This window comes from Bos taurus, chromosome 6 (assembly GCF_002263795.3).
Source record: "Bos taurus isolate L1 Dominette 01449 registration number 42190680 breed Hereford chromosome 6, ARS-UCD2.0, whole genome shotgun sequence".
Lineage (NCBI taxonomy): Eukaryota > Metazoa > Chordata > Mammalia > Artiodactyla > Bovidae > Bos > Bos taurus.
The window spans coordinates 24522075-24594163 of record NC_037333.1 but is presented as its reverse complement, the minus strand read 5'-3'; the positions used below and the strand labels follow the sequence as shown (position 1 = coordinate 24594163).

The 72089-nt window shown below is 39.2% G+C and overlaps 1 protein-coding gene and 1 non-coding gene across 2 annotated transcripts; one reads left to right on the top strand and one right to left on the bottom strand.

Annotated features, from left to right (window-relative positions):
- The first annotated feature begins 37357 nt into the window (after positions 1-37357).
- On the top strand, positions 37358-37429 carry TRNAC-GCA (transfer RNA cysteine (anticodon GCA)). Its single transcript has one exon. It is a non-coding gene; the product is annotated as a tRNA-Cys (tRNA).
- Positions 37430-62764: 25335 nt separating this feature from the next.
- Positions 62765-67723, bottom strand: DDIT4L (DNA damage inducible transcript 4 like). Its single transcript, NM_001081519.1, has 3 exons — positions 67570-67723; positions 67127-67266; positions 62765-65260 (listed from the first exon to the last, which is right to left on the bottom strand). Exons 2-3 carry the CDS (start codon positions 67215-67217, stop codon positions 64770-64772), a joined length of 582 nt encoding a protein of 193 aa, NP_001074988.1. The 5' UTR covers positions 67218-67266; positions 67570-67723; the 3' UTR covers positions 62765-64769.
- Between the last annotated feature and the right edge of the window lie 4366 nt (positions 67724-72089).

The following is a 72089-nucleotide window of genomic DNA, read 5'->3' as shown; positions in this document are numbered from 1 at the left end:
TTTTCACAGGTATTTGTAAGGCCTCCTCAGACAGCCATTTTGACTTTTTTGCATTTATTTTTCTTAGGGATGGTCTTGCTCCCTGTCTCCTGTACAATGTCACAAACCTCCGTCCATAGTTGATCAGGCACTCTATCAGATCTAGTCCCTTAAATCTATTTCTCACTTCTACTGTATAATCATAAGGCAGCAACAGTTAGAACTGGACGTGGACAAACAGATTGGTTCCAAATAGTAAAAGGAGTACGTCAAGGGTGTATATTATCACCCTGCTTATTTAACTTATATGCAGAGTACATCATGAGAAATGCTGGGCTGGAGGATGCACAAGCTGGAATTAAGATTGCCTGGAGAAATATCAATAACCTCTGATATGCAGATGACACTACCCTTATGGTATAAAGTGAAGAAGAACTAAAGAGCCTGGGTCGGGAAGATCCCCTGCATGGCACTTACTCCACTATGCTTGTCTGAAGAATCCCCATGGATAGAGGAGCCTGGTGGGCTGCAGTCCATGGGGTCATAAAGAGTTAGACATGACTGAGTACTTTGTGTATTGTTGCTAATTTGTCTTTGTACTTTGTGTTGTTGAAAATGTTTACAATGGGTGAGCAGGTATCACACAAAATAAAAAAAAGAGTAACATTAAAATAAATAAATAAATAAAGAGCCTCTTGAGGAAAGTGAAAAAAGACAGTTAGAAAGTTGGCTTAAAGCTCAACATTCAGAAAACTAAGATCATGGCATCTGGTCCTATCACTCCATGGCAAATAGATGGGGAAACAGTGGAAACAGTGGCTGACTTTATTTTGGGGGGCTCCAAAATCACTGCAGATGGTGACTGCAGCCATGAAATTAAAAGATGCTTGCTCCTTGGAAGGAAAGTTATGACCAACCTAGACAGCATGTTAAAAAGAGACATTACTTTGCCAACAAAGGTCCGTCTAGTCAAAGCTATGGTTTTTCTGGTAGTTATGTATGGATGTGAGAGTTAGACTATAAAGAAAGCTGAAGGTTGAAGAATTGATGCTTTTGGACTGTGGTGCTGGAGAAGACTCTTGAGAGTCCTTTGGACTGCGAGGAGATCCAACCAGTCCATCCTAAAGGAGATCAGTTCTTGGTATTCCTTGGAAGGACTGATGTTGAAACTGAAACTGCAATACTTTGGCTACCTGATGCAAAGAGCTGACTCATCTGAAAATATCCTTATGCTGGGAAAGATTGAGGGCAGGAGGAGAAGAGGATGACAGAGGATGAGATGGTTGCATGGCATCACTGACTCAATGGACATGAGTTTGAGTGAACTCATGGAAGTTGGTGATGGACAGGGAGGCCTGGTGTGCTATGGTTCATGGGGTCGCAAAGAGTCGGACATGACTGAGCGACTGAACTGAACTGAACTGAACAATGTATGTTATATAAGGTTTTTTTCTATGGTGAAACATTCTGTTTTCTGAATGAATTTGGAACCTCATCTGTTTTTAAATTAAACCTGCCCCTTCTCTCTGTCTTCCTTTCTTCCTTAATATCTCTTCAACTGGTTATAATGAATGAAATATCCTGAATCATTTTGCAGATTTTACTACTCACTTATATCTGTTTTCAAAGAGGTAGTCTCTATATATACATTAAACAAAGTATTTGCTTTGGTTCTTCATGTAGATCAAGGGGTGGGGTGAGCAGTATCTTGTTCATTCGCCCTATAGCTATACCCCAGTGCACACTCCCGGTGTGTCCGTGTGCACTTGGCATCTGCTGGCTTGTGCATGAAAGGTGTGGGCTGCTGCCCTGAGGGAACCGAGCACTGATGAGTGTGCTGAAAACCCCAAACACATTTGAAGGCCCCTGAGCAATTCTAGGGAGAAGGAAATGGCAACCCACTCCAGTGTTCTTGCCTGGAGAATCCCGTGGACAGAGGAGCCCGGTGGGCTGCCGTCTATGGGGTCGCACAGAGTCGGCCATGACAGCAGCGACTTAGCATGCATGCATGCGTTGGAGAAGGAAATGGCAACCCACTGTAGTATTCCTGCCTGGAGAATCCCGTGGACAGAGCAGCCTGGTGGACTGCCGTCTATGGAGTCGCACAGAGTCGAACATGACTAAAGTGACTTAGCAGCAGCAGCAGAGCAATTTTAGAGGCTGTTTTTGAGAAACTACTTTTGAATGATAAAATGTTTTAATCATAACATCTTGAAGAAAGGAAAAAAAGAAAAAAAGAGGCCCAGTAAGAATGTCCTTTTTTTTTGTTATCTTGTTTCACTGGATGTATGATCCCTACTGGGATATAATTTTGCCCAGAAAGCATAATTTTTGCCTTGTACAAGTCAAAAGATACAAAGATCTATAGGCTCAAACAAGCTATTTCTTTTTCTTACACACAGAAACTGTTAGAATCCACATCTGTATGCATGGAAACTAGCCTGGGGATAGGATGGGAGGAAAGAAGTTTGCAGGAAGAAGAGCGAAAGCGAGCCTATTTCAGAGAGAACTCTATCGCTTACTGTGTTGGGGAGAAAATTAGGTGGTACTCAGTGCAAATTTCATAAAGGTTTAGTGTTAGAGGATGCAATAAAGTGATTTAGAACCATATGGAATTATCTGAATTCTTTCTGTTTTTTAAAGGTATGGTTAATGCTGAAAATTATTTAGAATTCAGTAGAGTGTTTAATGGAGAAGGCAGTGGCACCCCACTCCAGTACTCTTGCCTGGAAAATCCCATGGACGGAGGAGCCTGGTAGGCTGCAGTCCATGGGGTCGCTAAGAGTCGGACACGACTGAGCGACTTCACTTTCACTTTTCACTTTCATGCATTGGAGAAGGAAATGGCAACCCACTCCAGTGTTCTTGCCTGGAGAATCCCAGGGACAGGGGAGCCTGGTGGGCTGCCGTCTATGGGGTCGCACAGAGTCGGACACGACTGAAGCGACTTAGCAGCAGCAGCAGCAGCAGCAGAATGTTTAAAAAACAGGATACTTAAGAAAAAGTAGGAAAGCAGAGTATTAAACAGAAATTGAATGACATTTCCTAGGGTGGGAGAGAAACAGTTACTTCTAGTAAAAGGGCCAAGGGTAGAGGATACAGGCAAAGAAGTGGATTGCAGTCCCCTCTCCTCCCCTCCCCTACTCACAAGGGTCCCAGTGCAGGCTGAGAACACAGTAGAGACTTAGAAGATACTTGAATGATCGAGGACTTAAAAAAGGCTCAGTGGTGGTTTAATGAGAAGAAAAATTGACCTGTCAATTTTATTCCACATTTGAGCAGCTCTAATCATTAGGCATTTCTTCCTGATACTGAAATAAAACCTGCCTGTGCATACCTTTATTCACTACTTCTAGCTCTGCCTTCTGGTATGATGTAGAATAAGTCATATGTTTCCCCTGAATGACAACTCTTCAAATATTTAAAGACAGCCAAGTTACATCTCTATGGCCTCCGGTCCATTCTTAACCTGTCCCAAGGCATCTTTAATTTTATTCTTCATCTATTCTTTGTATGACCTGTTTTATAGATACTTTATTCTCTTGGCTTCTGGAGGCATTACAGTTGGTCAATAAGCTTTTGAAACATTGGCCAGAACAAAATATTTCAGATTTAGGAAGCCATTTCAAAATAGTGAGGGACCATCCTTGTCTTGGATTCTGTGCTTTGAATAAACAGAAACAAGCTCTCGCTTTAAGTTTGATAGTCACATTTCATCATCAGCTCAGTCTGAACTTTCATTCAGTTAAATACTGAGGTCTTTTTCACGCTGACTTTGTTAAGAAAACCTCCTTCATCCCACTTTTCTGTGGTTAATTGAAAAGTATTATCTTGAAACCTTATTCTGACCCCTATTAAAACTCATTTTATTTGTTCAGCTTAGTGTTCCAGCACGATCTAAGCTTTTTGAATCTTAATTTTTGCCATCAAAAGCATATTTTCTTACAATTGTGGTAGAGGCTGATATGATAAACATGCCTTCTGTGCTTAATAGAAATGTCAATTGAAGTAATGAGCCTGCATTTTACATGTTAAATTAGAAAAAAGTACAAGAATGAGACAGGTGTCAGAGGAAGAGCCATTTTCATAAAGTATTAGTAGGAGTATAAACTCATGAAAATATCCTGGAAAGCAATTTAACAATAGGTAGCAAAATGCCAAAGAATGCACATTCATTTTTGAACTGTAATTTCTCTTCTTGGAAAGAATACAAAGGAATTAATCTGATCAGAGATAATAGGACATATATTATTTCAACACAATTTAGAATACTGAAAAATTAGAGAACTTTAAATGTATCAGTAGAAGGCTGAGTTATATTCTATGTAAGTCATAAAATGAAATATTAAACAAGCAGCAAAAGTGATATTTTTATTTGGCTAAATGGGGAAAGAACAGAATATATATCATATATATATATACATATATATATATATTTTTTAAAGAGAAGTATGTGTGTGTGTGATGAGACCATAGTGAAATATCTGGAAGGCCATTTTAACAATGATTTTATATTGGTGGTAGAATCACAGATGATTTTTACATTCTTGTTTATGTTTTTATTATGTAAATTTTCTAAAATGAACAAGTCTTAGTTTTATAATTAGGAGAAATTCAATTTTGGACTTGGTGGGGGAGGAAGTATAAGTGAATCCCAGTTCTCCTAACAGCATACCACAGGAAGTTCCTCTCTGCTGCTGCTGCTAAGTCACTTCAGTTGTGTCCGACTCTGTGCGACCCCATAGATGGCAGCCCACCAGGCTTCCCAGTCCCTGGGATTCTCCAGGCAAGAACACTGGAGTGGGTTGCCATTTCCTTCTCCAATGCATGAAAGTGAAAAGTGAAAGTGAAGTCGCTCAGCTGTGTCCAACTCTTAGCCACCCCAGGCTCCTCCCTCCGTGGGATTTTCCAGGCAAAAGTACTGGAGTGGGGTGCCATTGGGTGATACAAATGTTTACCAAATTGTCGGATCTGCATCAGAGTTACTACTTGCAATAACCACGTTACTCTAGCCAAAGCCTCTTTGTGTTCTGTAAAGTGGAGTCAATGCCCCTTCGTTTTCATTTTTCACCCTATTGATTGTGTCTGAGGTTGGTTCCCTGGAAACACACTCTGAGATGGAGGTTTGGCTGCCATGGTTGATTGCAGAGCGCTCTCCTTTGGATACACTTGTATGGAGTGTATACAGGACTGAACAGAGGCAGAAATTGAACAGCAATGCAGTTGCCACCGAGGTCTTCTGTTAATCCTCTGAGGATCTCAGATGCCGAGACAGACATCAGATATGTCCTGTACTGAGACAAGGGATCAGGCTGTGTTCTTTGGTCTTTTTTAAATTTTATTTTTAAAGTTTTTATGCAATTTTATCATTTAAATCCAACCTAAAATCTCTTAGATTACTTCCAGGGATGTTTTTCCTGAATGAACAGACTTTAAAATAGCTTTCTTGACTCCTATTTGCTTGGCGTCTCTCCTGGATAAGTATGATTTGCTTTCAAGTCTCAGTTTTACAATGAAATTGGGCAAGTAACTCTGTGCTAAGTTCAGTCTTTGAAAAGTGGGAAAGATTTTAAAAAATTGGTAAGATGATTTCTCTCAGTGGAACAATTCTCACATTTTGAGAAGTAAGGCCACACTATTTCAGATGTGATGAAGAAATAATCTGCCTGACTATTAAAAAACAAATTCTGTGTGGGAGAAATGAAACCAGGTGGATAGAATGGAAATGCCATATTTTTTTCTAGACTTTTTTTTTTTTTCTCAAGACTTAGTAAGTAGTTAACTATAGAAACTAAATTAAGTTTTTAAGCTTGTAGTTATTTGTGGGTTTTCTTTTGTTGCTTTTAAATAAAAGTTTGGTGATTGAATTCAAATTTTTAAAAACTAACACTGGAGTGTTTATTCTTTCATATAAAGGTGGATAAAGATAATTGGTGCAACTGAGAGATATAATTTTGTTGACCATTATCCCCACATTCAGGGTTAGAATCTCATTAAGCTCTTGTGAATATTTTGAAAATGACTGAGATACTTAGCAAAATGTTCATGCATTCATAGCAATTTTCTCTTAAAAACCAAGTGAAAGTTAATTATGTAGATTTATATCCTGACCCACTTTTGTTGATTCAGATTAAGGGTCTTACATGAAACAAAGCATGGTCACAAATCAGGTACTGTTTCTTCTTTTCAATGGAAAATTGTACTTCCACACTGGTAAAAATCCAAGGCTGGGAATAGTGCCATAAAATATTAAAAGAATAAACCATAAAAGATACACAGCCAATTACATCAATGTATCAAGGTAAATCTCCCAACTAATCCTCATCCTGAAGTGAAAATTCCGTTTAAATTCATTGACCAATATTTTACAAAATCAGTCATTTCCATGCAAGAATATTTGGTATAGAACTAATAATGGGGTTGTTAGTACTTAGATTCATTTGTTCTGGTCATTCTTCAGCTTATCAGCACTTTCCCCCTGAGATACTAATAAGAAATACATCAAGAAAATACCATAGAGACTTAAAATTTTAACCACCCACATTATCATTATCATCTTTATTATACCATCATCATTATCAATTCCATCAAAGCACTGCAAAATTCTTCAATAAAAGTGACATTTTAAGAATTTCTTACTGAAAATAAATGTTTTTTTTGAAACACAAATCAGTTCCAGCTCACTTAAAGCTATTTTTTCTTGTTTATTAAGTATCTTTTTACATTTGTTATATTATTTCAAGAGCTTGTGACTAAGATATTAAAAGGGAGAAGAATGTTCTTATTAGCATGGATGAAAAATAATAATAACTGGAAGAATGCTCCTTCAAACTTCTACTTAAAAGTTGGTTCAATCAGTTTCCTGGATATTAGTGAGGGTTCTCTAAGGTGACAAAGAGAAGCTATTAACAATCAGCTTGGGGGGAGGGTGGGAGGGAGGCTCAAGAGGGATGGGATATATGTATATGTATAGCTGATTAACATTGTTACACAGCAGAAACCACCACAACATTGCAAAGCAATTATACTCCAATTAAAAATAAAATTTAAAAATTACCTTGACAGATGTATGCTGCTAAGTTGCTGCCATGTCGATTCAGTTGTGTCTGACTCTGTGACCCCATAGATGGCAGCCCACCAGGCTCCCCCGTCCCTGGGATTCTCCAGGCAAGAACACTGGAGTGGGTTGCCATTTCCTTCTCCAATGCATGAAAGTGAAAAGTGAAAGTGAAGTCGCTCAGTCGTGTCCGACTCTTCGCGACCCCATGGACTGCAGCCCGCCAGGCTCCTCTGTCTACGGGATTTTCCAGGCAAGAGTACTGGAGTGGGGTGCCATCACCTTCTCCAACAGATGTATAAAAGCTATTAAAAACTGGTAATTGCCTCTGTCCTTTCAGGCTTCCATAACAAAATACCATGGACTGGTGACTTAAAAACAACAAACATTTTTCAGTCTGGAGACTGGAAATTCAAAATCAGGGTGTCCACATGGTAGGGTTCTTATTTCTAGACCTGTTTAGTAGACAAAGCTAAGAAATACACAACACTCACACACATGTGCACACATAAACACATGCACACTAACGTTAAAAAGACCTTACAAGTTCAAAGATTTTAGGGCTTAAGATAAAAGCTATAGGGCTTTAAATTTAACCTCTTCTGTTTTATATTGATATCTCCCTTTCTTCCACCATCAAAACCCCTAGCTCCCAAGGACACAGGGAATAATAGAATTTGAAGATTCCATAATTATTCATTTACTTTATTTCACATAGTGGTCTCAGAATAACAATAATATTACCACAGCAATGTAATTAGTAAGTACAGTTATTTTGTATATGTTTCCTCCTTATCACTCCCTTTATGAGTTGTACCTTTTCTGCATTTTTTAAATCATACAGCCATCACATACAATATTACCTCCTTGTTTACCTTCATTTTTGCCATAGTTCTATACACAGTTAACTTTAACTTTATCCACCAGTTCTTATATTGATATCTCGAGTTATTTTAGCTTTTTGAAGCCTGTTTTCTAGTTGATTCCTTAGGAATGGCCCATGAGAATAGTCTTTGAGCTCTTGAATGTTGATAATTCCTCTGTATCCTTTTTTGAAAATCTATTTTCTCTGGGTAAAATATCTGTACCTCATATTTTCTTTCTTTAATAATCTCAAACATGTTATTCCATTTTTTTCTGGCATAAAGTGTTGCTTTTGAAAAAAGTCTATTTTTCTTTTGCTTATAAGTCATTTATTCTTTTTGCCTAGATGCTCAAAGGATTATTTCCTTATTTTTAATGTTCTGTAACTTTACTAAAGTGTGTCTTGGGGTGATTGCTTTAATATTATAAAGTGCATGGTATGCACTTTCAAAATATAATTTAAACTAAATTCTATTTCTGTAATTTCCTGAATTACAGTTTTTTGTATTTATTTTGTCTCCCTCTCCCCCTTTTTAGTGACTCTATTATCACTGCAGATGGTGACTGCAGCCATGAAATTAAAAGATGCTTGCTCCTTGGAAGAAAAGTTATGACCAACCTAGATAGCATATTAAAAAGCAGAGACATTACTTTGCCAACAAAGGTCTGTCTAGTCAAGGCTACGGTTTTTCCAATAGTCATGTATGGATGTGAGAGTTGGACCTTGAAGAAAGCTGAGCGCCGAAGAATTGATGCTTTTGAACTGTGGTGTTGGAGAAGACTCTTGAGAGTCCCTTGGACTGCAAGCAGATCCAACCAGTCCATCCTAAAGGAAATAAGTCCTGAATATTTGTTTGAAGGACTGATGCTGAAGCTGAAACTCCTTTGGCCTCCTGATTCAAAGAACTGTCTCATTTGAAAATGATGCTCCCTGATGCTCGGAAAGATTGAAGGAGGGAGGAGAAGGGGACGACAGAGGATGAGATGGCTGGATGCCATCACCAACTTCATGGACATAAGTTTGAGTGAACTCCAGGAGTTGATGACGGACAAGGAGGCCTGGTGTGCTGTGGCCCATGGGGCTGCAAAGAGTTGGACACGACTGACAACTGAACTGAACTGATTATCACTGTGACTTTTTTGTCTAACTTCAGTATTTGCCATTTTCTTTTGAATCATTTTGTCTTTCTTTATATAATTAAAAATATTTATTTACCTTTTAGGGCTGCATGGGGTCTTCGTTTCTGCCCTTGGCTTTTTCTAGATAGAGTGAGCGGGGGCTGCTCTCTAGTTGCGGTGCTCAGGCTTCTCCTTGCGGTGGCTTCTCTTACTGTGGAGCATGGGCTCAGGGGCATGCTGGCTTCGGTAGTTGTGGATTAGCTGTTTCATGGCACATGGAATCTTCCCAGACCAGGGACTGAACCTGTGCTCCCTGCATTGGTAGACAGATTCCTAACTACTGTACCAGCAGGGAAGTCCCCCTTTACATCTTTTGATTTTAAAACTTTTCTTATTTTTATCTTCTATTACTCTTAAGGCATTTATTACTATGTACATTCATTCTTATAACCCTTATTTAGTCATTATTTCTGAATTAATTTTTGCTTTTCTTTTAAATTTTTTCCTCCTAAGTTCTATCCCAGCTTTTCTAATGCTGATTTTCATTGTTTTTTTCACATCTCTGCTGCTGCTGCTGCTGCTAAATCACTTCAGTTGTGTCCGACTCTGTGCGACCCCATAGATGGCAGCCCATCAGGCTCCCCCGTCCCTGGGATTCTCCAGGCAAGAACACTGGAGTGGGTTGCCAGTTCCTTCTCCAATGCATGAAAGTGAAAAGTGAAAGTGAAGTCACTCAGTCGTGCCCAACTCGTAGCTGTTACAAAGCTGGTGGGTGTGTGCTTAGTCACTTCAGTCATGTCTAACTTTGCATCTACATGAACTGTAGTACATCAGGCTCCCCTGTCCATGAGATTCTCCAGGAAAGAATACTGGAGTGGGTTGCCGTTTCTTCTCCAGGTGATCTTCCCAACCTAGGGATTGAACCTGCACCTTTTATATCTCATGCATTGACAGGCAGGTTCTTTACCACTGGCTCCACCTGTGGTCTGTTCAAGTCTTGTGAGAATACTCATTGATTTGGATGTCTTCTTCCAATCACCTTTTCTGGGATGAGAATTCCTTTTCTTTGGGAATTGACTCTACAACTTGTCAGTCATGCTTGCTTGGGAGCTGCTATATGTACTTGTTTCTGGTAAAACGAGTTCAGGCAACAAGTTCAGGCACTCGATGCAAACTGAGTTCATCTCTGTGGCTTTTGATGTTGTCCTTGAATTCGATGTCTTTCTCATGACTACAGGCAGCCAAGTTTTCTGCCACGTGAAGAAAGTTATTCTGCACTCTATGAGAACAATAGAGCCCAAAATACTAAGAGACACAGACATGAGGATGGAGAAGGAATTCTGACTGCATTCGAGGTTATAGTTATTCCTGATGTCCAGATAGTTCCATGATTTCTCCCATCTTGGTTATTCTGCTTGATACCTAAATAAATATCTTATTGCTGCTGCTGCTAAGTCGCTTCAGTCGTGTCCGACTCTGTGCGACCCCATAGACGGCAGCCCACCAGGCTCCCCGTCCCTGGGATTCTCCAGGCAAGAACACTGGAGTGGGTTGCCATTTCCTTCTCCAAAGCATGAAAGTGAAAAGTGAAAGTAAAGTCGCTTAGTCATATGCGACTCTTAGCGACGCCATGAACTGCAGCCTACCAGGCTCCTCCGTCCATGGGATTTTCCAGACAAGAGTACTGGAGTGGGGTGCCATTGCCTTCTCCCTATCTACATAGGTATATTTGAGTAGGAATCTGTTAACAGAAAGAATATATCTTAGAATGCTCTTACATGGCTTTTTACACAAGCAATAATGAAGCCTGTAACATAATAAACACTTTCAAACCCTATAAGAACCATTTTTTTCTTCATTTCTGCCCCATTTTTCAGTGTCTTAAGGCTTCATCTTAGAGTATTCTCATTTAAGCTTCTTTCAGTCAGAGTGTTCTCATTTCTGCTTCACAGACAACTTTAAATCTTGGAATGGATACATTTTCTCTTCTGTATATATATATATAAACATCAGAGGAAAAAAAGTATATATATATATGTTTAATCTCTTTGTGTTTTCCTTCTATGTCCTACCTTGGCTTTTTGAATTTGTTATTCCACATAATTTTCTTGATTCTCTGCAGTGTCTATTCTGCTCTTTACTGTGCCCAAAGCCAATTTTCATTTTTGCTATTGCATTCTTTTCTTATTTCAGCCAACACCCTCTGTAAATCTGCCTTTATGTCAGCATTTTTATTTGTAGAGATGCCTGCTCTGGTTTTATAGAGTCTCCGAGATCTTTGTGAGGACACTGAGACCAAAATTCTTACGTAATTTTGAAGAAAAGAATTTTCAGAGCCATGACCTCCCTGGTCTTTAGGGAAATCTTTCCTTCTCTTCCAAGTGTTTTCTTTCCCTTATGTTTTAGTAGGCTCCGTTGTTTATTTCGCTGACTGACTGGGGAAGAGCTATCCAGGATGGCATTTTCCAACCAAGTTCGGTTTCCTTTGTCTCCTTTCTTCACTCTTTTCTTCACTTGGTCCAGGCAACGTTCCTCTTCTCAATCTAAGCCTGAAGGTCAGAACGTGGCATTTCACTTTTCTTCTGTTTGTAGTGCCTGACGGGTACTCACCACATATGACTGTGCTAGGGCTGGAGTGACGCTGTGTTCGGGCTGCACTGGGCAACCAACTGAAGTCCTCTGAACCGTGTCATATGCAAAGAAACGCACTCGTCTCAGCAGTCCTGGCTCTCTTCTGTCTCTTTTAATTTTTGTGTTTTTTTCCTTTTTCAAACACAAAACATCCTTTGCATGCTATCTTAATGTTCCTCTCTACTTCCTACTAATAGAATGGAAAAATAAAAGGAGAAAAGAGCTGATAAAAGTGACATAAAAGGATGACAGTTCTATGAAAATATTTACTTACTTGTTTTCCTACGGAATCTAATTCCGGAGTTAGGTATACCAAAGGGAAATGAGTCAGAGATTTTTTCCTTTTGTTTTCTTTGGTGAACATCTTTTGTTTTGGGGTCAGATAATTAAGACATAAGGTCCCGTAATTTGCTTTTCAACTTATCCTTATTGACAATGTATTTAGGGGAAATTACATGGAAAATTTGGTACAATTTTTTTTCTTTTGCTATTGTCAGTTTTTGTCTTCTTTAATCGTCATGAATGTTTTGATGGGAGATGGAAAAGTAGAAACATCTCACCTATATTCATCTTCCTTATTAAATCTCATTCAATTTTGAGGAATTGTACTAGTGTTTACGGAGGCCAAAACAATCTATTAGCAAGTTTAACATGTTTGTATTTTATTGCAAAATACAGAAAAACAGAGATAGCCTCTATTCTGGGGCACAGACTCTCTATAGTACAGTGAGTAATAGCATGGACGTTGGAATCATATAGATACAGGTTTAAATTTAGGTAACACCACTTTCTGTGACTTTGGGCTACTTACTCATCCATTCTTAACTTCATTTTGTCGTGTGTGAAATGGATGCAATAGTACTTAATTTATAGGGTTACTGTGAAGAATGTAGTTAGCATTGTGTTTGGTATATCATAAAACTCAGGAGTTGATAGCCTTGATTGATTATTACAAGTATGACAAAAGATATTATCTTTGAATTTCATGAGCGCATGTGAAATTCATAAGCCCTGTAAGCAGGATTATCTTATTCAATACTTTTAGAAAATATTTATGATACACATAAACCATTATATGAGCTAGCATGTAATTATTTTAACAGTATGCCACAAATACTACCAAAAATAATTTTCCTGTGCTATGCACCTAACCCATATCTGTTAGCATGAAAATATACCCCTAGGCAATTTGTGTAGGAAGTGATTATTTGGTTACTCAATTAGGAAAGTCGCAATTGATTCACACAGAGTAGATGTCTAAAATAAAATTGTTAACTTGCTTTCCCTAAAGGCAAAATGGTCTCTTTTAAGAAAACAACAATTTCCCGCATAAGAAATAAAACAAAAAGGTCTCAGTAAAAATAGGAAAACAAGTTTGCACTAGTTGTGCAGAGCTTTGTGAGAGTCCAGCTGAGGAAGGTCGGTCAAAACACCACATGAGTGCATCCAGAGCAGACCAGCAAAATCCCTGCTCAGGGCCAGTGGGTCTCAAGGTCATAGAGCTTTGTCCTGCCTTGGCAGGATAGGCATTAGGGATCAAAGAACATAATTTGCATCCAAACTGGCATAATTCTGGAAGCAGAATGTGCATATATTCTTGTTAATCTCACTAAACCATTTCATGTGCCAAGAAATGTATCCACCTAAAGCCAATTTTTGATTACACAGGAATGAATTGCATAATTTATCACTTATCTGGCTATATTGTTGCTTCTCCTTTTCTTCTTCCTCTGCTGCTCAATCCTTCTATAATCTGTTAATTCCTCACCCAGGGAGTTAGCTCTCATCTATAACTGAAGTTTTACTAGTTCACCTCTGATAGCCACTTGTATAAGATATTTGAAAAAGGAGACATTTGAAACTATAATTTTTAACAGGGTGTTCACATATGTGAATTTCATTTATTTGACTATTTTCCTTAAAAATAGCAGAATGTATTTTTATTTTAAAACATATCCAGCTTCATGCAGTGTATTGAAAAAGAGAGTAAAAGGAACAAGTTTAGCAAATGCTAAGGATGTGAAATAGAAATGACCATCAATTAGGGAGGAGCTGTTGGTTCAGAGAAAAACTGACTTCTAAGGGGATTCATTGCCTTGGATACAGCGCAAGGTGAACTAGCAGTTAACACATGGTTTGATATAGATTCATATCTTCAAGAAATTCAAAATGTCATATGCTAGGTACATGACTCTGGAAAAGTCCCTTTTGATATCTTTGAGTCTCAGCGTGGTTAATTGTGAGGTGTGGTTCAAATGTAAACTCTATCATGTTTACATAGATTCTTCTAATGAGGAGTCTGAGAAAATGCAGGGATTGAAAGTTCAAAACAGCACAGGAAATGAGACCTTTGCTTGGAGAAATTAAACACAGTCTTGCAGAACAGGAAAAATTCTGAGGGAAGGGGACAAAGCAGTATAATGTTATGGATAACAGCTTAAACCCCAGAGCTAGACTATCTGGGTTTGAACCCCAGCTCTGCCAATTACCTCGTGTGTTACATTTTTGTTCCCCATTTTTCTTATCTGTGAAACTGGGATGATAATGATGATGCTTACCTAGTGTGGTTTTAAGGAGTAAACATGTAAAATGCTTTGTTGCTGCTGTTTAGTCGCTAAGTCATGTCCAACTCTTTGTGACCCCATGGACTATAGCCCTCCAAGTTCCTCTGTCCATGGAATTTTTCCAGGCAAGAATACCAGAGTGGGTAACCATTCCCTTCTCCAGGGGATCTTTCTGACCCAGGGATCAAACCCGTGTCTCCTGCATTGCAGGTGGATTCTTTACCACTGAGCCACCAGGGAATACCCAGCAAAATGCTTAGTATTAGCCTTAGTATAGCCTTAATACTTATGAAGTAAGTTTTGAGGAGAGAAAAATCAATTCTTAAATAGCCTTGACAGTTTTGTGCTAAGAGCATTTACTTTATATATGGGCGCTTATTAGTTGACTGTTACTCTAACTTGGATATTATGTGGTCTGGAGAAGAAATGAAAATTAATTTAAAAAATCTGTGTTTTAATTTGTGTATAGGATTAAACAATGAAGTGGATTAAAAATAAATCTACTGTTGAATCTTCATACCAGTCATAAGAGGTCTATAGGTTGTCACAACAATCCATCTGAGTTTGAACAGCACAAGCTTCCCTAAAGTCCCCCAGAAGGCCAATAAGAAGACTATTTGAAGGAAGGACATCTGAGTTTCCCATGGTAAGACCAAAACACTCACAAAGTACTGTAAATAGTTGCACACAATTCTGGAAGAGGAAGCTGTAGGAAAGTGTAATATAGAGCTTGAGCCCCTGTGGTGTGAAGAACTAGACTGGATGGATGGGGGATATCACTGCAGCATAGTACCGTGACAGGTAGGCTTATCCCCAGTTGCTTATTCTCTGCCCTGTGCTTTGGCTAGTGAGATGTGAATGAATATGATAGCTGTCTCCTCCAATTGAAGCTTAACTGAGCGCTTCATCTTGAGTCCTTTCTTTCCACCTTTACCATAAGGATAGGAAGTCTCAGATGCTGGCATCTGGATTTGGGGATGGGAAGACACGTGAGTCCAGCTGAGTTCAGCAGGGCCCAAGTTAACAGGAAGAAAAAGCAGGGGCTTGTCATCAGCCGCTAAGAGATTTGGGCCGTTTGTTCCCACAACAAAAGTTGACATGTACAGTATTGTTTGGCACAGTTTCCTCTTCCCAACTCCTTAAGGACATGGTCTCTATGGTCTAGGGCAATTTGTGATGCCAAAAAAGCACTTTTGTACATTAGTCAAACTTTAATGTCTGTAATATCATATCCAGGATGCCCTCATGATGTAAAACTAGTAAATCTAAGCATTTGTTCATTGATATTCTAAATTTGGGGCCCTTTTTGTTTATATCTTTGACGGATTGGTAATAGGTTTGGAGGACAAGCATCTGTTGTCTTTTTCTACTGATGTTGAAGTACAACATATATTTGTGGCACTTGAATTATAATGATTTATTTGAAGTAGATGGAATGATAATAACATTTACTTTACATTTCTACAGCTTCTTTGGTCTAAGGCAGTCAAAGAGCTCTTCAAACAGTGTCTCAGATTGCTCTAATTCTTCCACAAGCAATGAGGTAGCTGTAATGATTGTACAGTGTTTGCAAAGTGGAAACATGGGAGCTAGTGAAAGATGATGCTGGGCAATAAAGTATCTGGATGTTTGAAATTACATAGGCAAAGTATCAATGACCAATTACGTTTAAAACAATTTCTATAATGTGCTCAGTCCTATTCATTGTGACCCCATGGACTGTATGTAGCCCACCAGGTTCCTCTGTCCATGGAATTTTCCGGGCAAGGATACTGGAGTGGGTTACCACTTTCTACTCCATGGGATTTTCCCAACCCAGGGATAGACCCTGAGTCTTCTGCATTTGCATGTAGATTCTTTACCACTAGCACCACCTGGGAAGCCCCACTTTCTATTGTAAACTAGGATATATATTACACTATTTTTGGACAAGTGGAGTTCAACTTTATAGTGGAAGAGAGCAGGTTAGTGATCTCATTACAAGATGAAGCATCTGTTTTCAACCCTACCATGAATATTCCAATACATTTCCTTACCTTCCTTGTAATTTCCTTACATTCTCTGTAAAAGTGATATAATTTGCTTTTTTCTCATTTCATTCATTGGAATTTTTAAAAAAAGTTTTCTTTGTGGTTAAGTACATGATTCAGTTATAAACATTTAATAGATTCAAGAGAGCAATGTGTAGTCTTGGTTAACATGGTACATAGTTTTAGATATTTCTATCAAAGTAGATTTTTTTTCCTTGTGAATTACATTTCTTTAGACCATTAATTATGTTTTCTCTGTTTGATTTATTAGGTTCTGAAGAGACATATTAAAATCCTTCACCGTGATCATGACTGCTGTCAATATTTTGTTCAATCCTTTTCCTTCATTGAAGATCTCAGCACTCTTCACTACTCCAGTTCTTTTTCTTGATGATTTCAGCATTCCTGTAGATTAACCATTCAACACCTTTTTCTCTTATTACCAATTATTTTTTATTCTGCTTGTCCTTAGCCACCCTCTCAGCCTTTACCAATACTTTTAAAAACTATCATTACTAATAAACAAAATGGTTTCAATTTTAAGCACTCCAACTCTTGTCTCTGCCAGGTCTACCCACTCACCTGGTGAGTATCTGCATGGTACCTATATGTTCTTCCTTGCCTTCTTTTAAAATGATGGATCCCTGCTTCTTTCGAGAGCAACCTCTTGCTTTTGTATTCTATCCTTCATTTACTTTTCTACTCATGGATTTCTTTGTTTTTTTTTTTTTTTTCCAGCAAGTCTTCTTTCTCTTTCCTTCTCTCCAGCATCACTAATCTTTTCCTTTTTACCAATCATTCCCATCCACATACACACAGACTGTAAAACTCCCATAAAAACACAAGCCTTTCTCAGATTCCCTACCTCCCCCTGACTCCCCAGAATACTGTGCCCTTTCTCTCCTATCTTGAAATATTCATCATGTCCAGTGCTCATTCTACATTTGCTCTTGAACCCATTCTTCTCAGACTTTGTCATTCTAGTTCACCAGAACTATTCTTTTAAAATTACTGATGACCTCCATGTTGCCAAATCTAGTGATCAGTCCTTAGTCCCCACCTTCAACTACCTGGAAGCATTTTTATTATAAATAATTGTTCCTTCCTTGAAATACTTCACTTAGCTTCTGGGACACCTCACTCTCCTGATTTTCCTTTGCCTCCCTCTCTGTTCCTATTTGTCTCCTTCTGAGCGCCCCTCTTCTTTTTCATGCCCAAATGATGGAGTGCTCCAGGGCTTGGAGCTATTTATCATCTCTGTATACAAGATTTTTCTGGTTTTCTCAATGGAGCGTGTTACAAGTCTTTATATATTGACAACCCCTGAGTTAGTCTCTCAAGTCTTGGCTTTTCCCCTGAGCTGTAGGCTTATAAATCAACTTTCTGCCCTTTAGATGTCTAATAGGTGTTTCAAACAGAATTCTTGGTTTTTCTGTTCACATCTGCTGCTTTCTTAGTCTTCCATCTCTGTGACACTATCACAACTAATTATCTATGCCAAAAATCCAGGGGTTATATTTGATTTCTCTCTTTTCCTCATACTCCACATCAATCATCTCTTTTTTTTCAATTTCTTATACAATTTTTAAAGGTTACTTTTGATTTATATTTATTACAAAATATTGGCTGTATTCTCTGTGTTGTACGGTACCTCCTTGGGCCTATCTTACTTCCAACAGTTTGTGCCTCCCACTTCCCCGCCGCCCCCTCCTTCCCCTCCCCACTAGATGGTTCCCTGTATCTGTGAATCCGCTTCTGTTGGTTGTATTCACTAGTCTGTTGTATTTTTTAGATTCTACAAACAAGTGATACACAGTATAAGTCCTCCTCTGTTCATGACATTTCACTTACCATAATGCCCTCCAAGTCCATCCCTGTGGCTGTAGATGGCAAAACCACTCTCTTATCTTTTAAATATAACCCAGATTCGGTTACTTCTCAGCACCTCACTGGCCCGAAACACCGCCATCTCTCTTTTTGATTGCTACCAACCTCTTGGAACTCCTCTTCTTTGCTTTCCCTTTTCTCTCCCTTCAATCAGTTCTCTAGAGCAGCAGTAGGAGTGATCTTCTACAGATAATAACTGCTTAAAATCTTCCAGTGATTTCCAGTTTTCTTAACGAGGAAAGCCTCCCTTCTGTGGCTCACAAGGCCTCCCTGGTCTGGCCCTGACTCCCCTCCAGGCGTGTCCTGCTCTGCCCAGTGGTCAGCTCCAGCCACACCACTTTCTCACTGCTCTTTGAACCCTGAAGGCTTGCTCCTGCCTTAGGGTCTTCATGCTTGCTCCTCACACCTCCTGCAATTTGCTGCCTCCAGAGCCCCACACTGCTTTCTAGCTTTATCTGACTCTTTGCTTACATAGCACTTTTTAAGAGTGAGCCCGCTGCCCCTTTTATAGCTCTTTTTTAAAATATATTTTTTTTATGTCAACCATTTTTAAAGTCTGTTGAATTTGTTACAATATTGATTTGGTTTTATGGTTTTTGATTTTTTGACTGTGAGGCATGTGTGATCTAAGCTCCCCCACCAGGAATTAAACCCTCACTCCCTACATTGGAGGGCAAAGTCTTAACCAGTGGACTTCCAGGGAAGTTCCAAGAGAGAACTTCCACAATAATCATTTCCTAAATAATTTTCAGTACCATCCTCTCATCTCTCATCCTGCTTTATTATATATTTCTTTGTTTATTGACTATTTCCTTCTATGCTGAAATATAACAAGTTCTAATGATTGTGAGAAATGTGTCCATCATGTGAGAATCAATCTAGTCACTGCCGTCTCTCTACTTAGTAATGCTTAGCAGATTGCAGATACTCAATAGACATCTGTTGAATGACTATATGCATAAATTATTTTTTGACATTGTCATATAAACATCATTGTGTCCTCTTTGTATTGTAAATTTTATACTTTAAAAATTTCCTTTGTTTCAGCTAATGTACTGCTTATGACTTCAATATTATGCTGCCTGTTTTCTTTTTATTTATAGTGGATCACTCAACCTTGGTGCCTCTTTTTATTTATTAACTTTTATTCAAAGTGGTATCTCCTATTTCACTGCTGATTTGCCAGGTTCAGGTCAGTTCGTTCCATGGGTGTAGTGGTTTAGCAGAGGCTAACCTACATCAACAGCTGTAATTCTTTAGATCCAGTGTTTTTCTTGAAGTAAACCTCTTGAGTAAGAGTCTTCTCCTACGGCCTGACTGGCTGTGGGGTCAAGAAAAAGGCTGTAATCAGTAGGTCCTCCTCATTTGCTTTTGTGAAGTTCAAATATTATTTGTGTACAAGGATCGAGGATGGGTAGAGATGGGACCTTAAGTCACATTGCTAGCAGATGAGCATGTTTTTCAGTTGCCAAGTCATGTCCGACTCTTTGTGACCCCGTGGACTGCAGCACACCAGGCTTCCTTGTCTTTCACTATCTCCTGGAGCTTGCTCAAACTCATGCCCATCAAGTCGGTGATGCCATCCAGTCATCTCATCTTTTGCTGCCCCCTTCTCCTTTTCCCTTCAATCTTTCCCAGCATCAAGGTCTTTACCAGTGAGTGGACTCTTCCCATCAGGTGGCCAAAGTACTGGAGCTTCAGCTTCAGCATCAGTCCTTCCAGTGAGTGTTCAGGGTTGATTTCCTCTAGGATTGACTGACTAGATCTCCTTGCAGTCCAAAGGACTGTCAAGAGTCTTCTCCAATACCATTGATACTCCTAAAAGGTTGATCTGAGGGGAACGTTATTCACTAAACTCATGTATGAATGGATCCTATTATTGAATGACAGTACATGGTAGAAGTCTGGGTGTAATTTATCCATTTACCATGAATCCTATGGTTGAACCCCTCTCTCAAAATCATTTCCACAGCAGTTATTCTAAGCTGGGACCAAGACCGTCATTTCTCTCTCGTTTTAATCCTTAATATTTCTGTCCAAGTCCCATCTGCCCTCATTGCTGAACGGGGAATGTCAGGCAGCTGTAAATAAAAGAAGACTACAGTGCATTCATACCCAGCTGGTGACACGTCCAATATGATGATCTTTGAAAATTGCCTCACATGCATACAGTCATGGAGTACTTTCTCATGTCATCAACCCTAAGTCAGTTGCCGATAATCTAAAACCAATTCCTCACTTTTCTAGACAAATGTGTCATTCATCTTAATGTTTTTCTTGACAAAGGCAACTAAGCCGCTAATCATCTCTGGTCAGGTTAATAAAGCAATAAAAGAAATAAAAATTAGAAGTGGCCAACTGGGGATTTTTTTTATCCCACTTAAATCTTATTATAAACTTACTACTTGAAAAAACTCAAGTGTAATACATTGGTAGGTAGGGGAAGGTCCAATTTTGATCATCAGATCCAAAAATGAGAGCAGATTCTGAGATATAACTACTGATTGTATTTATTTATTTAACGAGGGCTGTGTAGTCTCAAGCCTACTAGACACTGAAGCTTGTCTAACTGAGCTTTACACAATCAATTCAATTTTCTTGAACTTTTATATTTTAGGGGACTTGCTGATTAAGTTACTATTCTCCTCTGTATATTGGGAATATAATAAAAAAATTAAAACAAAATCCTCAGATTAAATGAAAGAGCTGCGAGGACTTCCTGCCCCTGCTCTGATAGTTAGGTTCTCTTCCTGACCAATTTGTCAACTTTTTGAGCACTTCCTAAATATTCACTCACTTGTGTACCCACTTAATCATTTGTTCATTTTTGCTGGGTAACTTCTATGTGTTACCAACTGTTCTGAGATCTGAGGATAGGTCTGTGAGCAAAATAGATACCTTCTTACGCTATGGAGCATTCCTTTTATTAAGGGGAACCAGTACTTTAAAAATAAGCAAACAGTCATGTAAAATAATGTCAGTGAAAACTGCTACAGGGAAAAATAAAACTAAACTCAGTGGGTAACCCACTTCACAGTAAATGAGAAAACCTTTTGCTCTTCAGCTATGTGATTATTAGTGTGACATCCCACTGAAAAGATATGCCAATTATCATGCTGATAAACTGAAAGCCTCGGTTTCTTTTTTGTTTGTTTGTTTGTTTTTCAGGATAATGGTTTCATGAGAGATTACCCAGAATGTCCTGGAGACTCTTCTTAAAAACTCAGATTCCTGGGTCCCACCCATAAAACCATACTAAACAGACTATTAAACCATAATCTCAAGGGATCAGGCCTGAACTTGTGTGCCTTTGAGCGAGAACCCTGGCTAACTGGATATGCTGCCAGGATGGGAGTTACTGCAGCTACATAAAGAATGAAAAGGACATTAGGCACAGTCATTCTCTTTATTATTGGTACACGGAGGAATCTGTTAGGATCGAGTATAGGCAGTTTCTGGCTTTTATTGACTTTTCCTCATGCTTAGTCTCTGTAGGCAGGAAAAGGTCAGAACCAGTTTCATGACCTCAATATCGAGCCTTAGTTACCAAGGCTCCTGTAGCACCTCAATATTACTTTGAGGTCAAACCAGGCAGGTGTTTTGATGGATCAGGTAGCAATTTACAGCTGCACATGACTGTGATGTGATTTGATCTTCTAACTCTCTGTACTGGATACACAAGCATTTGTCTCTTAGATGAGCTGTGTGTGTGTACCCACGAAACAGAGAATAAAAAGACAATCGCTCCTATATGTGACATGGCTTTATTGTCAGAACCGTAGTGCCTTAATATTAGACAAGACATGGACCAAAACTTCAAAAAGGACAGGTGATAATAATTTTGTTGGTGGTGTTGCTTTTTAGTTTATTTTTAATTGGGGGATAATTGCTTTACCATATTGTGTTGGTTTCTGCCATATATCAACATGGATCACTTAGAGGTTTATGCATATCCTCTCCCTCCTGAACCTCCCTCCCACCTCCCAGCCCTCTAGGTTGTCACAGAGCACTGGATTTGAGATCCCTGCATCATGTGGCAAATTCCCACCGGCTGTCTAATTTTACATATGGTAATATATATGTCTCAATGCTACTCTCTCAGTTCATCCCACCCTCTCCCCCTACCCGCTGTGTCCACCATGTCCACATGTTTTTTTTCTCTATGTTTGCAATCATAATTTTTGACCAATGTTCCTCAATTTTTAATAGGACTTTGGACAATAATCCCGCATAGAGCAAATAAGTTTGTTAATTACCTAGTGTATTATTTGTGATCAGTAAGCCTCAGGGAACACATCAGGAGGTTATATTGCTTGAGGTTAAAGATTATGTGGGGCTTCCAGTGATTGTGGTTATGTTCTGTGGTGGTGGCTTGCAAATCTGCCTTCATATTGATAAGTTACCTGAGGAGCTTAAGAAAATCTCCCTCACCTCCAGATATTCTGAATTGTTCTGAGGCAGAGCCTAGGCAGTTGATTAAAAAAAAAGAGAAGAAAACAAGCCTCCTAAGTGACTCTGAAGTGTGGTCCAAGCAGAGGGTTACTCCCCTGTGATGCGTTGATCTTCATGGATCTTCACAGGAGCAGGCCTTGTATGTTCTCATTCATCTCATCTTTTTTTTTTTTTTCCCAATTTTCATATTTAATCAGAAGCAAAGCACATATTAGCCACACCTAGATGCTTGTCAGGGAATGGACCCTTGAATTCACAATCACTCAGTTACCTAGTCAGAAGTTGACTTAAAAAATACTATTGAAAATTATTCAATAAAACCTCACTGGGTTTCAGATAAGGGGAAAAATAGCCCCCAAAAGAATTACTAGAAAACAAATAATCAGTAGTACTTAGTTTGTAACCACTAGCAGAACTTCTTATTTATTATAAACTCTCTTGTCTTTTTTTATTCAATTCTATGTATTATCTTGCAGTATTAAAAATTTTTTTTGACATACAAAAATCCCCTATCAATGCACTTCAATGACAAGCTTTTAAAAACAGGGACTGTATCTTTTATGTCTCTAGTCTTTTATCTTTTATATTTCCTCAGAATACAAATGGTGCCAGGAATCTAGTAGGTGTTTGATAAATATTTTTAAAAGAATGAATAAATCAGTGGATGAACAATTAATCTTGTGTCTCAGGTGACAATATTAATTGTACCACCAAAGAATAATAAATAGAAACTTTTCTAGAAATTTTAAGTACAAAAATAAAAGCAAGTACCATAAGCTGTATTAAAAAGCAAAATTAATCCTGCTAATGACATTCTTCCCTAGATAGAACCCTCTTTATCTTCTTTCTGCTGAGTATTCTGGGTTCCAGACTTTCAGCAAGTGTGTAGGTAAGTGAGAACCTGGATGCCTGCTTAGCAGGAGTGATGGATGGCAATTTATCAGTTTCTTCCTATACTGGTGGCTGAAACTTACCGCTCTCAGCACTTGCCAGTTGCTGGTGATTGATGGGTTTGTTTACTACTTCTTCCTTTGGTCTGGAGGGAGATACTGAGTGGGGTTTCTGCCAGCACTCTGGAAGGTTTGGCTCAGTCCCAGAGCCAAGAGCTCTGCAGCCCAAGCTGTGTTTATACCACAGAAGCCCTTGGGCTTTTTTGGATTTTAATCACTTTCCTAACAGATGTATTTCTGTTAGGATGGACCAGGCATTGAAACTTGCGCTCTGCTCATTAAAACTTAAACTCTGTTTGGTTATAAGGCAGTGTTTATTTGTTTATTTTTTGCCTCCAACAGAGAAATTAAGTGGAAAATGTTTCTTTCAATCTGATTGCTATTTCCACTGTTTTATTTCTGACCAAAATTAAAGAGACTACTGAACTGTAATGTCAGATTATTAATAACCCCTTTTTGCTTGAACAAGAGGGTTAAGTGGAAACAAATGCGTATATAAATTAGCATGCTGCTCGCTATCTGTGAGAAAGGAAAATGTGTGTGTTTACATGAATAATTATGCTTTACACACACAAGCAACATGTCCTTACTTTTCATTATCTGACAAGGTCCATAGTGTGTTAATTGCAAACATGGGCTTTCACACAAAAATAGGAGTTACTTTTAATTTCATAGAACTGTCCTGTGAAAAAGGAGGGTGGGAAATCAAGTCAAAATTAATAAAATGATTTCTGTACTTTTTTACTGACAGAAACCATCGTATACACAGTTTGATAATTGACTTGCATGGCTTTGTTTGCTTGGCAGCCTCTCTCTCTTTTTTATTTCTCTTGTTTTGCTTATTGCCTTCTCTGAAAAGCCCATGGAAACCAGATCTGGTATTTTTATTGTGTTGAAATGATTCTGGTAAAAACAGGTTCTAAATAAACACGACAGGTGTCAAGAAAAGCAGCTGGATCTGGTTTAGATGTCTAACAGATGGGAAAACATTAAACTGGAAATGGAAAGAAAGAACCTTGGACTGTCTGATACAGGCACCATTGTGACTGTGAGTTTTTGACCATTTCCAAGAGCTGCCAGCCACCAGCCTTCATCAAACTGTGACGTTGAGTTGGAAGTGAAAAATGACAAGAGAATTAAACTGTAAGAGCCATGTCCCTTAGAAGGACAGAAGAAGGATGAAGCTATATCTAGTTGAATCAAAATTTTCATTAGAAATATACAGTTCTTTCCTGAACAGCTCTTTGGTGAATAAAGGTTCATTATATTATAATAAAATTGCCTGTGCTATAATAAGTAACAAATAAAATTCATAAATTGTATAAAGCAATGCTGTTAAGTTTCCTATCCTGTAACTTCTGATTCTTCAGGCCATATGAGTCAGGACTTGACAGTTGGCAACAATAACAAATTATTTCACTATCTCAAGTCTTTGCAGAAGCTTCCTGTATCCCAGTGTTTCTAGAAAAGTCCAAGGCATGTTTTGTCTAAGTTCACCAAGACAGCCTTTTTAAGCTTTACGATTTCTTTGGTTTTTGCTCTTATTCTTAACTTCCTACAGTGCCTCAATAAGTCTTGTGAGAATGCCCTTCAAGTGCTGCCACTATAACAGTGTGTGCACGAGTCAATATACTGGGATTCCGTTGGTTGTAAGTGACAGAAACCCAGTTTAATTTCACTTTGGTTGATTAGCTGATGAAATTCAATGGCAGGACAGCAGCTGTTTCAGGAACAAGAGGAGTCAAGGAATCCAACCCTGCCAGGAGTCTCCCTCTAGTTTTTCATTTTTGTCTTCCTTTGCTTTCTTCTTATCTTTAGCCTGGTGGCTCAGCTGGTAAAAAATTTACCTGCAATGCAGGAGACCTGGGTTCAATCCCTGGGTTGGAAAGATTCCCTGGAGAGGGGAATGGCCACCCCACTCCAGTATTCTTGCCTGGAGAATTCCATGGACAGAGGAACCTTGTGGGCTACAGTCCATGGGGTCGCAAAGAGTCAGACTCTATTGAGCGATTAACACTTTCATTTTCTTATCTTCAGACTAGCTTTCTATTATTCTCCACATCACATGTTGAGAGTTTCTTATGTTTGTATTTTATAATCCAGGCACAGCAAAGAGCCTGCCAACCCTCTGAATTCTAGAACTACCAAGGCTTGGCTCAGTGTGGGTCAGGGACGCTAATCTGGATCAATTAACTGTGGCAGGGGAGGAATAATATGATGATGGGCTCAGCTTGAGATAGGGCCCCATTCCTGGATTATCAGTGGTGGTCAGGGAGCAAGCTAACACAACTGCTAAACAACATGTGGTCAGAAGTCATGTCTGATTTCCACACTGCTGAGTCCAGGGCACTTAGCATAGACCTCCTTACTAATAGGTATTTTAAAAAATTGTAGAATGAATGGATTGCATGTGTGTGTAGTGCAGAGAGGTGGGAAGCAGGGATATGAAAGGGTTTCCCTGACAGGAGATCGACCAAGACAGTGGAGTAGAAAAACCCTGAGCTCACATCCTCTTTCAAGTGCACCAAAATCACAGCCACCTCCAGAACAACCCATCCACAAAAAAACCTAGAACCTACCAGAAAAAATCTACAACTAAAGACATTCAGAAGGAACCACAGCCAGGAGGGTAGGAGGGGCAGAGTTGTGATACATCCCCTGGGGTGGGAGTAGCTGGGGGTGCTGACCCACATACTGGAGAAAAGCCACACTGCAGAGGTTCTCCTACAGGAATGAGAGTTCTGAGCCTCATGGCAGGCTCCCCAGTCCAAGGGGCCTGCATCAGGAAGAAATTTGGATTTGAAAGCCAGTAGGGCTTATTTTTGGAGCTTTCCGAGTTGGTGCTAGTGGTAAAGAACTCGCTTACTAATGCAGGAGACATAAGAGACACAGGTTAGATCCTGGGGTTGGAAAGGTGCCCTGGAGGAGGGCATGCCAACCCTCTGAAACATGACTGAAGAGACTTAATACACATGTATGCACTTACTTTTTTAAAACATCTGAATCTAGTACCAACACAATATCAAAAATCTTGAAAAATAGAGAAAAGATAAAAAATTACAAATGTTCACCATCTTAATGAAAAAATGTTCAACATTTTGTGTATATAGTAATTTCTCTCTGTTTTTTCCCCCTAAACATAGTTTTTTAAAAATGACAACAAATATAAAATAGCTTTAATTACTTGGCTACTTTTTAATCTCATTTGTTTTACTTATTCTTCTGTATGCCTTTTATATATCCTGGCATGGTCTTCATAACCAACTGATACATTTTTAACATAAATTAAGTTAGTATTTAATTATGTTTGCACCCCATGATCCAGAATGCTTCCATCTTTGATTTCAACGTCTGGTAAGGAGAAGACTCTTGCGAGTCCCTTGGACTGCAAGGAGATCCAACCAGTCCATCCTAAAGGGGACCAGTCCTGGGTGTTCATTGGAAGGACTGATGCTGAGGCTGAAACTCCAATACTTTGGCCACCTCATGCAAAGAGTTGACTCATTGGAAAAGACCCTGATGCTGGGAGGGATTGGGGGCAGGAGTAAAAGGGGACGACAGAGGATGATATGGCTGGATGGCATCACCGACTTGATGCACATGAGTTTGGGTGAACTCTGGAGCTGGTGATGGACAGAGAGGCCTGGCGTGCTTCGATTCACGGGGTTGCAAAGAGTCGGACACAACTGAGTGACTGATCTGATCTGAACTGAACTGAATAAAGCTTCTAACAATGGAATCCGTTTTTAGAAAAATCCTCTTTAATAATAGATGTCATGCTGCAGTAAGTTTGCAGCTCAGAGATCCCCTGATAACTGAACAGGGTCATAAGATGGAACAGTTTTGCTGTTTGCAATTGTCCCAAACACTCATCCATCAAAAACTTCAGTTGGATAGTTTTATAATCAAATGAAAGGGAAAAGGAGAGAGGAAACATTGTATTTTGTTTAAGATACATAGCTTTAACAATTTATGAATTGAGAGAAAATTTGCTGCTCAGTATTTGAGGCTTATTTTCATCTCTCACTCTATTTTTTTAATGTCTCTCCCTCAAATCTCAAAATATTTAGATAATTTCCTTTTCATTTGATCATGTGGGTAGAAAGGACAGCATTTCACAATCTCAGCATGCAGAAAGTAAATTAGAGAATTAAGCCACTTTCCAGGTATTTCAAGTTAATGCCCAATCCCCAAACAAATGAAACCCCTGGAACAATTCCATACTGTCTCAATTATCTGACTCTTTCAGGTGAATATGGATTATTTTGACCTGGATTGTTTTGCAGTTGCTCTGTTGGTACACATCTATTTGCCTAAGAGACGGAAGTGTATGGATCACTGCAAAGGTCTGAAATGATTACTTTAGAAATATACTGTGGCCTCCAGTAAAAGACTGGTTTCCCAAACTTTGTCTGTTTTGAAAGAATTTCAGAAAACACCATGGGAATACTTACTGTGGGTTAATTCTGGAACTCTGCTCGCTGCAGCTTTAGGTATGACAAGCATCAGGTCCTCAGCACAGAACGCCATCCTCCAAAGCTGGGGAGAGCCTGATGGGAAACCTGTGGAATATGCTGAATCCTATGGGATCAGTCCTAAGGGAAATCAGTCCTGAATGTCCATTGGAGAGACTGATGCTGAAGCTGAAGCTCCAATCCTTTGAGCACATGAGGCAAAGAACTGACTCATTGGAAAAGACCCTGATGCTGGGAAACATTGAAGGCAGGAGGAGAAGGGGATGACAGAGGATGAGATGGTTGGATGGCCTCACTGATTCGATGGACATGAGTTTGAGCAAGCTCGGGGAGATGGTGAAGGACAGGGAAGTCTGGAGAGCTGCAGTCCATGGGGTTGCAAAGAGTCGGATATAACTGAACGACTGAACTGAACTGATGGGATTAGTCATCTCTGGGTGGCCAGTGTGCCCAGAAAGCAAGGGACAGGTAGTGGAAGAAATCTCTTTGCTTCTTCTTTTTTTTTTTTTTTTGCAATGTGCACAAAACCTTCAGTATATTAGATAGCAAGTTTATTATATCCTATTTGCATCCATAAACAATTTTAAGGATAATTTATATGAAACAAGTAATTTGAAAGGCTCACTATTTGGTTGTGGATTTGACTACTCTTTTCTTTTTCTACATTCTTCCTGCGAAATTAACTTCTAATTTTGTGTGGTAGAGGAGGTTGAGTTGACATTATGTGTTTTGAAGGGTCTCTGTGGTCCTAAGAGCTGTAATTGTGTCTTTAAAGGAGGGTCAGAGTGAAAGGAGTGGTGGATTCTCATGTTGTGGGGAGAACTCCATCAAGAAACAGTGAGGGGAGTGTTCCAGTTTCAAATGTGGCCACTTCATGTATCTGGAGTGAATATTTTATTTTGTGAATATCTTATATTTAAATGTCTGAATGCTTGGTGACATTTAAGTCAATAGTTTCAAACTTTTTGGTCTTAGAGCTACTTTACTGTTTTAAAAATTACTGAGATTTTTAAAGAGTTGTTGCTTACATGGCTTATAACCATGCATGTACTGTGCTTAGTCTCTCAGTCATGTCCGACTCTTTGCGACCCCATGGACTGTAGCCCTCCAGGCTCCTCTGTGCATGGGGATTCTCCAGGCAAGAATACTGGAGTGGGTTGCCATGCCTCCTCCAGGGGATCTTCCCGACTCCGGAATCGAACCAGGGTCTTCTGCATTGCAGGTGGATTCTTTACCAACTGCGCTATCAGGGAAGCCCTATAAGTATGAATGTCACTGTTTAGAAATCGAAGCTGAGAAATTAGATTCATTTAAGATTCTAAAATAATAAACCAGTTACATGTAATGCAAACAACATTTTTACTAAAACTATTTATATTTTTAAAAATAAAAAATACAATACAGTGAGAAGAGTGACAGTGTTTCACAGTTTTGAAATTTCTCATACTTAGTACGTGGTGGTTGGGTTTTCAAATCTCCTTCTGAATCCAATCTGTTGCAATATGTTATTCTGGTTGAAGTATGTATGGATATGTAGTTTGGAAAGGTTGTTTAAACTACCTTAAAAAGGTCATTATGAGCAATCTTTTTTGATATTACACCACAACTAGGCAATCAGTAGTTCTTAAAGCTGAAGCTGTATCAGTGAAATTTTTGTGTGCTGCTGTGTTTGAATCCTTTTGTCTGTCTTGCAATGGGACTGGATCTTTTAACTGTGTTTGGTTTTATAACATCATGCATTGGTTACTTGGAAAATATTGGTTCACTGAGCTATGCATATTTTCCAAATGTTAACACTTTTTACTTACCATTCTATATGATGAAATCACATTCATTAGTATCACCACAGATCCCATAGAAAGTGAAAGTGAAGTGAGAGTGAAAGTTCAGTAGTGTCCGACTCCTTTCGAGTCCATGGACTATACAATCTATGGAATAGTCCAGGCCAGAATACTGGAGTGGGTAGCCTTTCCCTTCTCCAGGGGATCTTCCCAACCCAGGGATCAAAGCAAGGTCTCCCACACTGCAGGTGGATTGTTTACCAGCTGAGCCACAAGGGAAGCCTGAGAATACTGGAATGGGTAGCCTAACCCTTCTCCAGTGGATCTTCCCAACTCAGGGATCAAACCAGGGTCTCCTGCCATTGCAAGCAGATTCTTTACCAACTGAGCTATCAGGGAATCCCTCCCATAGAAAAGCCTTGCAGTATTTCGAAACTGTCAACCTAAGTGTTGGGTCTGAGTTTTTCAAACTGCTAATTTTTGTTGAAAGCTTAAAATCGAGCATTGGCAACAGATTCAATTAGTTGTTTCCCATGAAATAACAAGGTAACATTGTTCTTTTTTGAGAAAATATCTGCCAACACCAAAGTCTGAATAATCACAATCAGTATTGTCAGATCATCTTTCAAGTAAAAATAATTTTCTATGAAAAGAGCAGCCATTTCAGGTTACAAGTCAAACAATGGCCCAAGTGCTTTTCCTTGAGATCAACATGATATGCAGCAGAGTGCTTTAAAAGTTGATGTATGGCAAAACCAATACAATATTGTAAAGTAAAAAAAAAATAATAATAAAAAAGGAAAAAAAATAAAATAAAAGTTGGTAAGAGAGTCAATATTAAAAGTTCTCATCATAAGAAAAAAATTAGTAATTCTGTGTGATGGTAGATGTAAAGACTAACTGTGGTGCCCATTTAGCAATTTATAAAAAATATTGGCTCATTATGCTGTACACCTAAAACTGATACATGTCACATCAACAACAAAAACAAGTGCTTTAATTGTGTGCCTCGTTTCTGCACACAGAATATTAAAGATGTGTAACTTAGGGCTTGAAGTTTTTTTAGATTTTTTTATTCCAGTAATTTACTTCTTCCTAATTGTAGATGATGAAATGAGGTTCTGAGGTCACAGAACTGATCGGGGACACAGTCAGGATTTAAATGGACAGCTGATGACTTACAGCTTCTAGCATCTCCTCTTGTTACTCTGAGAGAGAGCTGCAGAGACCTGCTCCCCACTTCCTACATTCTCCCAAACTAGGAAACAAGATGTAACAGGTTCACCCAGATATTTCCAGTCACTTGGCAGAGAATTTGCATATTTCTCTAGTCTTCTCAGCCAGCAAGACAACCATCCCGGACCTCACCACCATTGTGGCCATCAATGCGGCCACCACCACAGCTAAGCTCTGGGTCCCAGAAGAGGTAAGGAGTCCAGAGGCTTGGCTCCTGAGCAATGAAGCTGTGATCAAGATGACACTGGCCAGCGCTGTTCTCAAGATCTTAATTGTGGCGCTGATTGCGTACTCTTGTGGAAGAGAATGAAAGGTAAGTGGTCTGGAACCCCCAACCTCTCCCCAAGATTCCCAGCTGGGTGTTTCTCAGAACCCTCCTGCATCAGAATGTCCAAGGGTACTCAGTAAAAATGCATAGCCCTGCAGGACCTGAGGTCTGGGCTTGGGAGTCTGCATTTTACCTCCTCAGGTGATATTTGTGTGTCATCAAGTTTGGGGACCACTTCTCAAGACCAATTCCTTTCCGTAAACCTGATAATTTTCCAGTTCTTGTCTCCTGACTTAATCATTTCTTATGAGTCTCACCTTTGGTTCACGAGGAGGGAGGGCCTGTCCTGGGAAACATAGATTAGAGCAGAGAGGACAGGAAGGTGGCTTCACTCAGCAGGCACTGGTTGGACACCCATTTTTCAGGGCCTGGCTTGTAACTGGAGATGCAAAAGTAAATAAAACACAGGCCCGGCCCTCAAGGAACTGAGGGATGGGAGGATGGGGGCAGGTGGACAGTTGCCTCAAGGGCTAATGGCTGATGCTGGGAAAGACTGATGCTGGCAAAAGAAGAGAACAACAGGGGATGAGATGGCTGGGTGGCATCACCAACTCAAGAGACATGAGCCTGAGCAAACTCCAGGAGACAGAGAAAGGCAGAGAAGCCCAGCATGCTGCAATCCAGGTGGTCACAAAGAGTTGGTCACGACTCAGCCACTGAACAACAATGGGAGGTTGGGCAGAAGAAGGGGTAATCAAGGAGGACTTCTCAGAGGAAGTGACACCTGCAAAATCTATCAAAGAATTAGCCAGCAGGTGAGGGTTGTATAGACGTCACTGTCCTTCCAGGGAAAGGAAAGTATTCTGGGAACTCAAAGTAGCTGGCGACTGTGGAGGAGCCAGGAGATGGGAGGAGACCTTGGAAACCACACCCCAGAGCAGAGAAGTGGTTAAGGCTTGAATATTTTAAAATTAACATTCCTTTTGCTTCATGAAGAGCATCAGTGAGTGAAACCGCCATTCACATTACTATCATCATCATTAGTATTTTTATTTCACGTACACTATTAGCTCATCAGTGGCATTACCTTGATTTGTGCTTAAGCACTAATGGTTTCTCTTGTTATTGCTTTTCACCATCAATACAAATGCCGATACTGTGGAAAAGACACTAGCATCATAGTATTGCTATGAAAATAGCTCTGATCTCAGACTCCCTGAAAATATCTCAGGGGTTTCCAGGGGTCTGGGTACCACACTTTTAGAACCACTCATCTAGATCCTCAACTGATTTTTAAAATATTTTTGCATAGTATAGAAGTAGTGAAAGTATAGACTAAGTGAAAAAAATGGGGGACATGAAATTTTAATGATGTTACAGATTATAAGTTTTCATGAGAATTTTCATATTATGAGAAATAAGAATATATTTCCCACTGTACAAAAATAACTTCTAGAAGTCAAAAGCAATTTGTTCTCAAATTTATGTTAGAAAATGATTAAAAGCTTCAACAAATATTTTAAAATACTATTACTAAGTTATATAGAAATGAGAAAGTTTAGAAGTGATAAATATATAGATATAGTTTGTTAATTTTTATTTGATAAATTTATACCCCCTTTGCCCATCTCTCCTGATACAATTTTATTAAGAAATTTTAATAGTTTAACATCTATTATTCATGTGTATGCTTCATAGAGTAAATTTCATTTGTCTATTTAAATGAATATTCACTTCGATTTTAGGTAGAAAAATTCTGGTATCAAATCAATTCTGTAAGCATGGCCAGTGCTGCTACAAAGTAAGTAGAAATGTTACATGAAACCAATAACTCTTGCTGTGCAAAGTGCTCTTTCTTTTTTTCCCCTCTTTTTTCCTTCCTCCCTTCCTTTCTTTTTTTGCCTATTTTCCATTTGTTTTGGAAAGTTATTTATTTTTTTAACTTATCCCCAGTGAACTTTCTTCAGTCTGAAAAAGAATAGGCTTTACCTGTTGTTTTTTTATTTTCTCTTTTAAAGAAGCATTCTATTCTTGCTAAAATGTATCTCTTGGAATAAATCTGAAATAAATATCACATATCACTCTGACCTTCCTTTTCACTTTTATTCTTCAGCTGGAGTATCTCTGTGAATGCCTTTCCACGTACAGGAAGGTTATTGCTTGATCTCTTCCACCTAGCAGTTCTAGCATCAACATAAGGGACAGATTGCTCTGTTCTTGTCTTCTAGGAAGAGCAGGTAGCAGTTAAGATTTCAGACTCTGGAGTAAAATGACTTTGGATTCTAATCCTTTATTCCCTCAGCTTGATGAAGTTACTTAACCTCAAAAATTTTGGTTTCTTCATCTGTAAAAATAGACTAACATTAGTGCTTACTACATGAAGTCTAGTTGAGATAATACATGCATGGTATTTAGCACAGAGACTGGCACAGCTCAAGGTATGCTTGTCATTACTTTTGATTCTCAGTGTCTTCAGCATTTATGTTACATGACATGCAAAGGTTCCAACAATAAATGCTAATTTCTTTCTGTATGGTTGACTTTTGCACTGATAAAATTTCTGAAAACTATTGGTCCTTATCAAAAAGAAAATTTTAATAGTACGAAGAGAGTCACAAATTTATATACACAGATGTAAAAAGAATATAGAGTTTATATTCTCTCTCACTTATTTGCTCTTTCTTTCAAGGGTCTGATCTACTAAGTTGCAAAGTGGAACAATTTATTCTAAATTCAATAATTTTAATCTAATCCAATAGTTTTGGACTTCCTTGATGGCTCAGTGGGTAAATTATCTGCCCGCAATGCAGGAGACACAGGAGACACAGGTTCGATCCCTAGGTTGGGAAGATCCCCTGGAGAAGGAAATGGCAACCTACTCTAACAGTTTAAGTCTTTAGGCAGCCTAATAGTTTTGGTCTAAATCTCAGTGTTTTGGTATCCTCCTTCTCAACCTCCTTCTCTCCAACATGGTGTCTGGGTACACTGGAGGGGGCACCCACTGGTGAAGGGAAACAGATGGTCTCTAAGATGTATTTTCAAGACTGTGTACTGTCCTCTGGTCCCTATGGAAATGCCTCTTGTTTACCTACAACTACTGCTTGCTCTGTTAGTAGGCCGAGGTTGTTGTCTATTCTCTATACATTTAGGATCAGGGCCAAATGGCTGTGTGGTGATTAGCCTTAAGATCTGTCAGTTCAGTTCAGTTCAGTTGCTCAGTTGTGTCCAACTCTTTGTGACCCCATGGACTGCAGCATGCCAGGCTTCCCTGTCCATCACCAACTCCCAGAGTTTACTCAAACTCATGACCATTGAGTCAGTGATGCCATCCAACCATCTCATCCTCTCTCATCCCCTTCTCCTCCTGCCTTCAATCTTTCCCAGCATCAGGGTCTTTTCCAATGAGTCAGTTCTTCACATCAGGTGACCAAAGTATTGGAGTTTCAGCTTCAGCATCAGTCCTTCCAATGAATATTCAGGACTGATTTCCTTTAGGATGAACTGGTTGGATCTCCTTGCAGTCAATAGGACTCTCAAGAGTCTTCATCACCAAAGATTAAAAGCATCATTTTTTTGGTGCTCAGCTTTCTTTATATTCCACCTCTCAAATCCATACATGACTACTGGAAAAACCATAGCTTTGAATAGATGGACCTTTGTTGACAAAGTAATGTCTCTGCTTTTGAATATGCTGTCTAGGTTGGTCATAGCTTTTCTTCCAAGGAGCAAGTGTCTTTTAATTTCATGTCTGCAGTCACCATCTGCAGTGATCTTGGTGTCCGAAAAAATAAAATTTCTCACTGTTTCCACTGTTTCCCCATCTATTTGCCATGAAGTGACGGGACCAGATACCATGATTTTAGTTCTCTGAATGTTGAGTTTTAAGCCAACTTTTTCACTCTCCTCTTTCACTTTCATCAATAGGCTTCTTAGATCTCTGTGACATCCATTTATTCTTGGAACGCTTTGCCCTTGTCACTGACTCTGACTCTGAGCCAAGTCAGACTATGAGTTGACCTTCTGTGTGCCATGTTGGAGTCAAGTGGGAACATCTATTTTAGGAGAACTCAGCTAAGACCCTTTCTCTGCCTAATCACATGATGCTACTATAGCTTTTACATGGTTGCCACCACCCATCCCCACCCCCCACCCCATCTGCCCCACATAAAGGAGGATAAAATGCTTGTGTTTTAGGAATTTCCATAAATGCAATACCCTGAGATAGGAGAGCAGGACACACATATCTCATATATTTTTGGTTGCTTTTCTTCACCCAGGTTGGGAAGGTGGGCTTCCCACCTCCTGAATGCCACATCCTGGGGATCTGGTGCACCAGTCCTGTGTCTCCATGTGCTTAAAGTGGTGGATTGTGAAATAGACATCTTTGTCTCTCTTTGTCTTAACAGCCTGGCTTTCAGGTCCACTTTCTCCCTTAAACAGTTCAAAGAGCCACCTCTGAGAATCGAAGTTGAGTCTTTGTTCTAGGCTTTTTCTTTCCCCATAGCAATAAATCCTTGGCTCAAATTCGTTAAGAAAAGCTGAAAGGACCTAGAGGGGGAAGTTAAGAACATCGTTTTAATATTCACAACGTAAGATCCTCTGTTACATTTGTTTACCAATGTTTGTCTAAATACAAAACCCATGCTTTTTCTAATGCACAGTATCCGGCACTGGGTAAGCCCATGGTCTTTCAGGGCAAGAAGAAAATCAGAAATGAGACGATATAAAGAGACTTGAAGTAGATGGAATTTGAAAAGAAGCAGTGAGGAAGGAGAGAGACAGACATTAAAGATTCTCTGAAAGTGCTCATGCCAAGTATTATTGCCATAAGAATGGATGTACTCCTGATCATTTCATCACATTGCCTTCAAAACTTTTACATATTCCTATATTAAAGGGTTATTAGTGAAATGATTGGAGTAAAACACAGATTGGTCTCATCCAATTGTATATCCAAAATATTTAGGTTGTAATCTAAAATATTATTTTTGGTGGCATTTCTTTAGCACCTGAGATCCCTTAAAATGAATTAGGACACTGGAGTAAGTTTGTCTGGGTTTGAGTCCTGGACCACACTCACAGGGCATGTGAGAATTTCAGTTTTCTCATCTATAAAATGAGGATTATTATAGACAACACTTATTGTTGTCTGTACACCAGGCACTTTTCTAAGCACTTGTGTATTAACTTATGGAATCAATAAATAACCTCAGGATGTATTACTGTAATCTGCTTGGAGATAACACAATTATGTCTCTGAGAAATTAACTTATTTGTTCATGATTAAATAGTTAGTTAAAGGCAAAAGTAGGCTTAGAACCCCAGCAGCATGTCTCTAGTTCTGAATGATATTTGTAACAGCGAACACTTTTTTCACTGGAGTATAATTGCTTTACCTGTTGTTAGTTTCTACTGTATAACAAAGTGAATCAGCGATATGCATGCATGTATCCCCGCCCTCTAAAACTTACCACCCCAACCCTCTAGGTCATCACAGAGCACTGAGCTGAGCTCTCTGTGTAATCGAGCAGGTTCCCACTAGCTATCTATTTTACACGTGGTGGGGAGCCTGGTGGGCTGCCCTCTATGGGGTCACACCGAGTTGGACATGACTGAAGTGACTTAGCAGCAGCAGCAGCAATGTATCTATGTCAATCCTACTCTCCAAAAATTTCCCACCTTCCCCTCCCCGCCCTGTGGCCACGTGTCCATTCTCTGGGTCTCTATTTCTGCCCTGAAAATAAGTTCATCTGTACAGTTTTTCTAGATTCCATAAACATTGCATGACTATGTGATATTTGTTCTTTTTCTGACTTACTTCACTCTGTACAATAGATTCTAGCACTGTTTATCCTGTGAGATAGAAACAATTTTTATTTCATTTCATAGGTTAGAAAACTGAGCATGGTGAGGTTGAGTATCTTGCTCAAGTTGACGCTACTGATGTGTGGAACCAGGTCCATGTAGTCCGGTTTCAGAGTTTGTACTGTCAACCTTCATGCTGAACTGTCTCAGAGTAATTTCGTGAGCACTACTTGAGACAATCCATGTGAAATACTTAGCTTCCCTGGTGGCTCAGACGGTAAAGCGTCTGCCTGCAGTGCAGGAGACCCGGGTTCGATCCCTGGGCTGGGAAGATCCCCTGGAGAAGGAAATGGCAAGCCATTCTAGTACTCTTGCGTGGAAAATTCCATGGACTGAGGAGCCTGGTAGGCTACAGTCCATGGGATCGCAAAGAGTCGGACATGACTGAGCGACTTCGGTTTCAGTTTCAGGCACAGAGAAAATGCTAGATAAATACTAAGTAATTATTAGTAACCAGGAAACCCTAAATTGGCAAACATGATGGAGATCTGTTAAGCATGGAGTGTTCTGTATAGATAAACCTTTTGTTATATGTATCATTTTTGTACCTGTCCCATTATTTGGTTTTATATAATTTTATGCATTCATCCATTCAATCAGTCAAACTTGCCTCATGTTACTTTTAATGTGCTAGCCCGTGCAAAGTGTTCCGGTATGTGATGGGCAGATACCTCTGAAAAACGGCTCATGCACTTGCTGCACTGAAGTTAAAGATGCCTTAAACAACTTCTGTAACAACTCCAGACTAGCAGTAGAGCTTCTCTGCAGCTGCTGCTGCTGCTAACTCACTTCAGTGGTGTCTGACTTTGTGCGACCCCATAGACGGAAGCCCACCAGGCTCCCCCGTGCCTGGGATTCTCCAGGCAAGAACACAGGAGTGGATTGCCTTGTCTTCTCCAATGCATGAAAGTGAAAAGTGAAACTGAAGTTGCTCAGTCACATCTGATTCTTAGCAACCCCATGGACTGCAGCCTACCAGGCTCCTCCACCCATGGGATTTTCCAGGCAAGAGTACTGGAGTGGGGTGCCATTGCCTTCTCCGAGAGCTTCTCTAGCTAATTTCAATTGTTTGGAGGAAATGTGTTCTGGATTTAGGTGATACCTACCAACACTGTGCCACTTAAGTTTTTGTGCCAGGCTAAGTTTTTGCACCTGTCTTGTAACATCTTCACATGCATAGCTTTATTGTGCTCTATCTCTTAATCTGGAAGCTGTGAGCCAAACTTTATAGCTTTTCACTTAATGTCTTGCTCGCTGTTATTTCCTTAAATATTTAAAAAACACAGCCTCTATTCTAAATGCCATTTTGCTTTTACTAAGGGAAGAGAGTCTGTACAGCCTAAAAAAATACAGGTTTCAGAATTAGAGCATTAGTTCTAAGTCGATTCTCTTGGCTCTTTGAACTCTCATGTGTTATTTAACCACAATGAACCTCACCTTCCTCGCTTATGACTGGAGATAATAATTAGTACTCTGCAAGACTGCTGGATGATTATGTAATTAAGGACAAAATCTCCTTGTCCCTCCAAGACACTCTACTTGTGCTGCGTATTTGTACTGAATCATGATTATTCTAATGTTAAAAAAGTATAATTTCATTTTTCTTAGTTTGAAGTCATTGCCAGTCATTACTTTTCCATAATCCATTTGCTTTTGTATAAATGAATCTTGTTCTGTTTTTTTCTTCTAGTTTTTCTATGGTTATGATAATAATAGAAATGGAGTGGTGAAATGCGATTTTAAGCTGATGAAAATATATATTTTAGGGGGAATAAATTCATATCATTATGGAGATCAATATAGTAGATTAGATAGGCTGATGAGGAAAGAAAGTGACCCAAGTAGAATTTTAATACAATGAAAAGGGAAAAGGTAGAATAAAAAACAGATTTCAAAACTGATTATGAATAAAGAGAGGAATGAGAACAGTGAGATGTGCCTTGACTTTTGCAAGCCAACATTTGAAATGATAAAACAATAGAATCTTAGAATTTGAAAGGCTCTTAAAAGCCAAAAGGGGTCCAGTACCTGCCACAGGAATCTCACCCACAGAATCTCTGCTGGATGGTCATCTGCCATTTCTTTCTAAAGAGATTTTGAATATTTATAAGGCAGTCCTTAGGACTATAAAGCACTCTGTTAGTCTGATTGACATGCCCTTTCAAAAAAAAAATACCATTCTTGGAAAGATCACGTAATTTTTACCTTTTATAGGAAAGTCCTTCAAATATTCAAAGAAAGTGCTTTCTTCAAATCAAACAACCTCTTCTCTTAATTGTTCCCTGCTGGTTGCCAATGTTTTCCCCAGAATATAGAGCATAGAATAGACGTGATTTTTTGTATGATATTTTCATACAAATTGTTGTTAAGCCAGATCTATTGCCTACTGCCACGTGGATTATTTTTTTCAACTGAAAGAAGATTTTACTAATACCTGAATCAGGATTTAAACTGAGACCCAAATGGTTTCAAAGGCATGCTTTTACTAGCACCATATTATTCTACTGTAACCTACATTCGAGGCACAGAAAACTGATTTCCTCCAAATACCCACATTCCTCCCATTACTGTAATTCTCCACCAACTGTCACTTGTGCCTGTAATAATTCTACTCATTTCAGTCCTTGTAAATTTTCACTCAGCTGTCCATAATTAGAACAATTCTACGTTTTCCTCCTTAGGCTTGACCCTGCCACCCAAGACAGACAGTCTATGTTGAAAAGAAAATAGAGGCAAGGATCCAGGTTGCCTGGATCCTGAAATAAGCTTGATTTGAAAATTTTTTAATTGTTTTTAATTTTTATTGAAATACAGTTATTAATAATTTACAGTGTTGTGTTAGTTTCAAGTGTACAGAAAAGTGATTCAGTTATTATTTTTTTAGATTCTTTTCAATTATAGGTTATTACAAGATACTGAATATCATTCCCTGTGCTATATAGTAGGTCTTTGTTAGTCATCTAGTTTATATATAGCTGTGTATATATGTTATTCCCAAAGTCCTTATTTATCCCTTTTCCCTTCTTACCTTCAGTAGCCATGAGTTTGTTTTCTATGTTTGTGGGTCTATTTCTGTTTTATAAATAAGTTCATTTATGTAATTTTTTAGATTCTACATATTAGCAATATTATATGATATTTGTCTTTGTATGACTTACTTCACTCAGTATGATCATCTCTAGGTCCATTCATGTTGCTGCAAATGGCATTATTTCATTCTTTTTTATGGCTGAGTAATATTCTACTGTGTAGACTATATTTTCTTTATCTATTCATCTGTTAATGGACACTTAGATTGCTTCCATGTCTTGGCTACTGTAAATAGTATTTCTATGAAATTCAAGGTGTGTTTGGAATTACAGTTTTCTCTGACTATATTCCCAGGAGTGGATCTCTGGATCATATGGTTGTGTTGTTGTTATTCAGTCACTAAGTCTTATCTCATGCCACTCGTGGACTGTAGCCCTCCAGGCTTCTCTGTCCATAGGACCTATCAAGCAAGAACACTGGAGTGGGTCACCATTTCCTTCAGGGGTCTTCCTGACCAAGGGATCGAACCCACACCTCCTGCACTGCAGTTGGATTTTTTATCACTGAGCCAACAGGGAAGCCCGGATCATTTGGTAAGGCTAGAGTTTTAAGGAACCTCTGCACTGCTCTCCATAGTGGCTGCACCGATTTACATTCCTGCCAACAGTGTACGGGGATTCCTTTTCAGTCACACCCTTGTTATAAACTTTTTAATGATGACCATTCTGACTGAGCTTGATTTTATTCAAAATAGTATAAACTCATAGAGGATTAACCATGTCTACAATGTCTTTGAACCAAAAATATTTGAATCAGATACTTTTTCAGAATTTACTTATTTAAAATGGAGCTAGAAAAATTTCAGGAACAGGTGTTTAGAGGTCTTCAATCAGGAAACCCCATAAATCTCTCAAAATATTTTAGTTTTCTAAAAGTTTTCAGTAGAAATCAAACCTATTTTTTAAATAATGGAAACAAAATAGACTGCTTTAGTGTTAAATGTTTCTGAACAATTTTAAGCAACAGAACATTTTTGCAGTGGATTTTTCATTTTTTAAAAAGCAAGGTAGCTTGCTTTCCATCAAGCCATATTTTATTTTATATTTTCTTATTGTATATTAATCACAGAAATAAGTATTTTACTTGCTAATGTTTAGCAGACACGTTTGTAAAAACTAATATCTTATTTCTTCTGAGAATTTCCCTGAGGATTTTCCTGTTTCTGAGTTTTAAGGACAGTAAGACTGCTTGATATCTAATAACCAAGAGGATCAATTTACATTATATTTAGAAATAACCTCCCACATGTTACTACATCTAAGTGCTAGCTAACAGTTTTAGCTTTTGCTAAAACAGCTTCATTTTCTTTATCTAATACCCTCAAACCCTGCCTAGGTTTTGTATTTTTGTTTTTAATCACCATTTTATTTTGAACTACGCTACTGTGAATCTATTTTTTTCTCATTTATGAAAACAGCATATCTGCCTTAACACTTTAATTAAATTCCATTCCTTTTGTGATTTTTTTTTCTTTCTGAAGAGTATATATCAATCAAGTTTGCAGAGTTCTAGGAGGAGGCCTTGATATAGCAGAATATCAAGAAATTCAATACATTTAATCGCAGCATGTATTGAGGTCATGGGACAGAAGTCATTTAAAAATAGATAGCTGTTATGGTAATTGACTCTTCAGCATGCATTTATTGGTTGCAGGAAAGAATGAAAGAGTTCTTTTGAAGCACTTAAATTTCCAGTCCTTATTCTTAAAGTTGCTTTGAAATTTGAGAGACAGAAGCATTGCAGCTGCTGGTCAAAGAGCTACCAAATAGGACTTATGTTTAAAGCAGAGAGTGGTGCTAGATTCTAATTGAAAAGGACACACAGGGCCTGATAGTGTTATAACTAACCGACTAGCAACAACACATGGAGATTGTTGAGTGACTTTTAGACTCAGAAAATCAAAGAATCAGAGAACCTTATCAACGAGGGGAATCTTATCAATGATGAAGGGGAACTTTCTTTGCATTTATTAAGAAGATCATCTGAGATCTTAAGTGCTTTTCAGATAGGTGGTATAAAGTAGTGTCTAGGTCAGCTGGGGAAGTGGCCTCCTGGAATGCATACCTCCAGCCACAGAAGAGACTTCCACTTGGTGCTGGTGTCTTGTTACTCTGCAGGAATCCAGGTCTTACACACATCATGGGATTTTTTAAGACAGAAATCTAGATGCTACCGTGAAAGTTTCTGGGCCACTTTGCACAACTGCACAAATTGTGAATGTTCAGCATACACAGTGTATGTAGTATGTCTATTTGTGAACCAAACAGAAGATTGCACACAGATAAATTGGTAGGCAGTTTGCAGCCTCTTGTTCAGACTGATAGAAAAGTCTTTTTTATGAAATGAGATCTATTTTTCAGTAGCTTTGATTCCTTGGATCTTAGGGTCCTATGAACAAATGTAATCTTTATACACGCACACAACGGTATTTCAAATATTTGAAGCTAATACCTAAATTTAGGGGCTGGTAAGCCAAAGAAATAAATTCTTAGTCTGTTATGAATGTATGATGGTGAGTGTAGGCTGGTCTCTACTTTCCACTTCTCCCTCTTCTGAATGATAACAACCACTTTAATAACATGCCTGGAATCTTGCCTTAAACCAATCAGCGTGGCTCAATTGTTTGGAGGCTGTCAATCTCTGGTCTACCCAGTGAGGAGTTCTAAGGTTTGCCACCTGTGGGGTCCTTCCTGCCAAGTCCCTGAGCCCATGAGAACGTGGCTGGCAGGGGATTTGGGGAGTGAGATCCTAAAATAGTTTGTTGTGTCCACACCTGGTGTTGAGGGAATTTAGCCCCTTGGTGACTTTTTGAGCTTTATACACTATATCCTCTCTCCCTAATTCCCTCTGTGTGTGGCTGGTCTCTTTTAGACTATAAAGGTCATGCTTAAAATCCAGTGGTACAGACTACATCCAGAGTTTGCAGTGTGCACAGTTCCAAGCACTGCTTAATGTGTATTGTCATTAAATACTCTCAATAACTCTGTAAAGTACTAGCCTTCTTTATTAGAGACAAAGAAACTGAACACAAGAAACCCAACCATGACCACACAATTAATTGGTAATAAAATAGAGATTCAGACCCAGGGGATTAGCTTCAGGATGTGTACATCTCCCTTCCTATGGCTCAGCCTAGGTCCCTGGGGTCTTCACAACCAATTAATATTCCTTCACAGACTGGAACTGGACTGTGAAAAATGCCCACTTTAGTAGAGACTGTGATCTACTCTCTGCCCTTGTTTGGCCTGCAGCCAGCCTTATCTCCCCTCTGCTTCACACCATCTCTTTATCAGCTTGCAAAGACAGCAGCCAGTTCTCTTGGGTGTCCATGCAATGGCCAAGGAATTCTTGTTGCTCGTTTCTGACCTGCCTTGCTCTCCTCCTCTTTTCATCCCATGTGACTTCCAGGCTCTGAAATCCCCATCTGCTCTGACTGTACAATTTGGTGTTTGTACTTGGTCCCCTTTACATTTGAACCTTGACCTGATTTGACTTGACTTTCCAGCATTTAATGCCTCATGTTGGCCTGGCTCTGCTAAACTTCAAACTCACATGGTTTGCATTTGGATTCTACAACTTCATGGTTGTAAGACTTTGAACAAATTATATATCTCTTTGAGGTTTATTGGAGAAGGAAATGGCAACCCACTCCAATATTCTTGCCTGGAAAATCCCATGCACAGAGGACCCTGGTAGGCTACAGTCCATGGGGTCGCAAAGAGTTGGACACGACTGAGCGACTTCACTTTGAGGTTTATGCTTAGCAAAATGGAGAAATTGTTCCTTGCTTATTGAATTGTGAGGATTAACAAACAACATATATAAAGTATCTAGTGCAGTAGATCACACAAAAGAAGTGTTCAAATGACACTTCTTATCATGACAGTCATCGTTGGGAAGTAGGAACTGAGTAATTCCCAGCCAGGCCTTAAAAATCTCAGCTAAGCCTTTACACTAAGCCTCAGATGGCTGCGCAGGATAAGATGAAAGTACTTGTTGCAATCTTTAAATAGTTGGCAACTCTAAGTTTAAAAAATCAGGCCCTAAGATGTCCTTATCTTTGAGAGCAATTGATAAGAGGTGAATATATCAAGAATGATCAATGGATGGTCGTTTACAGTATATGCAATGAAAGAAACATGCAGTAATTTAATTATGCATTTAAGTTACTATTTTATTAAAAAATACTGACAGGATTATGTTTATGATTATTTTCTTCCTTTTTTTTAAGCTTTGTTTTACAACCTAGCCTCTGTTAGGTATTGTTTGTTGGAGGTTCAAACAAATTCCACTTAAAAAAATGCATTTATTGCTTTTTGATCAAATAAAAATTACCTATAATTTCATAAGCTAGAGAGTAAATACAGATAACACAATTTACTGTGTATCCTTCTAGGCTTTTTTATTTGTAAATATGTGCATGCTCAGTTGCTCAGTCATGTCCAACTCTTTGAGACCCCATGGACTGTAGCCCCCTAGCCTCCTCTGTCCATGAAATTTTCCAGGCAAGAATATTGGAGTGGGGTGCCATTTCCTTCTCCAGGGGATCTTCCTGACCCAGGGAGTGAACCTGTATCTCCTGTATTGGCAGACAGATTCTTTACTACTTGAGCCACCTGGGAAACTCTTTGTAAATATACAGTAAATAGAGATATAATAACAGGAAATAGAGATAAGAATTTCCCAAGTCACTAAATCATCCTTGCAAAACCATGCTGGTATATGAATCCTTTGAGTATTTAGCTGTATGATAACTTAATTCCCAAGTTACCTGATAAAATTGTGATTTTTACTGCTATAAAATTAATATCTTTAAAGGATATGGCTTTCTATTTTTCCTTTCAGCATCTGAATCCTCTTTCTATGTTAGGACTCCTCTCCACCCTCAACTGTAGAAGCTGAAAGACATGCCAGATATTAGATTTCCCAGCCTCCCTTGCAGATAGTGTGTGGGCTTTCCTAGACCTTGAATAGAAGGGTAGAGGGTTGAAGATGTTATTGTTAAATATGAGCTTCCCAGGTGGTGCTATGCTATGCTATGCTATGCTAAGTCACTTCAGTCATGTCTGACTCTGTGCAACCCCAAAGATGGCAGCCCACCAGGCTCCCCTGTCCCTGGGATTCTCCAGGCAAGAACACTGGAGTGGGTTGCCATTTCCTTCTCCAATGCATGAAAGTGAAAAGTGAAAGTGAAGTTGCTCAGTCACATCCGACTCTTAGCAACCCCATGGACTGCAGCCTAAGAGGCTCCTCCGTCCATGGGATTTTCCAGGCAAGAGTACTGGAGTGGGGTGCCATTGTGGTAAAGAATCCACATGGTAATGCAGGAGACTCAAGAGATGATGCAGGTTTGATCCTTGAGTTGAGAAGATCTTTTGGAGTAAGAAGTGACAACCTCCTCCAGTATTCTTGCCTGGGAAATCCCATGGACAGAAGACCCTTGTGGGCTATAGTCCATGCAGTGGCAAAAGAGTCAGATACATCTAGGCACACACACACAGGGTGAAGATCTCAGTATAAGTGGAATTTGGTTTGGGTGTAAAACAAAAATACATGCAGGTTGTTCTAACACAAGGAGAGGTAGCAAGCAACAGAAGAGTATAATGCTGTGTGTTGGACCCCTTTCCCTCTTGGGCTTCCTCTAGAATTTATTTGACCACATGCTCTTTCTTCAAAGTACATGATGCTTGGTCCTCTGATATTGTGTTCTAGTTTTCATCCTCATGGCCATGATTTGACAGTCTAATCCTTTTTACATACTTTTCATTAAGCTAGCTTTTACATTTTTAAAATTAGATAAAATGAGAGAATCTTGTATTTACTATAGTTTTTCTTTAGTGTTGTAGTTTTTTCTTTGTTTAATTAGGATTGTTACTTTTTTTGTTAGTGCCCTGGTTACAACATTGCACAGGTTTTGCATGGCCTTCCTTAAGTCTTATTTTTCTGTAAACTGTTATTTTTAGAGTGCTGTTCAGCAAAAAAGGAAGTTTCTTAGGAATACTATGTTGGGCTAGAGAAGAAGCAAGGGTAATTCCTTCTCTTGCTCAGTCATATCAAATCCCAGAGAGTCTTGTTAAATATGCAGTTTTCAGAGTCCACCTCACATCTGATTCAGAATCTCCAGCGGGGGATGATTCTGGCAATCTGTTAACATGTGACTCGGGTAATTCTTATGTTATACAAGTTAGGGAAGCCTTGTGCCCTAAGAGGGCACAGAATAGTCATGCTTTCTCCTCCCCTCAACATTAACACAGTATTGCCTTCAGTTAAAGACCCCTTTAAAAATAATTAATTGCAACTATATCACCTTCATGATTTAAATTGTCCTGGTCCATGGGATCCTTCACTGTCTGGTTTTATTTGCCATATTCCTTTTAAGGCAAGTCTTCTCAAACTTCATTTTAGCCACTCGCACCAATCATGAAGCCAAGCAGCCTGCCCAAAGGACCTGCTCTATTTCTATTATAATATGTGAATTATCGAATATGAGATAATAACAAAAGCTTTCTCTGTAAATGATGCAGGCAGGCTAAGTGAATTTTTATACTGCTTTACAAATGCTTTGTGCAAATCTTGTGAAGATAGAGGCTCAGATGAAGGACAGGGTATAGATGGTGGGGAAAAGGGTATTTGTCAATAGAAGCTTTATATGCTTTTAAGCAGAAAAGTACCTTACATTTAGAGGTTGTTGTTGTTTATTTGTTTGTGTTAGCTTTGGCTTGCTTTCCTGGTCTAATCCTGAATATTTTAAAGTGGGAATTTTATTTTGTTTACTTTTCCTGCTTGAGCTAAAATACAGAAAAGACGCATTATAAGACTGTCATAAAAAATTTATTGTAAACTGTGTAATTTGTGTAATATTCTGTAAACTCAGAGTAATAAAGATAAACCAACCCATAATGGCAATGCTTAACGTCCAGTAATTTTCTTCCATAAAAGCCTTGTTCATTATTCTTCTAGTTACACCTCTGAAACCAGAAATCCCATAGTTCATATCAACATTCAGCTGGACTTATTGTTAGTTTCTCCGCTTATTAAAGAGAAACTCAATATATACCAGTCAATCAGTAATAAGAAATAGTTGTTCTATATTAATAACACTCTACTCCTTCCAATTATTTACATGTAGGTTGATGGGAGGATTTGAATGCACAGCAGTCAGTTTGGGTTGATTATCATGAAGACCTGAAGCAATACTTTGCAGGGCTTTGCATCAAGAGCAGCCTTGAATTTGGGCTCCTGTGCTTAGTCACTCAGTCATGTCTGACTCTTTGTGACCCCATGGACTATAGCTTGCCAGGCTCTTCTGTCCATGGAATTCTTGAGGCAAGAATAATGGAGCAGGTAGCCATTCCCTTCTCCAGGGGATCTTCCCGACCCAGGGATCGAGTCCAGGTCTCCCACATTACAGGTGGATTCTTTACCATCTGAACCACCAGGGAAGCCCAGGTCTCTTGTAGTGCACACCAATATGTTGGTAACTCCAGCAATAAAGTACTTATTGTCCCCACATAAACTGGAAGAGGCCATCTGGGATGGCTGTATACAATATTATTCGGGGCCTTTACTTCACACTGGAGAATTTCTTATGGTTTGGCATATCTAAGATCCCAAGTGCAGAAGTTTGGGGCATTCAAAAGTTCTGAGAGCTAACGCTGCCAATTAGGGAGTTATTCTTCTGCCATTTTTAGTGAGTCAGGTCAGAACTTTGCAGTTGTTCTGTCCACCTACTACAAATACACAAGACCCCAGTAAAGACTTCTTCACTGGTAAACACTTCCTCAGTTTAATTATAGATGCATAATGTATTAGTCCCATTTGTGTTTGGAATATCAGAATTATTCGACCTGAGTGTGATAACAGTATATGTGAGTTACCCTCAGAGACTGACACAGAGTGAAGTTCAACAGGAAGTTGATAATTTAGAGTTTAGAAGAGTTTTAGATTTCTCTTTTTTCCATCATTTCTACTGAACTTTTATTTCTCAGTTCCTCCTTTCAACATACACTCTAAAAGAACTGGTTGCTGTAGTGGATTCCATACCCTATTGCAGCATCCAGGTTTGGGACGCTCACTCCCCTGGCTGCTCAGAGTGTTGGTGGCTGACAACTTTCAGCCAACCCCTCTCCTTACACTGCCCTCACCCAAAGCCATTCTTGGAGGTAGCCATTCCAATAAAAAGTCATAGTCCTCCATTCAGTTTTCAAAACTAAGCCAGTTTCTAATCTAGAACCCATTTACTGAAGGAGAGTTCAAAATTCCTGGAGAAAAGTTGCTGGTAAACCCATGCTAAGTGTATACAAAATTGATGATCTCCCTGCCCCCTTAGTCTTTCCCCAAAGTGACCTACAGCCATTTATTTGGGTATTTATACAACAGAAAATGGAGAATACACCATTTCAAGGTGTGTCAAACATGAGGTCCGAGTTGACATTGATGACCTGGAATTCAAGCGTCGTCATAACCTCCAAGTAATAAATAGAGTCCTGGTCCAGCTCCAGCTCGCTGTGTGTCCGCTGGACTCATGGGTATACCCTGTGGTCATTTCCTTGGTCCCCACAAGTGTAATTCCAGTGGACACATTTGGTAGTTGGCAGAATATATTGGCGACTTGATATACAGGGTGAGAACTACTCTCTTAACCATGGGGGTCTGGGTCACCCCTTTAGCAAGTCAGCTGACCAGCAGAGGTGATGAAGAGGAAGCGGAGAGTCTAGAATGGTGGCAGACAAGGGAATGATGCTCCGCTGTGGCTTTGAGACCACCTGCAGTGGCAGTGCTGTTGCTTATCCCACTCACCTTTGTCAGTTTCCGTAGGAAAAGAGGCCAAATGGAATCATGCGAGAGCTGGATGCAGAATTTATTATAGTCACACAAATGAATCTGAGTGGCATGAGTGATAGACTGAGGTAGATGCTGCAATGTGACCCCAGATACCCTCTTAACATCTGAGGCCGGCATCTCCCCAACTGTTGGGAATGTCGAACCTCAGGAATTGCCTCAACTGATGAGCGCTGCCTGGCCCCAAATCACACGTACACCTGTCCTCGGCAGCTTGTTTCTAAAGCCTGGTCAGTGAGGGTGAGGATAAAGGCAGACCCTGATTCCCCAAGGGAAATAACTCGGAAGGGCATCTAACTCTGGGAGATCAGGGGAGGCCTTTTTCTGAAACCATGTCAACAGTTCAAGTATCTCCTTTGCTTAGTCTGTTTTGCTTCCTTCTCTCCACTAGGTTGTTGATCACAGGGCATAAGCCTTCTGCTTGCGAATCTCCATCTCAGAGTCTATTCCGGGGAACTCCACCTAAAGTAGTTATTAAAGCAGAAATCATGCCAGATGTAAGGTGTGCAGTTATCTTATCTCATGGAGGCTTCTGTAATTTCTCTCATAACTCTATCTGGACGAACTTGTGCATTAAACAAGCAGCATAAAATCCAGAATATTGGAAGTTTACCAATGCCCTCCTTTTTCTCTTCCTTATAATTGTCGTTCAGTCACTCAGTTGTATTTGACTCCTTGAGACCCCATGGACTGCAAAATGCCAGGCTTTCTTGTTCTTCACTATCTCCTGGAGTTTGCTCAAACTCATGTTCATTATTGAGTCAGTGATGCCAACCAACCATCTCATCCTCTATCATCCCCTTCTCTTTGTGCCCTCAATCTTTCCCAGCATCAGAATCTTTTACAATGAGTTGGCTGTTTGCATCAGGTGGCCAAATTATTGGAACTTCAGCTTTAGCATCAGTCCTTCCAATGAATATTCAGGGTTGATTTCCTTTGGGATTGACTAGCTTGATCTCCTTGCTGTCCAAGGCACTCTCAAGAGTCTTCTCCAGCACCACAGTTCTCTTCCTTATACCCAGCCACCAAAACCTTATCATTTCTCTTTGCAATGACTCTTGAGCTAATTAACATCACTGTCATCATTATATTTAATATACATCAGTTGTTTCTTGTCTAGTTTAGACTCTTCTTGCCTCCCACCTTGGCTATTTCAGTTCTTCACTGATCTCCTGCCTCCTGCCTTTTTATCACTCCTAAACTCTTTATTATATACAGTGTTTTCGGATTGATTTCCCCCAAGTCCTACATTATAATAGTACCTCACTGCTTATAAACATGAAATAGCTCAACTGTGTAGAAACTGCCTTTCTTAGAGTGACATCCGAAAGGCCTCTGCATTCTGGGCCTCTATTTTTTTCTAATTCATTCTAATCTAATTTATAATCTATTTTATAAATAGTTATTTATAAAACTATTTTATAAATAGTTAATCTATAATAGAGTTTTTATAAATAGTTACTAATCTGTTTTATAAGTAGTTACTGAATATGCAAGTCTGCCTTAAAGTTGCTCAGAATGATTCAAAACTCCTGCTGCTGCCTCATTCTATGTGCAATGCTCTCCCTTGAATAAATTCTCTCACAAATATTGATCCTTTTAAAAATACATAAAGTATTAAAGCACAATGAAAAATATAGAGAATTATTAAAAAAAAACCTGTATACTAGGTTTTAACAGTTTTCAAACCTATTTATTTATCTTTAGGTTTTTGATCAATAATTCATTTGAGATGCTCCTGTATAATTTTCTTAGATCTCATTCATTTCCAAAAACATTTTTTATTGTTTTCTTTTCTTATATAAATATTTAAGGCTATACATTTCTTTTTATGTCTATACATTTCTTTTTTATGTTTTAACTGCATCCTAGGTGTTTTGCTACATAACAATTTCATTATCATTAAATTCTAAGTTTATAAAATTATCTTGACCTAAGTGTTTGTATTTGTATTTAAATTTACAAATGTATGGAAGTGTTATGGTTGTTTTCAAGCTTTTATTATTTATTTTACACAATAGTCTTTGTTAATTTAATGTTTGCTAGTGTGGTAAATTTGAGGATATATTTCCTGTGGACATGGAAGTAATCTGTATTTATAAGTTGAGGATTTATAGTTCTATGCATGGTTACTAAATATAGTATGTATGATGTCATTCCATCTTTCACTTCTTTAATTCTCTTTGGGATTGATCTCAATTGTTGTGTGTGTGTGTGTGTGTGTGTGTGTGTGTGTGTGTATTAGTTGCTTAGTCGTGTCCGACTCTTTGCAACCCCATAGGCTGCAGCCCACCAGAACCCTCCATCCATGGGATTCTCCAGGCAAGAACACTGGAGTGGGTTGCCATTTCCTTCTCCAAAAGGAACTATAGAAAGAAAGAAAGTGATGTCGTTCAGTCGTGTCTGACTCTTTGCGACCCCATGGACTGTAGCCTACCAGGCTCCTCCATCCATGGAGTATTCCAGGCAAGAGTACTGGAGTGGGTTGCCATTTCCTTCTTCACTCAGTTGTTAACAGAAGTATATTAACATTATTCACTATGTGTACAACTTTCTAATTTCATGAATTTGTACTTACTATGTTATTGGGTACATATGTTATAATCAGGGAAGAAAAGTCATTTGTTTATTGTGCTGGACTTTTCTTCTTCTTCTTCTTTTTAAGATGATGTTTTCAGGGATTTTAAATTATTTTTATTTATTTACTTTTGGCTGCCCTGGGACTTTGTTGCTGCCCTCTCTAGTTGTGGGTGCGCGGGCTTCTCACTGTGGTGGCTTCTCTTACTGTGACTCGTGGTCAGTAGTTGTGGTACACAGGCTTTAGGTGGAATCTTACTGGACTGGGGTCGAATTCATATCTCCTTCATTGGCAGGTAGATTCTTATCCACTGGACAACCAGGGAAGTCCTGTTGTGCTTGATTTTTAGCAACAAATGGCAAGTATTAACACTGGCTGTTGGGAGCAATTCTCTGTGGGTTGTTTATGTCTCTCCATGTCTTATAAGTGAGGTAGTGATTGCCCTCTGGTCTGAACTATCTTTTCAAGGATGTTTGTATAGTGATCAACAGTGGGAAATAGGTAGTATATTCTTCTGGAGCAAAGGGCAGGCATATCCATTACAAAAGATTTGGGTTCCCTAAGCTCAGGATTGCACTCCTGTAACACCATGAATAGGCATCCTTTGGTTTCAACACCACTGATATGGTGGGCCTTGGCAGGGATGAGAGCACTGATGCAAATATGCTGATTCTCATGCTGCATGAGAAGTCTCTTTCCCTGAAGTCTTCCACAAACAACCATGAAATTGTCACAGGCTAATACGAGAAAATCCTTTGTCTCTATCCCAGGAGTCTTGTGTCTTCACAAGTATCCATGAAACTATTACCTCTGAACATTACCTCTAAAGTAGGGTTCATTTTAGACCCTTTAGAGCTCTTCCTTTCATGTTACAACTTGTCTGCATTGCTGCTGCTACTACTTCTTTCCTACTCCACAGTGCCTATTATAGCAAGTTCTATTTGATTTATGTGGTAGTTAGCTAGAGAATTCTCTGAAACACAGTAAGAGTTGACTGATTATCTTTATTCTATTGCTGACAAAACATTGCAAAGTTGTGTTTTATACACCCTCCACATGGTTTTAGTCTGGATTTTAGCCTTGAAACAAGTTTATAAAACATCTCTCCTTTTTCTCCCAGCAAAGTCAAACAAGCTATAATATGGTTTTGATTTGAGATTTGATCTGTCTGCCTTTCCATTTTCTTCAGCATGCTTTGAATGGATTTATTAAGTTTTTTAAAATATATATTTGAAAATCATTAACTAATATTATTATGTAAATAACTTGACCTAAATATCAGTTCTAGAAATAAGTTCAGAATTTAGTTATCTAGATGGTCAAGTTCCTCAGCAGCCTCTTCCAAATAGTCTGCGTTCTTCAGCATGCTCCATCATATTTTTTCACATATTGTGTGTTCAGGCAATAAACATCATTTTATTTTATTCTCTGCAAAAGTAAATGTATCACAAGACTAATAATATGTAATCCATGGTCAAATAGTAATGACTTTTGCATTTTATAGTGTTTTCATTATTTATTCCATGGTTGCCCCTTATGGAGAGAATAATTGAATGCTGCCTATAATAATTGTTGCAGTTTGCTCAAAGTATTTATACTAGGAAAAATTAGTGGTCCAAATAAATTCTCAAATTTTCATATCTCTTAGAGCTGGTTCAGTGAAAGTATACTTGTTGGAAGTATAGAAAATTCTAAAGTAGATATATAGTTTGAATTTTGCTTAAATTTTAAATTGCCTACAGCCTTTTAAAATTTTTAAAAGTTTTATTTATTATTAAGTACAGAAAGAGATGTATAAAATACATGTAAAGCATAAAGAGTCAGGATTCAACAATATATGCATGCCTAAGATGTTTAGAGATACCAATATATGTGGTTTATTTATTTAAGAAACCCAGGGATTCATGAGCACAAATTTCAGGAGAGTGGATACATCTGGAGTGACAAGAAAGTAAGTGGAAATAATGAGGAGCTCACAGAAAAAATTAAAGGTGATAGTCGAGATCTTTCTATAAAAGTTGGAGGTAGGCGTGCATATATTGTGAATCCTGACTCCTTATGCTTTATATACATTATATATCTTTTGTACTATCTCTACTAGCACTGTTGATGTTTTCTGTGAGCCCCTCATTATTTCCACTTATAGTCTTATTCCTTCAGATATATCTACTCTCCTGAAATTTATGCTTATGAAACCCTGGGTTTTTAAAATAGATAATCCACATGTATTGGTATCTCTAAACATTTTAGTTTTCTATGTTTTTACATCATTAAGTAAGCAAAAATAGCCTATTTATTCTTTTCTGATTTTTAAAAATTTATTTTAATTGGAGGCTAATTACTTTAAAATATTGTATTGGTTTTGCCATACATCAACATGAATCTGCCACGGGTATACACGTGTTCCCCATCCTGAACCCTCCTCTCTCCTCCCTCCCCGTACCATCCCTCTGGGTTATCCCAGTGCACCAGCCCCAAGCATCCTGTATCCTGCATTGAACCTGGACTGGCGATTCGTTTCATATATGATATTATACATGTTTCAATGCCATCCTCCCAAATCATCCCACCCTCTCCCTCTCCCACAGAGTCCAAAAGACTGTTCTATACATCTGTGTCTCTTTTGCTGTCTCACATACAGGGTTATCGTTACCATCTTTCTAAATTTCATATATATGTGTTAGTATATCGTATTGGTGTTTTTCTTTCTGGCTTACTTCACTCTGTATAATAGGCTCCAGTTTCATCCACCTCATAAGAACTGATTCAAATGTATTCTTTTTAATGGCTGAGTAATACTCCATTGTGTATATGTACCACTGCTTTCTTATCCATTCATCTGCTGATGGACATCTAGGTTGCTTCCATGTCCTGGCTATTATAAACAGTGCTGTGATGAACATTGGGATACACGTGTCTCTTTCAGTTCTGGTTTCCTTGGTGTGTATGCCCAGCAGTGGGATTGCTGGGTCATAAGGCAGTTCTATTTCCTGTTTTTTACAGAATCTCCACACTGTTCTCCACAGTGACTGTACTGGTTTTCACTCCCACCAACAGTGTAAGAGGGTTCCCTTTTCTCCACACCTTCTCCAGCATTTATTGCTTGTAGACTTTTGGGTAGCAGCCCTTCTGACTAGCGTGAAATGGTACCTCATTGTGGTTTTGATTTGCATTTCTCTGATAATGAGTAATGTTGAGCATCTTTTCATGTGTTTGTTAGCCATCTGTATGTCTTCTTTGGATAAATGTCTGTTTAGTTCTTTGGCCCATTTTTTGATTGGGTCATTTATTTTTCTGGAATTGAGCTGCATGAGTTGCTGGTATATTTTTGAGATTAGTTGTTTGTCAGTTGCTTCATTTGCTATTATTTTGTCCCATTCTGGAGGCTGTCTTTTCACCTTGCTTACAAAGCCACAGTCATCAAGACAGTATGGTACTGGCACAAAGACAGAAATATAGATCAATGGAACAAAATAGAAAGCCCAGAGATAAATCCACTCACCTATGGACACCTTATCTTTGACAAAGGAGGCAAGAATATACAATGGAGAAAAGACAATCTCTTTAACAAGTGGTGCTGGGAAAACTGGTCAACCACTTGTAAAAGAATGAAACTAGAACACTTTCTAACACCATACACAAAAAACAAACTCAAAATGGATTAAAGATCTAAATGTAAGACCAGAAGCTATAAAACTCCTAGAGGAGAACATAGGCAAAACACTCTCCGACATAAATCACAGCAGGATCCTCTGTGACCCACCTCCCAGAATATTGGAAATAAAAGCAAAAATAAACAAATGGGACCTAATTAAAATTAAAAGTTTTTCTGATTTCTTATTGCATTTGGTATTTTTTTTATTTTTTATTTTTTAATTTAAATTTATTTATTTTAATTAGAGGCTAATTACTTTACAATTTTGTATTGGTTTTGCCATACATCAACATGAATCCACCACAGATGTACATGTGTTCCCAATCCTGAACCCCCCTCCCACCTCCCTCCCCATACCATCCCTCTGGGTCATCCCAGTGCACCAGCCCCAAGCTTCCTGTATCCTGATCAAACCTGGACTGGCGATTAGTTTCTTATATGATATTATACATGTTTCAATGCCATTCTCCCAAATTCTCCTCCCCCTGCCTCTCCCACAGAGTCCAAAAGACTGTTCTATACATCTGTGTCTCTTTTGCTGTCTCACATACAGGGTTATCGTTACCATCTTTCTAAATTCCATATATATGCATTAGTATACTGTATTGGTGTTTTTTTTTTTTTTTCTGGCTTACTTCACTCTGTATAATCAGCTCCATTTGGTATTATATCCTAAAGATTCATCCGGATCCTTTATAACTTAAATTCTATTTGTTTTCACTATTATAGCCTGCAGTTTATGAGTACAGCACCATTCATGTATCCATTCTATAGCTGATGGACGTTTGTGTTGTTTCCACATTATTCTTCTAACAGTGTGATGATAAACTGCCAGTCTCTTGGCACATGGGTGAGAGAGTTAAAAACGGTAATCTTACAACCGGGAAATGAGTACAGGGATAAATAAAATGTTTTCCCTGAGGTGTGTGAAACACAGTTTTAAGGTGACCAATTTCCAAAGCCTTTGCTTCTATGTATGCTCCTTCCTAAAATTAATCTCCCTGAGAACTTGCCTGAGATGCAGGTCTGACTTGCTCACTTCCCCTGTAACAAGCCTCTTACCTCGATTCACAAAAGACATGCTGCTCACTATTGGCGCATCTTACTTTAATGCCTTATTCAGGGGCATAATAACCTCTCAGGTACCAAACATTGCTCTAGGATAGTTGGAACCATTGCTCTAGGATAGTACTGAGAAAGCTAATTATTTGAATGTCTGGCATCATGAGTGAAATTGTGTACCCCCCAAATCCATATGTTGAAGTCCTAATGCCTTGTACCTTAGTACTGCGACTATATTTGGAGACAGAGTTTATAAAGAGATAATCAAGGTAAAACAAGGTCTTTAGGGTGAGTCCTAATCCAATATGACTGTTGTCCTTATGAGAAGAGGAGATTACACAAACAGTACAGAGAGAAATGATGTGAAGAAAAAAGGAGAATGCTGCCATCCATAAGCCAAGGAGAGAAGCTTCAAGAAAAAAGCAACACAGCCAGCACCTTGGTCTCACACCTCAAGCCTCCAGACATGTGAGGAAGCAGGTTTCTGTTGCTCAGGCCACCAAGCCTGTGGTATTTGTTATGGTAACTATTACTTCTAGCTAAGAAATTCTGCAAATCTGGTGGTCTTTAGTCCTTTGATTTCAGTTAATTCAGTCACTCAGTCGTGTCTGATTCTGTGACCCCATGGACTCTTTAATTTTCTTGAAGACATCTAGTCTTTCCCATCCTATTGTTTTCTTCTATTTCTTTGCATTGATCACTTAGGAATGGTTTCTTAATTTTGATCTCAACAATTAGGAAATAAAATCTTATTGAACTGTCTCTGTCTAAATCATCTGAAATATTTTTTGGAAATATATATTCATATGACTTTGGCATATATCTTGAAAGTAGCTCAAATATTGATTACAATTATGTATTGTAATTGGCAAATTTTTTGTAGTCCCATCTACTTATTGGTACTAATACATTTTCTCATAGCTTACATCTGTAAAGACAAAACATAGGAAATGGTGCTTGATTCTCTAATTCTAGCAAAAACAATATCAATAAATTAATTCACTAATTTAAAAGGATCATTTCACTTGCAAATCAAAACCACAATGAGATGCCACTTCACAGCTATCAGAATGGCTATTGTCAAAAAGAGCACAAGTAACTATTCTTGGTGAGGTGACAAGTGTTCCCACTTTGTACATTGTTGGTGGGAATGTAAATTGGTGTAGCCACTGAGGGAAACAGTATGGAAATTTCTCAAAAAACGAAAAATAAAGCTACCATATGAGCTGGTAGTTCCACTCCTGGGTATGAAAGTGAAAGTGTTAGTCACTCAGTCATGTCCAACTCTTTACAACCCCATGGACTGTAGCTGGCAGGGCCTCTCTGTCCATGGGATTCTCCAGGCAAGAATATTAGAGTGGGTAGCCTCTCCCTTCTCCAAGGGATCTTTCTGACCCAGGGATCAAATCAGGGTCTCCTTCATTGCAAGCAGATTCTTTACCCCACTCCTGGGTATACATCTAAATAAAACAATAAAAGTGATTCAAAAAGATACATGCATCCCAGTGTTCCTAATGGAATTATCTATAATTGCCCAGATATGGAAGCAGGGTTTCTCAGGTGGTGCCAGTGGTAAAGAATCCACCTGTCAATGCAGGAGATGTAAGAGATGTGGGTTCTATCCCTGGGTAAGGAAGATCCCCTGGAGGAGAGCATGGCAACCCACTTCAGTATTCTTGCCTGGAGACACCCCACTGACAGAGGAGCCTACCAGGCTGCAGTCCACGGGGTCACAAAGAGTTGGATAGGAATGAAGTGACTTGGCATTCATGCGTGCACATGGAAACAACCTACAGATGTCCATCCTCAGATGAATGGATATTTAAGATGTGGTATAGATAGTTAGATAGATAGAAACACACAATGGAATACTACTCATCCATAAAAAAGAATGAAATTTAGTCATTTGCAACAACATGGATGGACTTGGAGGACGTTATGATAAGTGAAGTAAGTTAGAGAAAAGCAAGTACTATATGATATCACTTATATGTGGAATCTAAAAAATATAACAAACTAGTCAATATAACAAAAAAGAAGCAGACTCACAAATATAGAGAACAAACTACTTAGTAGTTCCCAGTGGAGACAGATAAAGAGGAGGGGCAACATAGGGGTAGGAGATTAAAAAGTATAAACTAATATGTATAAAATAAGCCACAAAGGTATGTTGTAGAGCACTGGGAATATAGCCAATATTTTAAAATAACTATAAATGAAATATAAACTTTACAAATTGTGATTATATTGTACATCTGTAATATATAATATGGTACATCAATTATACTTAAATAAAAAAATGTAAGAAAAGGAAAAATTTACAAATCCAAAATTGTAAACTATTAGGCTAATTATGGTAACTCAAATTAGATAGACTATTACTTAGTCATCAAAAGTGATCTTTATACAATGATCATTATTGTAAGAAGAAAGATGTTCATAATAAAAGGTGAAACACAAAATTGAATAAAAATTCCAAATTCAGGGTGAAAAAAAATCATTTCACTGAGATAGTATTATTTTTTGCTTAATAGTATGTAGATAATTCAAACATATTCAATGTTGTTTTTTATTGTGTACTATTACTATGTAAGGTTAACTCAATCATATAAGTAACATTTAAAGACTTATTGTCACAGGAAATTTTAGAAATTATAATTTAAAATTATAATCTTGATTATATTTTAAGAAGGAATGTTAATAAAAGACTTCCAAGTCTAAAATATATGAAGGTAAAATTCAGTTTAAAAAGTAGACTTTAAGAAGATACAGGAAAAAAGAAAAAGTAATTCTGAAAAATTTTATTGTTGAAATAAGTAAGTAATTTAGTGTTTTCTAAATTGTTGTTGGTGAGTTTTAAATCACCATGCTATTTACATTCCATTGGAAACATTCAACAAGGTGATGTAATCTTTCATTTAAAAAGATCATATTCACCACATAACAAACATGTATTATTTGCAACTTTTTAAACTTAGGATAAAAATTTTGGATGGCAATTAGAAAAATATAGCAGAGGGTGTACTTTTCCAAAATTCTCTTAGATGTATCACAAGCAAAAAAAGTTTGAAGAACATTGATCTAGATTTGATAACTAAAAATAGAATTGCTAACTCATAAAGTATGTTTATCTTCAGCTTTACCAAATAGTGCCAGGCTGCATAGATACACATATTGGCATGTTGAAATAGGTTTTTTCCCTTGTATCTTCATCAAGATTTGGAATTTTCAGAGTTTAACAAATCTTTTTTTGAATCAATATGGATGTGTATACATTGGTGTCTTGTGCTTTTTTTCTCATTGTGCTTTTAAGTTGGATTTCCCTATTTACTAATTAGGTTATGCATCTTTTCATATGTTTACTACAGTATAGGTTTCCTTTTCTATAGAGTGCCATTCAAGCTTTTGCAGATACTTTTTTTTTTTGAGTAGTTTGTGTTTTTCTAGAATTTTCTAGTTTTTCAAAGAATTATTTCTTTGAAATAATTCTTAACATTCTGGCTACTACCTCTTTTCAGTTATATGTATAGTATCAAGATACTTTCAATTCATGACTTATATTTTTATTCTTTTTTAGTTTTATGTGATGGAGAAGGCAATGGCACCCCACTCCAGTACTGTTGCCTGGAAAATCCCATGGATGGAGGAGCCTGGAAGGCTGCAGTCCATGGGGTTGCTAAGAGTTGGACACGACTGAGTGACTTCACTTTCACTTTCCACTTTCATGACTGGAGAAGGAAATGGCAACCCACTCCAGTGTTCTTGCCTGGAGAATCCCAGGGACAGGGGAGCCTGGTGGGCTGCCGTCTATGGGGTCGCACAGAGTCGGACACGACTGAAGCGACTTAGCAGCAGTGTTATGTGACAGACAAAAAGTTTGAAGGATTTCTTTGAATCTTTAAGAAATCCTTTTCTATTTCAAAAATCATAAAAATATATTGTCATCTTAAAGCTTCCCTTTCACATTTAATTATTTAATCAACCTGGAATTGATTTTCATGCTTGCCATGTGTGTATTCAATTTCATTTTTTTAACATAGATAATTATTATAGTTCCCTTTATTGGAATACACCATCATTTATTTGCTCATTGATCTAAAGTGCCAACTCTGTTATAAATCAGCTTTGCAAATACATATGTGTAGGTCTGTGTCTGGGCTATTGTTTTACAGACTAACTCATCACTTTCTGTGTAGCAGAAATTCTGTTTTCAGTTAAAGCCTATTTCCTTCTGGGCATACTGTGCTACCACATTTCCCAGCCCCTCTTGCAACTGAATGAGTCCATATGACTGAGTTCTATAGGGGATGTAGACATACGTTATATACATGACTTCCACACCTGGCCCCAATTTTCTCACAAGACCCTTCACAGTCTCTCTTATCTCGAGTTTGTGCCAGGTGTGGAGGACCGTAGAGCACTGTGAGTCCATAATCAATGGCAGAGTCTAGGCAGGAGTCTGGGATTTTAAACATCCCGTGATCCTCCTCCCAGTGCATTTTCGTGTATCTCTCCCTCCTCATCTGCTCCTAGTGAGCCTTGGACGTTTGGTTTTATTATCACTTGTTTAAACCGATACAGACAATTGAGACTCAAGTGCATGAAGGTACGTGAGAAAGTAACCAGGTCAACTGCAAAAAACACGTGTAACGGTGCCAGGATTGAAACGCATGTCTTTTCAAATATTTAGGATTTTTATTCTAGGCACAGCTCTGTTCCAATGAATGGTGAATACTGTCAGGAGTTTCCTCATTCTTTTCTACCTGAAAAGAAATCACATTGAGAATTCTTTGAACTTAAGGGCAAATGTTTCTGATGTTTTTATAGTCCTTCACTGATACAGATAAGATGTCTATGCTGCCTAGAGCAGTTGGAGGCAGCATTGTGAGCACAGCTTCTGAAACCAGCTTTTTTTTTTTTTGTCTGCAATTCATCTTAATTGTGGCACACAGAATCCTCTCTGGTTACAGCCTGTGGGGATCTTTCAGTTGGGACTTTCGAACTCTTAGCTGTGACACACGGAATCCAGCTCCCTGACCAACCACTGGACCACCAGAGAAGTCCCTGCAAAGCAGCTTGGTTTTATACCTTGGCTCTCTTGCATAACTTGGTGTGTTGGGCAAGTTACTTAACCTCTCTGTGTCTACTCATTTAGCCATAAGATGGACATGATAATGATCTCATTCCATAGGGCTGATATGAGGAGTAAATGAGATGGTTTATGTAAAGCACCTCAGTTAGGCAGCCTAGATGTAGCAAGTCTTATTAAATTCGGGTTATATAGTGTCAGAAATCCGAACTAATGACATATATTTGAGGAGACAAAAAATAGGTGGACAAGATTAAAAATTCAAATTGATGAATAATTGTGGAATTAGAGATATGTTGCTCTAATAGGATATTCTGGTAAAAATTAAAATATACACTGGTCTTACCATCTGATGTATTTGTATCCGGCTATTAGGAAAACTATACAAAAAGCCTATACACAGTGAGTTTTTTTTTTAAGACAGTAGCCAAAGGAGCTTAAATTATTAATGTCTTCCAGTGAAAAGTATTATTGTATTTGAAGAACTATGAAGTGAATGACTCTTTGATACATTAGTCAGTTCAGTTCAGTCGCTCAGTCGTGTCCAACTCTTTGCGACCCCATGGACTGCAGCATGCCAGGCCTCCCCTCCCTGTCCATCACCAACTCCCGGAGTTTACTCAAACCCATGTCCATCGAGTCGGTGATGCCATCCAGCCATCTCATCCTCTGTCATCCCCTTCTCCGCCTGCCTCCAATCCCTCCCAGCATCAGAGTCTCTTCCAATGAGTCAACTCTTCGCATGAGGTGGCCAAAGTATTGGAGTTTCAGCTTTAGCATCAGTCCTTCCAATGAACACCCAGGGCTGATCTCCTTTAGAATGGACTGGTTGGATCTCCTTGCAGTCCAAGGGACTCTCAAGAGTCTTCTCCAACACCACAGTTCAAAAGCATCAATTCTTCGGTGCTCAGCTTTTTTCAAAGTCCAACTCTCACATCTATACATGACTACTGGAAAAACCATGGCCTTGACTAGATGGACCTTTGTTGGCAAAGTAATATCTCTGCTTTTCAATATGCTATCTAGGTTGGTCATAACTTTCCTTCCAAGGAGTAAGTGTCTTTTAATTTCATGGCTGCAATCACCATCTGCAGTGATTTTGGAGCCCAAAAGAATAAAGTCTGACACATAAGCACATGCAATTTACAACTAGAATGTTATAATAAAGAGTACAAATAGCCTTTGTCAAAATGGAGATAAATACTTGTTCTAAAAGCTTCCCTCAAATACTGTCAAATATATTTTAAGGTGATCATTGCATAACTCAGAAAAGACAAAGTGGACAAGAAAATTAAAAATATATGCTGCTTTATTGTCAAAATTGACAAACTTAATTTCCTTTAACAGGAATATTAATTTAAGGGTCTCTATAAAGCCATCACTATTTTGTGAGTATAAAAGACAAGAGAGTCAAAGACAACTGTTAGTGGGAAAAGGACAACAATTCTACATGCAGGCCAGATTCCTCACCCACAGAATCACAATGACCTTCAGAGCCCTAGGCAATAACAGACATGCAGTACCAACTCAACTGATCTTGGCCCAGTCGGTAAGATTGGCTTTGCGCTATCTTTCCAAGCACTTGAAGAGTTCCGTTTGTTGGAACACTTGCTGATTTGAATAGTGAAATTTTAGATCATTTATGGGATTAGAAACAGGATCACACCTGCTTTTGAATTACACTACGTTGAAGCCATGGTCCCTACAATGCCGGCCTCAGGTATGTAAACTCCTGCCAATAGCTTGGGCAGGAGACCTAAATAAGCTCCTTATCCATGACCAACAGCAAGGATGTGAAGGTCTTCCTGAACGAACATTATAACGTGGACGCTATGCTTTCTCCTTAGCATTAAAAGATAAAGATCTAGCTAGTTGGAATAAGAGAAAAAATTAAAGGCCTTTATTGTTCCCTGGGGACAGGTGTCCAAGGATGAAGAAAGCTGGGTGTGCATGCACTGGTTATCTAGATCACAATTTTCATTCTCTAGTCTGTACTATAAACTAGATGTGTGTGTGCACTAAGTCGCTTTGGTAATGTCCAATTCTGTGTGACCCCATGGACTGTAGGCTGCCAGGCTCTTCTGTCCATGGGATTCTCCAGGCAAGAATACTGGAGTGGTTTGCCATGCCAGTGGGATGATCCAGGGGATCTTCCCAATCCAGGTATCAAACTCAAGTCTTTTATGTCTTATGCATTGGCAGGTGGGTTCTTTACCACTAGTACCACCTGGGAACCCCATAGACCAGATATCCATAGCCAAAGGAGACCTTGTAAATATGCCCATCTTAAAAATGGAAAGTAATGGTGTGCAGCTATCTTTGAATTTTCAGGTTAAGGAAGTTTCCTTCAGTTCCCAGGAAAGGCCAAGGATGAGATAAGACTGATATGGTGAGATGGTGATATCTGAGATTAAGTATATGTAAAAGTAAAATGAAGCTAGATTATCAAGTGAATGTGAAAGGAACCTGAACTCACTTATCCTTGTATACACTCACCATTCACTCAATAGAAGAGGAATCAACTACATGCAAAAAAATCAGCATTTTCCATTTTTCTAGTTTAAAGATAAAATTAAATACTTATGAACTAGAAAAACTGAGCAGGTATTGTACCATATTATTTAAAACAATACTGTGGTTACTGAAATGGTAGTTCAAGTTTTTGCCACCTCTTTGAAACAGAAGAGTGGAGAGGATGCAAAGAAACAGAAGTTTGTGACTCTGTTCCCAATGCAAGATTCCTTATTCACTTTTGCATGAGGTTAGGATCTAATTAAGCTCACCCACTTGATTAATTTTATACTCCTATATAAGAACTCTTCAACTTTGAGTAGGGGCAGGAAATGGGTAGTATGGGCTTTTGGAAATTTCGATGGGCTAAAAAGCATTCATATAAGATTCTGTGATTGAGAGGATCACACTGAAAACTTATAGAAAAAAAGCCGTATGAAAATCAAACTAGGCAAAGTGGGTTTCTACAGTCTATTGGCAAGACTACCTGGAACACTTGTGGAGTCAAATAAAAAACTAAAGTGTATTGCTTCTTTTCTTATTCTATTCCATTCCATTTTATAAAAACTGTGGTAAATTCAGACAATGTATTCTCTCGCTGGTCATCTCTCAACAGCCCCAAATAAGCCCTTCAGTTGGGGTGGCTGTGAATATGAAACCCAAGGAAGATGATTTCAGCTTGGTGTGCCTTGCGGAGAGCAGGCAAGGCAAACTACAATGACTCTGGGAGGCTGTGAAGTTTTTATTACCCAACCATAAAAAGGACTCTTTCAAGAGCTTCCCTTTTAGCACTCTTCAATGACTGTTGTGCCAATCAAGGAGTAAAGCTTTTTCTTAACAAGTCGGAATCCTGAGCTCAGGATCAGAGTTCGCCTGAGGCCAGAGGAGAAGCGACCTCGACTAAAGAAAAAATCCCTGAAGCTCGTCCATGAGCAGTTCTCCTGCTTAAACACAAGGGTGAGCTCAAAGGTGGGCACCACGCTAGAATCACACACAATCCTATCCAGCTTTTTACATACATTTTCAATTTCCAAGTTCACGTGCATAACACAGCCCCGCAGACCACAGGGCTCCGTGGAGGAAAGTCTCAGGACGTCTTGAGCAATCCTCTGGGTCAGTTTTTCAGGAACAAGGACTCTGGAGCAGCCAAGTTTGGTGTGCTTAGATTTGGACAGACAGTTCTCCAGCATTTTAACCAAACTCTGGCAAGTTGTCTCCTCAAATACCACCTCATTGAGGTTGGGCTCAGGAACAACATAATCCCAGTAGTCAAAATCTGTGGAAAATGGAAGTTTAAGATTAAAACAAACAAACAAACCCAGGGGCAGGAAAAACACACCCAGATTTGGCAACACTGTTTATTTCTATCTATCAGATCTACTTGTTCTAATATTTGTTTGGAAGTCATTTGATCTCACTTTGCTGTTAACTTTCTGAGTAATAAAGCAAATCAACTGACCTGAGACTGAAAGTTCATCTATGAAATAAAGGTTTTGATAAATAGGGTAGGTAGGCTATAACCATTTTTCAATAAACTTATATGTGTATACACACACACAATCTTAAAGACTATGTAACCAAATCTATTCATGGCTATTTTCAAATACTAGTGATTTTCTTTTCTATCTTGCTCCCTGATTTGCTTATGGGGGGTTTCAAGTTTCCTTTTATAGAGACTATGCATTAGGTTTGGACTAAAAATGTTAATAATATTTTTGGACTAAGGATTATTACTTTCTAAGAATTCACTCATTTATTCTTGTAAAACAGTTTTTTCTTTTTTTGCTATTATTCTTTAGTGATGAACTTAAAATGACCTTGATGATGAGCTATATTAAACATCAATTAAATTTGTGTTTTCTTTAAAAGTCTTTACTGGAATGACCTGTAGATCCCTATTTTAGCTTCAACCTCTTTGATTAAAAATTGCCCACAGAGAAGACTTCTGAGGTTCGCAAGGATATTTATAACTGGCTGGGTGGGTTTTTTTTTTTTTGGAGCCAAGCAAAACAAAATAGTCCTAGGAAAACAAAATTAGATTTGCTCAAAGGAAAAGAGATAGCTCTGCATTTGGTCACCTACCTTCCAAATTAATCCTACCCCTTGGCAGGATGCCATACCACACACACAGTCAACTGAGCAGGTCACAGGCAGATGCCCTGTGGGCTCCCTGCCTGAAGTCTTCTGCACCTTTGTTGGCTACTATATCCCTTACACACTTAGGTCACAGTGTGTGTGTGTGTTTTTTTTAAATAAATAAAACAAATGCACTCCAAATTATAAGGCTCTTTTTTTAAATCTATGTTGAAGACAGAATTTTAGAGCTTTGGCTTATAAAATTAGATCATCAACCACTTCACCTTCTAAATGAGGAAGGCCCAAACGATCTTAAGCAATTGATCTATGTCCACACAGATCCTTAGTGGCAGCACAACATGTTAATTTAGAAACTGTTTAAAATTACAAGACAATATGTTCAGCATCACTGCAGTTTTAAAGCTTCCCTTTGGCATTAAAAAATGAAATAATGGGTATATCCACAAATAGAATACTACTCAGCAACCAAAAGGAACACATACTGATAGAATCAACAGCATGGAATGGATCTCAAAATCATTAGGCTGTGGGAAAGAAACCAGATACAAAGAGTACATACTACACGATCTATTTGCATGTAGTCCTAGAGGTAAAAGTAATCTATAGTGACAAAAAGCAGATCAGTGTTTCCCTGGAGACAGGGGAGAGGTAGAGTGGGTAGAGCAAATGGGTATGTGGGGCTTTGGGGGCAGAAGGTGATGGTACTAGTTACACAGGTGAATGCATTTGTCAAAACACACATAACTGTATACTTAAAATTCATCATAACTTCACAACCATGTAGGGTAGGGACCTGTATAGTTTTTAATCCCAAGGAGTCTATCAGCCACAGACTAGACCAGGTATCCCTTGGGATTTTATTTTTTGCTTCTTTTGATTCTCACTATCATAGACAGAAGATGCTGTTTTAAAGAATCTCTTTAAGATGGATTTTATCGCATCTCCAAAATTCAAGGAGAGGGTCGACAGGCATGCCCGCCAATCTCAATCCACCCAGGGAAGGCGGCCTTTGGAGGGAAGAAAGGGAGGCGGTTGGGAAACTCACCATTTAGCAGGCTCCCCGGGTAGAAGCCATGGTCCAGCAACTCTGAAATGCTGGCCGGGTTCTTACTGCTCAAACTGCCAGTTGCAACCATGGTCAACGGCTCTGTTTCCCTCGCGGGGCGGAACGGCCTTTCCGGGGCGCTAGAAAAAGGAGGCAAGAAGGACCGATTTGCAAAAGCAAGCAAGACGTGCAGGAGCTCCTAAAATGCCCAGCGTCCCCGGAGCGAACAAGGAGAGGCATTCATTTTCCAAAAGGGTGGACTCGGCCTCTGCAACTCAGGTTCACAAAACCCCGGGAGCAAAGACGCCAACTAACAGCCACAATCAACTAACTCAAAGTTGGCAAAACTTGGAACCGATTCGCCCAGCGGAGCTCACCCCTGAGCCCAGAGGAGCGGAGACCCCCGCCCCCATTCCTCCCACCCAGGCAGCCCCTGGCCTCACATGCTGGGGGTGCGCCGGGGCCGACGTGCTCGCTGGTCCAGCAGCGGGTAAATCGAGGCCGGCCTGGTCTTCAGGAACCCCCTCCCTCGGGGGCTCAGTGACCTGCGGGCCCAAGCAGCCACCGGCACCTTGCTCGTCCCGCCCCGCGGTTCAGGCTCCACTAAGCTGCATCGCCGCGGGGGTGGCGAGCACTTTATATGCCCAGCCTCCTCACCCGGCCCCGGCCCGCCCACCTGCACCGCCCCGCCCCGGGCCCGGGCCCCGCCTCCCCGGGGTCCGGTTGCATCTCCACCCGCACACTTCCAGCAGCCCTAGGCGAGCCGCTGGCAGTTGAGGAAAAGTTTGCGGTAGGATTGACACCTGTTGTTTCTTGGGTGGGCTACGGGTCACCACGAGTGCAATCCTGGGTGCACGACTCTCCCCAAAGTGATCGCTCGCCTCCGCCACCAACCTGGATTCTTTGGTGCGGCCCCTCTCCCCAGCGTGTGCACACACACGCTCCTGATGGCTTTGGTGAAGTTCTGTCCCGGGGAGGCGGGAAGCTTTCTGACTTTGTCTTTGACAGTGACCCGAGTCTCTGCTCTGACATGCCGAGCACTTTGCTTGAATATGTTTAGCTGTTCAACGGGCACCATTTATGCACTTAGTGCTGGCCTCTGACGGAATTCATTCTACTTCGCGTCGCGTCCCAAGGTTTCTGTACCCTCCTTTCCCGCACGCGGTCAGCTCTAGCTTGCCTTCCCGCATCCGAGGCTCCCCAGCCTGGGGTCTTCTCTGCACCTTCCTAGCGTTTCATCTATGACTAATGCGTTTTCTCCGGGAGAAGGGTGAGCCTGTTACTCTTCTAATTAGACCTGGCTCCAGAGAGCCAGCAGCTTGAATGAAGGGGAGTTTGCCAAGAAACTAAACAAAACCTTTAGTTGGTAGTTTTATTCCTAGTTTTTTTTTTTTTTTTTAACAGAATCTCCATAGTGGCGATATCAATTTACATTTCCTCCAACAATGCAAGAGGGTTTTCTTTTCTTCACACCCTCTCCAGCCTTATTGTTTGTATATATTTTTGACGGTGACCATTCAAATCGGTGTGAGGTGGTACTTCATTGTAGTTTTGATTTGCACTTCTCTAATAATGAATGTTGTTGAGCACACTGTTCATGTGTTTTATTAGCCATCTGTATGTCTTCTTCGGAGAAATGTCTGTTTAGGTCTTCTGCCCTTCCTGCAATTAAAAAAAAAAAAAATTAGTGGGGTTTTAGCTGCTTCCACTACCCGTCTGGGTTTCTGGGAGCAGTCATGGTTCGCAGAGACAGAAGTTCCTGGCCAGCCCCATTAGGGGAAGGAACTTGGGCATGGGCAGTCTTGAGGGGCTTGAAGGAATGAAGATACAGTGTTTTATATCCCTGTGAAGCTTGATGTCCTGTTCTGAACCTGAGTGCACCGTGGAGCAGGGGAGTGGGGCAGGGTCAATACCCTGGCACAAGCCATCAACAAGAAGCTACACGTTCTGTGTTCTTCCAGAGTATCTAAGCGTGCCTGTTCAGTCTCTGGTGTGCCAGTAGGAGATGATCTGGTCAGAGCGAGCTTTCCCAATGACAGTGGTGGTTCACGAGAGGAAAGGGAGGGGATGCTTCAGGGAGAAGACTTTGTACAAGTAGGAGGTGCTACCCTTGGCTCTCAGTCCTGTAACCTACAAGGATCTGTGTAGGTTAGGGCCTTGAGAAGCAGTTTCAGCTGGCCAGGCTAAAAACTCTTGAAGTAAAACAACAGCAGAAGGGGTTAGGAAGGTGTGATAAACAGATCAGTGGAAGGACACTGGGAGGCAGAGCAGCAGAAAGCCAGCTCGACAGTCCATTTTTAACTCAGCTCAGGCAGCTGTGCTGCCTGAAGGTCAGGGAGCCAAGGAAGGAGATGCCAGGCAGATTTCCACTTCTACTTGAGCAATAGAAAAGGGCAAACAGACAAGCCCGTTTAAGCCAAGCACTTGCAGTGTCAAGTGTGGTCAGGACCAATGGATGGTCAAGTTGGGGAGGGCAGCTGCCTGGCAGATGGGGGTAGGGTCAGGACACTACCCTCCTTATCTGGGTGGCAGTGCTAATGAGGCTCACCTGCTTCTAAGGAGAGTAATTCGGATTGATATAAAAGGTGATGTGAACCTATGCTACTGAAGTAAAGAAATGACCTGTTTCAGCTTCCTTAGGGTATTTAGGCATAGGGCTTCTCGAGTGGCTCAGTGGTAAAGAATCTGCCTGCCAAGCAAGAGACGCTGGTTAGAGATTCCTGGGTGGGGAAGATCCCCTGGAGGAGGAAATAGCAACTCACTCCAGTATTCTTGTCTGGAGAATTCCATGGACAGAGTAGCCTGGAGGGTTATAGTACGTGGGTTTGCAAAGAATCAAGACACTGAGTCACTGAGCACGCATGCATAAATTAAGTACTCCCAAAGGGCCAGAAAGATTATTGAACCTTATAGAAAGTAGCAGCTACTCTCAGCTCACCTGAGTAACAGAAATTTTGCCAAGTCCTTGGGGATTTTACCACAGAAAATAATTAAGTAAATTACATAAGTAATTTATACATAAGTAATTCATACATAAGTAATGTATGAAAGATGAATAATGTAATTTTTTAGCTGAAAGGGCCTTGCTTTCAGGAATTATAGAACGTAAATTACTGATACAGAACACAGTTCCTGGGATAATGAGTGGAGATTGTCTTTTAAAAATCTACTTAAAAAGTTAAAAAATCCATTCTGTCTCTGGTTTGCATGTTTTCAGGGTTAAATGAACAGAGCTGATTTTTCCAAAGGAACTATAGAACAGAATTAGGAAAAACTATTAATAAGTGCCACAATAGTCTTGTCACAAGATAGTGTGTTAGAGTTTGTACTGTTGTGAATATACTTAATTGCTTATAACTGAAAGTTGATCACATTGGCGTACCTCAGGTGTTTACCAGATACAGTGATGAAGTTTATTTCATTGCTGGTTTGTTATATCCTTTCTAATTAACATTATAAAGATAGGGTGCTTACTGGAAATAACCATTGTATATGAAGAGAAAGTCTAATTGATTAAATAATTAACTTTCATACACCAGTGTACTATAACAAGCTACCAAAATCATAAGCAAGGACTTTAACTTAAGCACGCTTGCTTTTTTATTACTATAATTTACTCATCTGTCTTCCCACAAAAAAGAGAAATAACAGCAATGAATGGCAACAGTATATTCATCTGATGCATACACAAATATTTAAGTTCCATGCTTCCTCATGTATATATATGTAGTATTTATAATATCACTGCTTACATAAAGTGCAAATTTAAACTACCAGCGATTTTGTAAAAAACACAGACAATATGATGTTTTGCTGCTAAGTCACTTCAGTCGTGTCCAACTCTATGCGACCCCATAGATGGCAGCCCACCAGGCTCCCCCATCCCTGGGATTCTCCAGGCAAGAACACTGGAGTGGATCACCATTTCCTTCTCCAGTGCATGAAAGTGAAAAGTGAAAGTGAAGTCGCTCAGTTGTGTCTGACTCCCAGAGACCCCATGGACTGCAGCCCACCAGGCTCCTCTGTCCGTGGGATTTTCCAGGCAAGAGGACTGGACTGGGGTGCCATTGCCTTCTCCGTATGATGTTTTAATGTATTATTATAGGAAATACTGGTGTTTTGTGCATTTGTGGTTTAGAGTGTTGAATATTTATTACTTCTTTTGCCAGCCCGTTTTCTCTTTTTATCCAATGTGTACCGTTGTTCCTGAGCTCTTATTAATACATTTACATTCAGTGCATTGCTTATTTCATTTCATTAACTATGACACCAGAGGGGAAAATGACTGTGTTTCTTAATCTGTACAGTGGATTCAAGGAGGATTTACAGAACATGAAAGTTGATCTGTGCAATATCCAAAGCCCCTTATCAAACTCATAGGGTTGTTGTGAGGATTAAAAGAGAAACTCTTATAATCAATTTAAAATATTATCCCTTTTTTAATAAAACAAATCTGAGACCTTTGATTTCACACTGTCTCTGGCTCTCCTTGGTTGTGCTAAATTCTAATCCTCATGTGAGGTCTTAGAACAGAGCCTGTTACACAGCAAGTACTTAATAAATGATAGTCATTGTTGCTTTTATTGTTATCTTGAAATTGTAGTTTTCTGGTTCAATGAAGTCAATGCTAAAGGGGCTACATGGAGTTAGAGAAGTATTGCTAAAGTGTTAATAGAACACAATTTATGGTCTTTAATGTTTTCAGGAAATCTAGAAAATATTTGCCACTGATTAGGAAAAACTTTTTTATTAGAATATGTACATAACTGTTTTGGGGAGCAGTGAAGGAGGTCTCCCAATAATATGTAAGAAAATATTGTGGATAAAAAATTACCTGATTAATGCTTGATAATCTAGAAAATGGTTTCCTGGAAAAAAATAAAATTTACAGACGTTTAGAATCATTGACTGTAAAACCATCCAGTTGTGTCAAGATAAGTATGACATTCTGGATGAGATAGTT

Coding starts and splice junctions, on each gene's coding strand:
- DDIT4L (NM_001081519.1), bottom strand. CDS start 67,217: ATGGTTGCAACTGGCAGTTTGAGCAGTAAGAACCCGGCCAGCATTTCA. Junction 65,261..67,126: donor CCCGGGGAGCCTGCTAAATG/GTGAGTTTCCCA, acceptor CATTTTCCACAG/ATTTTGACTACTGGGATTAT.